This window comes from Impatiens glandulifera, chromosome 1, assembly GCF_907164915.1.
Source record: "Impatiens glandulifera chromosome 1, dImpGla2.1, whole genome shotgun sequence".
NCBI classification, from domain to species: domain Eukaryota; kingdom Viridiplantae; phylum Streptophyta; class Magnoliopsida; order Ericales; family Balsaminaceae; genus Impatiens; species Impatiens glandulifera.
Genome location: NC_061862.1, coordinates 36,561,021 through 36,633,109, shown reverse-complemented (window position 1 = coordinate 36,633,109; position 72,089 = coordinate 36,561,021). Strand labels below are relative to the sequence as shown.

The 72,089-nt window shown below is 33.5% G+C and overlaps 5 protein-coding genes across 6 annotated transcripts; 3 read left to right on the top strand and 2 right to left on the bottom strand.

Annotated features, from left to right (window-relative positions):
• The first annotated feature begins 2,889 nt into the window (after positions 1-2,889).
• Positions 2,890-3,402, top strand: LOC124924679. Its single transcript, XM_047464681.1, has one exon. The coding sequence runs from the start codon at positions 2,890-2,892 to the stop codon at positions 3,400-3,402; it is 513 nt and encodes a 170-aa protein (XP_047320637.1).
• A 37,114-nt stretch (positions 3,403-40,516) lies between these two features.
• On the top strand, positions 40,517-41,849 carry LOC124921243 (uncharacterized protein At4g28440-like). Its single transcript, XM_047461869.1, has 3 exons — positions 40,517-40,638; positions 41,131-41,354; positions 41,522-41,849. The coding sequence occupies exons 2-3, from the start codon at positions 41,138-41,140 to the stop codon at positions 41,707-41,709; spliced, it is 405 nt and encodes a 134-aa protein (XP_047317825.1). The 5' UTR covers positions 40,517-40,638; positions 41,131-41,137; the 3' UTR covers positions 41,710-41,849.
• Positions 41,850-44,448: 2,599 nt separating this feature from the next.
• LOC124922066 lies at positions 44,449-46,543 on the top strand. Its single transcript, XM_047462793.1, has 3 exons — positions 44,449-45,351; positions 45,425-45,645; positions 45,732-46,543. Exons 1-3 carry the CDS (start codon positions 44,611-44,613, stop codon positions 46,405-46,407), a joined length of 1,638 nt encoding a protein of 545 aa, XP_047318749.1. The 5' UTR covers positions 44,449-44,610; the 3' UTR covers positions 46,408-46,543.
• On the bottom strand, positions 46,513-50,266 carry LOC124922067 (benzaldehyde dehydrogenase, mitochondrial). The gene is made up of 11 exons (XM_047462794.1): positions 50,120-50,266; positions 49,684-49,818; positions 49,433-49,575; positions 49,172-49,325; positions 48,836-49,065; positions 47,856-47,945; positions 47,567-47,740; positions 47,340-47,477; positions 47,118-47,255; positions 46,978-47,039; positions 46,513-46,897 (listed from the first exon to the last, which is right to left on the bottom strand). The coding sequence occupies exons 1-11, from the start codon at positions 50,184-50,186 to the stop codon at positions 46,624-46,626; spliced, it is 1,605 nt and encodes a 534-aa protein (XP_047318750.1). The 5' UTR covers positions 50,187-50,266; the 3' UTR covers positions 46,513-46,623.
• A 3,496-nt stretch (positions 50,267-53,762) lies between these two features.
• Positions 53,763-69,007, bottom strand: LOC124922064 (U4/U6 small nuclear ribonucleoprotein Prp31 homolog). 2 transcript variants are annotated; one of them, XM_047462790.1, is made up of 9 exons: positions 57,735-57,880; positions 57,272-57,334; positions 56,703-56,768; positions 56,153-56,290; positions 54,807-55,699; positions 54,664-54,734; positions 54,318-54,420; positions 54,159-54,234; positions 53,763-54,045 (listed from the first exon to the last, which is right to left on the bottom strand). In XM_047462790.1, the coding sequence occupies exons 2-9, from the start codon at positions 57,272-57,274 to the stop codon at positions 53,932-53,934; spliced, it is 1,464 nt and encodes a 487-aa protein (XP_047318746.1). In that variant the 5' UTR covers positions 57,275-57,334; positions 57,735-57,880; the 3' UTR covers positions 53,763-53,931. The 2 variants fall into 2 exon arrangements, with proteins under 2 accessions (XP_047318746.1, XP_047318747.1); XM_047462791.1 differs by lacking the exons at positions 56,703-56,768; positions 57,272-57,334; positions 57,735-57,880 and adding an exon at positions 68,918-69,007.
• Between the last annotated feature and the right edge of the window lie 3,082 nt (positions 69,008-72,089).

Sequence of the window (72,089 nt, the reverse complement as noted above, 5' to 3'; positions counted from 1 at the left end):
AATTTTGGTGATTTATGAATCAATTATTTTACCGTTTAAAACAGAGTTCTATAATAGGAGGAACAACGTGGCTAATCTTTGAGACTTACCAATTATTTTTACGAACGATAGAAAAGAAAAAGAAGTTACATTCCCGTCTGAAAAAAATTGTATTATTAAAGTTGTTATATGTTTCACAAAGGAGGTGGAATTCACAACTTAGTTGTTTGTGCATTATACTGTTAACTAGTATCTCGAGTCTTTTATGAAATATGATTGTGATTCATTAGGTAATTCTCAAATCCTTAGATAGTTGTTGGAAAGTTTGGATTGAGGCAACTAATATGAGAGAGTTAAATATCTGGGTTATCATACATCTTGATTATTTTCTGTTAAAATATGTGGATAAAGAGAAATTACCGAACTTTTAATGATTGAAGTCGTTGATGAGTAACATTCATAATGCTATAATTACGACGTTTTTAAAGTTTCCTTCCGAAAAGTCGATGATTATTCTTATTGAGGACTTATTATCATGATAATTTGTTGGCTAATGTGTTGTATTCTTTTTCTTCTTATTTTCATGTTTTGAGATATTTTTTATTTCTATTTTATTTTTTAATATCATGATTTGTTTTTATGGTTAAACGAATTGTGTATCATTTTTAATATACACTAGAAAGTTGTTAAAAAAATATTTGATCCCTATTTTAAATAAAAACTTGAACCTCAATTTTCATTAAATATTTAAACATTAAGTTGTATTTGAAAATAATATTTGTTTATAATGATTTAATTCTTAAGGTTCATTATACAAAATGTTATTAATTATTTGTAAATAGTAAAATTAAAATTTTAAAATTGAATCATTTATGTAAATTTGTGAATTTCAAACCACATTATCTTATGGTGGTATCTGATCTCAGTTTTCAAGATTAAGTAATAGATTAAGTGGATTTAATCTCTTTTATTATGTTAGCTTGCACAATTATATATTTTGTTGCTTTTTTTACTTAATTTTTTATCTTATTTATTATGTTAGTTTGCACGTACACCTATATATATAATATATTATAATTTTTTGGTAGCTTTTATTACTTCTTTTTTTTATCTTATATGGTTTTCAGGGTAATTAGATACAATTTTATTTTATTTTATTTCCTTGTTCTTGGTTAGCGTTTGTTTATTTCTTATGTCTTTTTTAGTGAAAGTAGGTTATATGTTTTGTTTTATTTTATTTTGAGATAGTCGGTTGTTGAGGATTTAAGTTTTCTAATTGACAGTGATGTATGCCTTTTGTTTTCAATTAATGTATGTATATGAAAAATTGGATGTAAAAAAATGAGTTGTTTTTCAAAAAATATTATAAATAATTATAAATAATAGAGTAGTAATAATTTAATATTTCATTAAATTAATTTAATAAACAATAAATAATTTAATAATTAGTAATGTCATTTATAACACTTTCTATAAAAATTTGTTCACAACAATTTGTAAAGTGAGACAGAATTAGGCAATCACTTAGAGCCCCACATCCCCACAACTTTAATAAATTGCTAAAATATTTATTCAACTAAACTAGATTAATTTTGTTAATTTAAATACAAAACTATTATATTATTTTTTTTTTAACTGTTCATATATATTAAAAATGATAAATAATCGTTTAAACACAACAACAAAAAATGACATGAAAAAAAGTTACTCAATAGGTTATCGAACTCGTAAATTATTGAGAAGAACGATTAACTCTCTGAAGGACTCTACCTACTTTTCGAAACGAATCTCTGAAAGCGTTATAATAATAACATTGTGAATGATACGCATCAAACGACTACCGTCATTAAAAATTTAACGATTATTTTCGACCAAATAATCCATTAAAAAATAATATTAATTTTTGTGTTTATCCATATCCAATTGCCTTAATTTGTTATGTCCTTTATGGTCTTTATTTTATATTATAATTTTTTCTAATATCATGAGATTCTGTTTTCCAATATTTCATAAACTTATGTTAAAATAAATAAATAACTTAAATATAATATTCCAAATAATCAAACTATAACAAAAACAAACCCATATATTAGTATTATTATTAGTGTATATTTCGAGAATCTTACATCCACTTTATAATGTTCTTTCGGCTTATAAATTTTAAAATTAATATTAAATAAAAAATAATGTAATAACGCGACAAAGATATAAGGAATATTATTATAATAAAAAAGAGTAAAATTCATCAGTTTCACACCGTTCCTTCCTCTTACTTTCTCTCTTGTTTCATATCATAAGGTTTTCTTCTTCTCCAAACAAGGCCTAAGGAGGATAATTTGATAATTTCACATTGTCTTCTTCACCGAGTGCCAACTGCACCCCTTATTTATAACCCCGCCAAATCATAGTAGCTCACTTCACCAATATTTTCCATTCACACGCTAAACGAAACAACTGTTTATCATTCATCATACTCAATCTGAAGAACAACAACAAGAAGAAATTATAGACGATTGATTTGGTGGATCAAATCTTATGATGGAGGAATCTATAGATCCACCTCCAATCTCGATCTCCTCTTTTGATGATGATTTGTCTGAATCAGCCTCAGAAATCATCCGTTGTTTGAATCTGAAAGAGCAAATCCATGATTCTATAGCTGAAGAAGAGGCTGAGGCTGAAGAACATGATGAGGATGAAGATGAGGAAGAAGATGAGGAAGAGGACGATGAAGAAGAAGAAGAAGAAGAGGAAGAGGAGTTTTCATTTGTTCTCGGTGGATCTGATTCGACGCCGATTACAGCAGACGATGCATTCCAAAACGGTCAGATCCGGTCATTCTTTCCAGTATTCGATCAAAGCCTACTATACAATGGAGTATCCGTGCCAAACAGAGAAGATTTACCACACATGATGCCAGTAAACAAGGTGTTTATTGAAACAGAAGAATCGATCTCTCCTTCCGCCGTTTCCAACGGCAAGGAAAAAGAAGAATCATCTGGTCCGTACTGTAATTGGTCAAGAAAAGCAGTTGAAGCGACGGTTTCTCCTTCTCCAGAAACCTGTAAGAAGAGTAATTCAACTGGATTCTCAAAGCTATGGAGATTTCACGATCTGCTCAATCGAAGTAACAGTGACGGAAAAGACGCGTACGTTTATCTTAACGGATCTGCATCTCGTTCGAAGGTGATATCGTCGGAGAAGAGGCAGGTCGCCGCCGTTTCTTCTTCCGCCTCCGCCGGAGAGAAAATGAAACCGAAGACGAAGAAAGGTGTGAAAACGGCGGCGGCGAAAGCTCATGAGAAATACTTAAGAAGTAAAGATAATGATCGACGACGGACGTACTTGCCTTACCGGCCGGAGCTTATGGGATTCTTCACTAACATCCATGGCGGCATGACCAGAAACGTACACCCATTCTAGTAAGGAAGATGATGAAGAATGGTCCCATTCATTGAAGAGTCATTTCGTTGATTTTAAATATATTATTTAAAATTATAACTTTTGACCTTCTGGTTTTTTTTCTTTTAATTTTGCCCCATTTTCTTGAACAAGAAAAATATAATAGACTTGGTCATAAGGACATCTATTATTATTATTATTATTATTATTATTATTTATATATGGATTTGTCTATGAGGCTAATAATTCCTGTCCAATTATATATATAAAAAATCTGTATAGGTTTTATTTATTTATTTATTTTTGTTGAAAATATGGGTTTGTTTAATTTAATGAATAATAATAATCCCTAGTCTTTTTTGGGGGGTAAATGTTGAATACTCAACTGCTTAATTTCCATTATAGACATTATTGGTAAATATTCAATAAGACATGTCTTCCTGTAAGCACTGTTTTTTGGTTGTTTGTTATGGTAAAACTGAAACTTGTAACTGATTTTGGAAAATTGTTTCAATTTGATTTGACATTGACATTCAACAACTGTTTTTGAAAAAAAAACATGTTTTTGTCAATGGTTTATTCATTTTCTCCTTTTATTTCCAATGTTTTCCTCTTATTAAGGATAGTTGATATATATGTTTGAATTACTAAGATCTATTGTGAATATAGTAAATGGTCAAAATCTTAATTGGAGATTATGGGCTGATGATAAAGCATATCTATTTGAATCGGGATCTTGGTTTTATGCATTGGAAGAAAATGACTATAAAAGGGTTTTAATGTTTATTTGAAGTGTTATATATCGAATAATTTGAAGTAACGAAAAGGTTCTTCGATAAGGAATAATGGATAAAGGGCGAAATGGTTGTTGAAGTAAAGCAGTCAAAGGTTGGACTTGGAGTATAGGTAATCTTGAAAAATAGATTGTGCAAATGTTGTTTATTGTTGTTTGCAATTTTTTTATCTTGGAAATATTCAGAAAATATGAAATGAAATTATAAAATTTGTGTTTGAGGAAGCAACTAAATTGTTTGACAATTTTCATTGGCATCCAGTATGCTACATTTAGGTCCTTTTAGATATTGTGCAATGATTTTAATAGTTCATAATACAATTTTCTATAATAAATTGCATTATTTCACATGTATATTTAATTTTTTAATTAAAAATAAGCTGATACTTTTAAATTTTGTAAATAAAAAATAAATAAAAATAATATGATGATCTGGGACTTTGTTTGATCAAAGTTAAATATTGATAAGTATGCACTGAATATATATATATATATATACTTATCAATATTTGACTTTGTTTGATAAAGTTAAATATGGATAAGTATGCACTGAATATATATATATATATATATATAAATAAAGATTTGGGTCTACATTAATAGAAATAAAACTGTAATACATTTTTTTTTTTTTTTTTTTTGTTATGGGTAAGTTGAAAACATATCTAAAACATTTTAAATTTTATTTTTAATAATTTTAAATTTATTGACGGGTTAAATACGACCCAAATATTCATTAATTCTTAGTTGCATAGCAGGGCCGACCCTAGGGTAAGACAACCTATGTAGTTGTATAGCAGGACCGAAACCCTAGAATAAGATAACTTATGCAATTACATAGAGCCCCATTTTTTTTTCATATTTAATAGTATTATATTATTAATTTTTTTTCTTTTTTTATCTTCTTTAATATTAAATATATATTATATAATATATATAAATTTTTTTATCTCTTTTTAATCTCTTAATTTTTCGCATTATAATATATTAATAATTTACATCTCATTTTTATTATTATTAAAATATATATATATTTTTTACTATTTTAGGAGTCCTAAAATTTAAAATTTAAATTTTAAATTTGTGTTGTGTCCTAAATTTTCAGACCTTATTTATATATATATATATATATATATATATATATATATATATATATATATCCAATTAAAATAAACAATTCAAATTAAACAATATTATATATAAATAAATGGTTAACTGATAAAATTTAAATTTTGTTAGATAAAATTTAAATTTGAATTCTATTTTAAGTACTTAATAATTTCATTATATAGAGAAAAAAAAATTAATTAAATAATAATATCTAAATTTTAAAAGTATTTAATGTTGAATTAATTTGATAATATATAAATTAATATTATTAAAATTATTTCTCTTATATATTAATTATATTAATTAATAAACTTAAAATATTGAATTATATAATTTGATATATTAATATTAAATAAAAATAAATATTAATATTTTTAATTTATATATTAAATTATTAATTTATAATTACTTATAAATAAATGAGAGATATTATGTATATATTTATAATTTTTTAATATATTTTTTTAAATTTAGGCTTAAAAGTAATCTCAAAATCTTAAAAATTTGATTAGAAAGGATGCAAGAAAGAATAACATTATCAACTCATTAATTAAAAAAAAGGAAAAGGAAAAATAGATAAATGATTTTTTTTTGATTCAGCACATCATTTTTGCTAAGATTCCCTATGTTTAGGTGTTAATTTTTTTCTATTTTAAAATAAACTTAATATTTTAATTTATTACTTTTTAACATATTTTTATTCAATACGTGTTAATAAATCTTTAATTTAATATAAGCCAAATTATCAAACTAAACTTTAAAAAAAATGACACAAATAGACAATGTGGAATATCTATATACAATGTTCAAAAACACATATACATCTATTCGAAGATTTATTTACATCTTTACAATGATAAGAGATGGGTTATCAAATGGATGAGGATGAATTTTGACAAGCATAATCTTGGGAAGGTGAAGAACTGTCCCCCAATGGATAATCTAGGTCATCCAAATCTACGGTCCACAGTTAAGGCTGATGAGCTTACTTCATCAAAACCTCTCCAATCACCTAAATTTGCTAACCAAGAAAATCATCCAAATGTTCTGGTGCTGGGGACGGTGCCGGCGGGATATGTAGTGAGTTCTATATAGACCATTGTAGACATAAACATTGTTACTAAGCTTGACATGAATTCCATGGCAACTGATCCATTGAAGATTTTAAGATATCGAAAACTAGGGAAAAACATGGGAAGACGACCGAGGCAAAGGTAGAAAAATGATGAAGGAAAAATATCGGAAGAAGACGGCGCCGACAATGTAGAAAATAATTATTAGGGAAAAACACTTGTAAGGTTTCTTAGGACGTCTGTCATTTTATAGATGAATAATTAGGGCAACATACCAACTTGGGCCTCTGTCTCTATCTTTTAGGCCTTTTATATTTTTATAAATGATAATTAAGACAACGTCACTAAAAAAAAGTTTATTGGGCCTATCTTTTGAACCTCTGTGTTGGACATATTTTTTTTTATATATTAATGATAATTAGAAAAAAATAATTATTAAAATTTTTAATTAACTCTTAAAATAAAAAATTATATAATTTTATGATTTTAAAGTTAATTAAATTTTTACGAATTTTAAATTTAAGATAACAAGATTTATAATTTTAAAAATAATTACAATTTTATACTATTTTATATTAAAAAGACAAATTTATATTTAAAATTAAAAAAATTATTTTTATTTATTCAAATAAATAAATATAATAATTTTATAGTGGTATTATAAAGTTTTTATAATATTTTAAGAGTTAATTCGATATTTTAAACTTCTCTAATAAATGTTTCAAATAAATCTCATCCGAGCGGAAAAGGGCAAAATGATTTTTACTCAAAAATCTGGAAAACTTAAAATAGGAATATATCATTGTAAACCCTAAAACACGTCTTCAATATTGTCAAATCAAACCCTAAATTGAGAGAGGGAGACGAGTGAAGAATACTAACCTTCGTTGTCGGAATAGTTAGTCGTAATATTTCATGAAAGATTCACACAATTCTCTGATTGAACGGATTAGTTAATGAAGAAAATGAAGAAAGAAAGGCCGGCCAAGAAAGAAATGAAGAACAATGAAAACAAAGAAGAAATATATAGAGAGAAAGACTAATAAGAATGAGATTTTTTTTTGTTCTTTTTGTGTGGGTGTGGGTGCATGTGACAATTGTCATATTTTTTTTAATTAAAAATGTCCTATCATATTAAATTAACGGGCATAAAATCTGTTTATTAAAAAGCCCCAAATAGGCAAAATTTTGATAGTTCGAGCCTCATATGGTAAAAATGTTCAAAGTTCGAGCCCAATAGGTAATTGGGCCAAAAAAAATTAAACATGTCCTTAAAAATAATAAAAACACCCAAATGGATAATGTTGCAAACAAAGATGTCCTTAAGTCTACTGACCAGATGATTAGACCCACGTATACTAGCGCGGTCAACTAGTCAATGAGTGAATAAGAAAGTCAACACACAAAATACTCTCGGTCGATTTGGAAGTCACGACGTGGGAGCTTCTTCGGTCTCTAGGGAGGCTATCTCGGTTGGAAGGGAGGCCAAGTCTCTCGGTCAAAACGGGGTCGTGCCCTTGGTCGTTGAGGAGGCTGCCTCTATCGGAAGGGAGACATAACTCCTCATTCGAAATAGAGGCCAAACACTTGGATTCTTTGGTCGATGAGGAGGTTGTTTCAATCGTAATGAAGGCCATGCCAAGCACGAGTTGACTCAACTATAGGGGACGGGTTTCTAACGAAGTCACAATCAGGACTTCGATGATCGAACCGTGAAGAATTATATTAGAAAGTGAATATAAAATTTAGAGAATGAAAATAACCTTGAATGAAAATCTGTCTATTGAAATTGCTAGAAAATAACACGATTACAATCCTTAAATAAAGTAAACATAACTAAGACTCTTAAACTAAGAGACATGAAGAGTCTCATTTATTAGATAAGATCAAGAGTCTTGGACAATCCAAGAATCTCTTTAACAACCAAAGACTCCTTAATTATTATTATTATTACTTTAATTTCTAACACTCCCCCTTAAAGTGATGTCCGATGAACTAGTCCCAACTTAGATAGTAGATCTTCGAAAGGACCTTTAGGAAGTGCTTTTGTGAAGATATCAGCAACATTGTCTTCACTCCTTACTGCAACCATCTCAATGATTCCCTCTAATACTTTTTCACGAATAAAGTGATGCTCCAACTCAATGTGTTTTGTCCTCGCATGAAACACAGGATTTGAAGTCAATTTAATAGCACTCAAATTATCTCCATGTATAGGAACTGGATGATCAAACTTGACATGAAAATCCTCACAGAGTCTACGAAGCCATATGCACTCCTGTGCTGCGTGAGTTGATGCTTTGTATTCCGCTTCTGTTGTAGACAAGGATACCGATCCTTGTTTCCTACTACTCCAAGATATGCAAGTGTTTCCACAAAGAAAAAAAAACCCAGATGTGGACCTTCGATCGTCTCGATCTCCAGCAAAGTCAACATCTGCATATCCTTGCAAGACAAATTTCGCATCTTTCTCATATAGTAGACCAATATCTAGTGAGATATTAATATACTTCAAAATTTTCTTCGCTTCTTCGAGGTGTGGTTTCCTTGGCTCCTGCATGTATCGACTCACCACTTCAACTGCATAAGCAATGTCAGGTCTTGTTATAGTCAGATAAATCAAACTTCCCACAAGAGCACGATAAGGATGAGGATCTAGTAGACATGTTCCTTCGTCTCGACTGAGTCTAGGATTTACGTTAAGAGGAATATAGCTCTTTTTTCCATTAGTCATACCGAATTTTTCTACCAACTTCTTTGCGTAGTTGATCTACGATACAAATAAACCTTTATCAAAATTTTCGATTTGTAGACCAAGGAAAGTTCCAAGTTCACCAAACTTCTTCATCTCAAAGCGAAGCGATAACTCATCTTGTAGACGAGCAACCTCATCATAGTTAATGCCCATCAAGATTATATCATCCACATAAAGAAGTACCACCACCATTTTTCCTTGACTCTTCTTTATAAATAGACTTGAGTCGGATTCTGAAGCCTTGTACCCACAAAATTGAAGATATTCTGCAATCTTTCCATACCAAGCACGCGGGGCTTGCTTTAATCCATATAGTGCCTTCTTAAGTCTACAGACCAACTGGGGACCATCAGTCTTCTCGAATCCAGGTGGTTGTTCCATATATATTGGACGATCAAGTTCTCCGTAGAGAAATACATTCTTGACATCCAATTGCCACAGCTTCCATCGAGTACTTGCTGCTAAGGCCAACACAGTGCGAATTGACGTCATTTTCGCAACTGGGCTGAATGTCTCCTTGTAATCTTCTCCATACTTCTGTGAGAATCCTCGAACGACCAATCTAGCTTTGTATCGATCTATGCTTCCATCAACCTTTCGCTTGATTCGATACATCCACTTACATGTGACTGCTTGAGTATCAGGAGGCTTCGGAACAACGTCCCATGTCTCATTCTTCTTGAATGCATGCATTTCCTCCTCCATTGCTGCCACCTATTCCTTGACATTTTTGGCTTCATTATAAGAAGTGGGTTCCTCGTCGTCTATTGCGTTTGCCAAGAAACAAGAAAAGGTTGTTACAAAATTATCATCCCTAAATCGACAGGGCCTTACAATATTCCTTTTTGGTCGAGATTCCCCATTTTGTTGTTGACTTGATTCTTCCTGATGTGGACTTCTTGGTAACCTTTCACATTTGGCTCCTTCATCGACTGAAGTATCTTGAGCTAAGTCAGGGCTCCCCTATCACTATTATTACTACAAGAGCTTCCCGTGGACGTGGGGATGGGAAGATCAGTCTGAACAGTTTCTTCAACATCCTTCATATAGTACGAAGAAATTTCGTCGAAAACAACATCTCTTGACACAGTGCATTTGTGAGTTGATGGATCAATACACCGCCACCCTTTCCTTCTTTGGTCATAGCCGACAAACACGCATTTGACTGCCTTCGCATCCAATTTGCTCCTTCTCGAGTCTGGAATATGGACATAACAAGTAGATCCAAAAACTCGATTTTTTTTATCATTTGGCTTAAAACCAAAAAGCATCTCGAATGGAGATTTGAACTCATTTGGGCTAAGAGGAACTCGATTGATGACATGAGCAGCACAACTCATGCCTTCTTCCCATAACTGCCTTAGTATATTCTTCATATGCATCCAAGACTTACAAGTCTTTGTAAGGTGTCGAATCTTCCTTTCGGCTATCCCATTCTATTGTGGGGTCTCAGGACAGGAGAGTTCTCTTTTTATGCCATTTTGCCTACAAAACAATTCAAACTCTTTTGAACAAAATTCTCCACCATTATCTGTCCGCAATATTCAAATTTTCCTTTCTTGTTCTCCTTCTACCGTCTCATTGAACTCGAGAAATTTAGAGAACACTTCAGACTTTTCTTTCACAAAGTACACCCAAGTGAACCTGGAGAAATCATCCACAAACAACAACATATATTTATTTCCCGAGTATGAGGCAGTTCGAGTTGGTCCCATCAAGTCACTATGAACTCGATCCAAAGGAACCTTCTCGATACAGAGTTGTTGAATGGAAGTCGATGAGCCTTCCCATATTGACATCCTTCACACACATTGCCCTCCTCAATTCTCAGATCTTCAAGTAGACCTTCGACAAGTTTATTTCGAGACATAACACTAAGCTTAGTCATATTGATATGCCCAAGTCTTGCATGCCATAGAAAAGAGGTGCTTTTGTCGTTCACATTTTCTATGTATGAATTTGAAGTTGAAAGGACAAAGAGATCATTTACCCGAGTTCCAGTATGAACTACATCCGCCTTGATTTCTTTCATGTTCCTTAAGAACTTCACATCATGTGGACCGAACAACACTAGATTTCCAACGTCTACAACATTTGCAACTGAGAAGAGATTCTTCTGAATTCCTGGGACGTGGTAGACATTCTTCAGAGTAATAGATTCTCCTTTATCACTTTCAATAACAACCGATCCTTCTTTATTAACTTCGTGAACCGAGTTATCTGCCGTGACAATGCCACCGCCCCATTAAGAACTCGACTCGACGAGAACACCGAATCATCTCTAGTAACATGATATCCGCACCCTGAATCAACGATCCACCTTTGATCGATCTCCTGTTTACCATTAGAAGCCTCTGTTTTCTTTTCCTTCGAAGTCGTCACATCAACATGAAAAGCATTGTCCTAGTCCTCCTCAACACGCTGGTTAGACTTTTCTTCAGAGTAATAGATTCTCCTTTGTCTCTTTCAATGACAACCGATCCTTCTTTTTTAACTTCGTGAACCGAGTTCTCTGCCGTGACAATGCCACCGCCCCCATTATGAACTCGACTCGACGAGAATACCGAATCATCTCCAGTAACATGATGTCCGCACCCTGAATCAATGATCCACCTTTGATCGATCTCCTGTTTACCATGAGAAGCCTCTGTTTTCTTTTCCTTCGAAGTCGTCACATCGACATGAAAAGCCTTGTCCTAGTCCTCCTCAACACGCTGGTTAGACTTTTCTCCGAGATTTGAACTAACAAAATTTTCATTCAAATTTACTCGACAATTTCTCTTGAAGTGTCCAGTCTTGCCGCACCTGAAACACTTAAGGGACTTCTTAGGAATATTTGAAGAATCTTGACCTGTTTCTTCCTTCTTCGACTTTCCCTTTTTCCAGCTCGATTTCTTCACGAACAACGCATTGTTCGACTCCTCCTTTATACTCGTTCCAGCCATTTGTGCGGCCAACGACTCTTGAGATGACAAGAGATTTTCAAACTCCTCGAGTGAAGGTTGTTGAGCTCAACCTTGAATCGAGGTGATGAATGGTGTATATTTGGGTCGAAGTCCTCGAACAATATGCCTCTTTGTTCGAGCCTCTGAGATTTTCTCATCTGGGTTCAATAAAGAAATTTCTGAGCAAATATTCTTTACCTTAAGAAAGAACTCCGAGACAGATCCGATTTGCTTTGCGGCTGCCAACTCGTTTTCAAGCAACTAGAGACGAGCCTCGTTCTTCTTATTGAAAAGACGATCAAGCGTTTCCCAGATCTCACGAGCAGATCCACAACCGATGATGTGCTCAAACAGATTGTGGGAGATTGACCTCTTCAACATAAATTCTACCTTCGCGTTGACTCTCTTCCGCTTCTTCGATGTTTCCGCATTTTCAGCAACATCCTCAAGAGCTACATCATCATCGTCTACGACGATGTCCCACAAATATTCCCCAACCAGGTACGATTCCATACAAGTTTTCCATATCCGGTAGTTTGACTGATTTAACAACTCCAAACTGAGTCCAGCTACACGACCACCACTTTCCATATCGAATAACAACAATATCTTCTTCAACAATATTACCAAAGCTCTGATACCATGTAACGAAGTCACAATCAGGACTTCGATGATCGAACCGTGAAAAATTATATTAGAAAGTGAATATAAAATTTAGAGAATGAAAATAACCTTGAATGAAAATATGTCTATTGAAATTGCTAGAAAATAACACGATTACAATCCTTAAATAAAGTAAACATAACTAAGACTCTTAAACTAAGAGACATGAAGAGTCTCATTTATTAGATAAGATCAAGAGTCTTGGACAATCCAAGAAGCTCTTTAACAACCAAAGACTCCTTAATTATTATTATTATTACTTTAATTTCTAACAGGTTTTGGCCAAGCTTAGTGTCGTCTTCAACTTCAAGTCATTTGATTGGTTTTCTTCTCCAATCCTCCAACATTGGATCCTAATAGCTAGAAAGCTTCTCATTGACATGTTGATCATTCTTGCATTTACCAGAAGTCGTCGTTCATCACGTAAGAGGGTCGTCGGAGACTCTTAGGAAAACCAAATCTTTCGTCAGAAAATCAGGCAACGTCAATTTCGAGTCAATTTTGATTTGTGAGCTTGCATAAAACTTTATTGTACATGTAAGAACTAATGTATGTCAATCATACGCAGCCTAACCTAATTTTAAAGTAAATAAAAAACTAAAAATCAAAATTTAAAATAAATATGAGAATTTGAGCAAACCTTAACCAAATTGAGTAAACTTCTAAGCAATTCATTATATCAATTAAATCAAGATAGGTTTAAACTCTTATAGTGTAATTGTACAACCTAAATAATTAGGTATAGGTCATTACAGACTTCATATATATATATATATATATTGAGGTTTTGTTTATGTTTATGATTCGTCACCTAATTTAACTTCCTAAGAAATTAGAAAAAAAATAGTTTAAGATTTTTAGTCTTTTACATTTTTAACTTTTTATCCTTTTGACATTTTAGATTTTTTTTTTGTTTCTAGAGATTCTTCTTTGATTCGGTGTTTAGTTACGTACAGGAAAGGACATCGACGTTGTGACTTGTACGCCCGTCTGAAATGACGGTCTCAATTCCGAAGTTGCTAGTTTTAGACATGATCACTCTTTACGCCACCTAATTTAACTTCCTAAGAATTTAGAAAAAAAAATAGTTTAAGATTTTTAGCCTTTTACATTTTTAACTTTTTATCCTTTTGACATTTTAGATTTTTTGTGTTTCCTGAGATTCTTCTTTGATTCGGTGTTTAGTTACGTACAGGAAAGGACATCGACGTTGTGACTTGTACGCCCGTCTGAAATGACGGTCTCAATTCCGAAATTGCTAGTTTTAGACATGATCACTCTTTACACCACTTTATTTGGAAAAAAAAAAACATTTATCAAGTATGCTTTAAAATAAAATTAACTCATAGTATAACTCAAAGGGCCGTAAATCATTATTCTAAAGTTCATAGTACATGACCAAAAAATAAACTAAAAAATCGTTTAGGAGCATACTTGTTAATGAAATGATTAAAAAGGACCAAAAACATGATTGAAGATTCCGCTAATATGGGGTAATTCAAGTTATTCCGTCTCTCAATGAGAAGTCTAAAAGTGCTCTTTTGGTCGCCTCACTTGAGAATTTTTTTACTAAATTAAAAAGAGGGGCAAGAAGTTACAAATATATCTTTTATGTTCTCTTTTCCAAAGAAATTTTTGGGACCCTTTGATGGGTAGAAATACTTATATATATAGTTGAATGTGAGGTTCAAAATTCTTTAGATTTTCAATTAGAGTCCAAATGCATAAACTTTATATTTCCAATTTGGGACAAAATACATAAACTTTTAGATTTTCAATGTGGTACAAAGAAAACAAGCTCCTTATTCATTATTTTTTTACTTCTTTCCTTCACTTTTGATTCTTTAGTAATTCCTAAAACAACGTCATTTTATGTCATTTGTATCGTTTATGCCATTCGTGTTGGTCGTGTTGCTCTGTTGACTTTTGATGCCATTGGTCGTGTAAAAAAAATTATTCAAACCTAGCCGATTGTAATCATTTATTTTGGTCAATTTGATTTTATTTAAATCACCTCTTGATTTTAATTATTTCGAAAATTGGTCAATACAACTCGTGCAATTAGCTCGTTTATAAATTTTCAAAAAATACATTTTTTAAATAGTCTCTGGATTTTTTTAAAGTGATAAATTTGGAGGGTATAAAAATGAGTGTCTACACTAACGAATAGTGAATATAGAAAAAAATTTGTAATATGTCTTCAATCGACTAGTCTGTAATAACATCTTCTTAGTCTATAATATTGTTGTCTAGAAATGAAAGAAAGCAATTACGTTATATAGAAAGAAATTCGTAATATGTCTTCAATCGACTAGTCTGTAGCAACATCTTCTTAGTCTATAATATTGTTGTCTAGAAATGAAGGAGAGCAATTGCGTTATCATTTGAGAATGAAGTTGGCAAACTATTCTCAAGACGGAGGTGAGCGTTTTGCTCACAATAAAACTTAGAAAAAAAACAGACAAGTCACATATAAAAAAAAATTGTACATATTTTAAATACAAATTAATGGTTTTATATAGTTTTAAATGTTTAAATAATAAGTTCAAACAAAAACAAATGTAAAATGAACAATTTTGAACAAAAATATGTATGAGGAGATATTTTAAAGGAATGCAATAGGTTGTTCTATTCATTCTAAAATGTAAACTATATACAAGATGATATCATTGAGATCCACTAATCTAGAGAGACAAATGAGTCGCCATGTATAGCTCCTGGGGATCATGCATGAAGAGACAAATCTGTTAAACCGCATACGTGATATCAGGACGAGAAAACGTTAAATATTACAGAGCACCAGCCAGATTGCGTTACAAAGAAGAACCTCACAAATGAGAAAAGACTAAAGCCCCAAGATTCGGTGTGTTATTGTTAGATAAATTCATACCGGTTCAAATAAACCTAACTTAAACAAACTTCCTATGCAGGAACAAGGAACCGGACCGGATGAACAGAAGAGAACCAACTGAAGAAACCGAACCGGTCAAGTTACCATACCGATCAAGAGTATTCGGAGCATAACCAAACAAGGAAGGATCGGCCAAAGCTCAAAAACCGGAATCTTCATACAACCGATCAATCCATAAGGCAATCATAACCGGAAGAAGTCCGGTTACTTCACTATCAAAAGACATTCGGCCAAGTCAAGTGGCCAACCTAGGCCAAGTCAAGTGGCCGACCTGTACAAGAAGACACTTTGGGTATCTGTTGAGAATGATACCAAAGGAACAGACTGAATACTTCCATATCCATGCAAGTCTGAGGAAAGACTGTAGGCTGCAGAAAACAGTACTACCGGATCTTTCTACTTCGGGATAAGCCAGAAAGGAAATCTTCAAAGTACAGACAACTGTCCAAGCAGACATTGCCTACATTGAGTAAAAGACAAACCCAGCAGGTTTGCTTTACAGACCGGCAGGTCTGAAACAGGATACCAGGTCTGAGATTGACCGTCAGGTCTGAGGAGACGACCGGCAGGTCTGAGACACTGAATCACTGCACCTCTGATCAGCCAATCAGATTCAAGGCAGTGAAATATGACCGTTGGCATATTTCACCTATAAAAGGAGGCAGTTGCAGAAGAGTAAATGCGGGATATTGAGCAGTTACTAAGAGTTACCAAGTGGGAAAAACATCGAGATAACAAAAGCTAAGTGCATTTACTACAAGTGATAACAGTGTGGTATTCTAAGAAAGCCTAAGTGCTAAATTCTAAGTGTGTGTGCTACAATCTCAGTGAGAATTGTAAGAGTGTTATCGAGCAGGAAATAAGTCTCGATCGAATTGTATTTGTATTCCTTAGTGAATATCCTTCTCGCGGTTTCGAGAGGAAGGGGTGACGTAGGAGCTTTATCTCCGAACATCCATAAAATCTGTTGTGTCATTTACTTTCTGTTGGCTTCACTACATAACCGACTAACCTAACCATACCGCTCCAAACCAACTTCATACTGATCACACCGAATATCCAGATAACCGAAACCGACCCACCATTCTTCAAATCTCCATCATCCGAAACCGACTCCGCCTATCATACACGTGTATCGCTTCAACTTGAAAGCAAACCTCTTCCGCGCTTGAACTTAGTTCAAGGGTTTGTGACAGGTTGTGAAGTATTGAAACCCCGGTGTTAATCTCTAACCGGATTAACCACCACCCTACGAGTGAGAACCGATAACCGGTCCAACCCCCGGTCCACCAGCGGCGACCTAGATCCTAACAATTGGTATCAGAGCAGTTAGTTTCAATACTCAAGCAAACATGTATCAGGATAGGCCTCCAATGCTAGAAGGTGATGATTTTGCCAACTGGAAGGCACGCATGCACCTACATCTAGTCACCTTGGATGATGAAATGGAATCCGTTCTAACCGAAGGACCGATATTCATTGATAAAGATAGAAAAGAATGGACGGCTGAAGACAGGAGAAGGAACAATCTGGACAACCATGCAAGAAACCGGATCTCCAACAGCGTAGACAGAAACACATATTGCAAGATCAGAGATTGCAAAACCGCGAAGGAGACTTGGAACACGGTCATCCAGATCTTTGAGGGAAATGAAAGAACAAAGGAGAACAAAATAATGGTGGCCACACAGAGGTTTGAAAGCATCAAAATGAAACCAGGGGAAACTATGAAAGAATACAGTGACCGGTTCACTGGTGTATTAGATGAGTTAGCAAATCTGGGCAAGAAGTACGACAACAAAGAGGTCATTATGAAGGTCTTGAGATCTCTTCCGAGTGCTTGGGACATAAAGACGATGGTCATGAGAGAATCAAAGAGCCTACGTAAGATGAAACTATACGATGTATTCGAAGATCTTAAGGCATATGAGTTCGAGATGAATTCCAGAACTGAAGAGGAAGTCTCGGCCTCAACGTCAACCAGAGCACTGATCACATCTACGGAACCGGCTGCACCTGTTCCTGCCCCTATATCTACACCTGCACCTGCACCGATCAGAACCGCCGAACAGTTTACTGAGGACGCCATGGCAATGCTTGCACAGAAGTTTGGGAGGTTCATGAAAAGGAGCCAACCGACAAACAACTACTATGGTGACAAATCCAATGTAAGATGCTATAACTGTAACTGTATGGGACACTTTAAGTGGGAATGCAGGAAACCAAGGAGAGATACACAGAAACCAGACTACCAAAATAACCGGAACAACTATCAACAAATCGGTGAAGGAAGTGAAGTACCGAAAGCACTTATAGCCGATGATGGAGGAAGCCTATGGGCTCACAGTGACAGTGACGATGACCTCACATGTCTCATGGCAAATGAGGAACAGGTATTTGACTCTCCCTGTGAAGAATTTACTAAAGATGAGTTATAAAATGCATTGAATGACATGGTAGAAGAATATAAGAACCTATTGACCATGTTACCTAAGCACCTCAACATCAAAACCGATCCCATAGTACCTATCCCAGTAGAACCAGAGGTACCCATCATAACCGAACCGGAGGTCATACAATCTGATGATACCCACACCCTAGAAACCGAGTTAGATCCCAAAAACAAACAACCTAGTGAACCGACTAGAGACCTAACTGAGGAAGAGAATGCCAGATTTCAGTATACGATGGCCGCCTATAGGAGATCTAGCGATATAGTAAAGAACCTGAATAAAGAATACAGGCATCCACGTTGTAAGAATGGCCTAGGATACACAGAGAACAGATCTAAAAACCGAAAATCCATATGGAAAGCAAAGCTTACAAAAGGAAACCTTCCCTTTATAAAATTCCTTAAGAGCACCTGTACAGCTGAAGAAGAGGAGACCGCATATTATAGGGAAGAAAAGACAAAGTATGACTATGTTGGCCCAACCGATTCATGGCTTGACCTTGAGAAAAGGAAAGCAGAAATCCTCAAATATAAGAAAGACTTCCCTGAACCACGTAGATCAAACTATAGATCATCAAACCAAAGACCATCATCATTTAGGTCATCTGTAGGGAAACCGAAATACACCAGACCAAGTGTGAGGAGAACAGTTGAAACTTTAGCAAAGAAGACCGTTCGATTTATCAAGGTTTGGGTACCTAAGGGACTAATCGCATGTGGACCCAAGTAAATTTGGGTACCAAATAGTTGTAAATATGTACATTTTGCAGGATCCAAAGAAACGGCTAGGAAACTCCGAATGGTTCTTGGACAGCGGTTGCTCCAGACACATGACCGGAAATAGCAATCTGATAATCGACATCAGATCAGTAACCGGTGCTCCAATTACCTTCGGTGACAACTCTAAAGGTAAAACCGTGGGCAAGGGTAAGATTGTCCATGGTAACCTAACTATTGATAATGTACTTCTAGTTGAAAACCTACGTTTTAATCTACTTAGCATTAGTCAGATGTGTGATGCTGGATACACAGTAGAATTCCTTAAACACGCATGCTTAGTTAAGAACTCTCAAGGGATAGTACTACTAACCGGAAATAGGATAGGTAACATCTACAAGGTAGACTGGAAAACTAGAGTAGAACACCCTATATGCATGATAGCTAAGACTGATCAAACCTGGCTATGGCACAAAAGACTAAACCATCTAAACATGAAAACCTTAAACTACATTCGTGGTAAGAAACTAGTTGAAGGCATCCCGGATATAGTATTTAACCAGGATAAGGTTTGTTCAGCATGCCAAATGGGTAAACAAACTAGGTCATCGTTTAAAAGCAAAGGAAATCTCCAATCCAGCCGATGTCTAGATCTTCTTCACATGGATTTATTTGGACCAATTCAGGTCATAAGCCTAGGAGGTATGCTTTACACCATGGTAGTTATTGATGATTACTCTAGATATACATGGGTAATATTCTTACCATCTAAACGTGAAACGGTATCAAACCTAATCAACCTCCTTAAGCGTTTGCAAAATGAAAAATCAACTCGTATTAATTGCATTCGAAGCGATAGAGGTACCGAATTTACTAATAGCACATTAACTGCATATCTTGATGAATCCGGCATTAGACACGAGTTGTCTAGTGCCAGGACTCCTCAACAAAACGGCCTGGCCGAGAGAAGAAACCGGACTCTCAAGGAAGCCGCACGGTCCATGATAGCCGACTCCGGCATTGCTCAGAAATATTGGGCTGAAGCTATCAACACTGCATGCCATACACAAAACCGGTCCTTGATTAACAGATTTCACAACAAAACACCATATGAGGTTTATTTTAACAGAGTTCCTAAACTTAAATACCTCAGGATTTTCGGTTGTAAATGTTATATTCATAATAATGGTAAAACTCAACTCACTGCTTTTGATGCAAAGACCGATACCGGCATTATGCTAGGATACTCGTCAGTAAGTAAAGCATATAGAGTATACAACAATAGAACTACAACCATGGAGGAAACAATTCACGTTGTTTTCGATGAATCGGTTGAAAGCAACACTGCTTCATGCTTTGATCTACATAAAAGACTGGAAAATAACGATATTCATTCTAATAGAGAAGATGAGACCCCGGTCTTCAGGGGATTTGTCCATGACCTAATGGGTAATATTGATACCCAGCCGGATCAAGCTGTTCCACAACAGGAAGCTGACACTTCGGTCCAAGCCGAGGAAGCCGGTCGGTCTGACAATCTCGGTCAGCCTACCGACATGTCTAGCCTTGATCAAATAAACGGTAACTTGGTAGACACCCCTGAGCTGAATCTCAGAAGAAACAGTAAACATCCTCCTGAGCAAATTATAGGTGACCCTTCAAAACCTGTTCGAACTAGGAGTCAACTTCTGGAAGGATATTTTAACTCTGCTTTTATATCCCAGATTGAACCGAAAAGAATAGATGAAGCATTGTCAGATCCGGATTGGATCTTGGGAATGTAAGAAGAGCTAAACCAGTTCGAGAGTAGTAAAGTCTGGTACTTAGTTCCCAGACCGAAAGATAAATCGGTCATAGGAACAAGATGGGTATTCAGAAACAAACTCAATGAGGACGGTTTGGTCACGAGGAACAAAGCCAGATTAGTGGCTCATGGCTACAAACAGGAAGAAGGCATTGATTTTGAAGAGTCATTTGCTCCTGTAGCCAGGATTGAAGCCATTAGGATTTTTCTTGCCTTTGCTGCTTTCAAAAATTTCAAAGTTTTTCAAATGGATGTTAAAAGTGCATTTCTGAACGGTGATATACGTGAGGAGGTGTATGTTGAACAACCACCTGGTTTTAAGAACGCTGCATTTCCAAACCATGTATACCGGCTGAACAAAGCTTTATACGGTCTAAAGCAAGCACCAAGAGCCTGGTATGATACACTAACCGCATTCCTAGTAGAGCATGATTTCACCATCGGTTCAGTGGATAAGACCTTGTTCAAATTTGAAAAGAAGGAACATATCCTACTTGTTCAAATCTATGTAGATGATATTATTTTTGGTTCCACTGACCCCAAGCTTTGTGACAAATTCTCAAAAATGATGACTGACAAATTTGAAATGAGTATGATGGGAGAATTAAGTTTCTTCCTAGGTCTTCAGGTTAAGCAACTCAAGGAAGGAACATTCATCAGTCAACCTAAATATACCAAGGAGCTTCTGAAGAAATTCGGTATGGACACCTGCTCCTCGGCGGCCACTCCAATGAGTTCATCCATTAAATTGGACAGAGATGATGAAGGGCAATCAGTAGATCAGATTGCATACCGGGGCATGATCGGTTCCCTGCTGTACCTGACAGCAAGTAGACCGGACATCCTGTTTGCAGTTGGTGTGTGTGGGAGATTCCAAGCAAATCCAAAGCAATCCCATTACACAGCAGCAAAGAGGATACTGAAGTATCTAAAGGGCACACCTGATGTCGGTCTGTGGTACCCAAAGGACTCATCATTCAATCTAACGAGCTACTCAGACGCAGACTATGCAGGCTGCAAGATTGACAGAAAGAGCACCAGCGGAACATGTCAGTTCCTTGGTGATCGACTGGTATCATGGCATAGCAAGAAACAGACATCGGTGGCTACATCAACCGCAGAGGCTGAATACTTGGCGGCCGGAAGCTGCTGCTCTCAACTCCTCTGGATCCAACAGCAACTGAAGGACTTCGGTATCATTGCCGAAGAGTCCCCAATCTTCTGTGACAACACAAGTGCCATTGCGATTACATACAACCCGGTTCTCCATTCCAGAACCAAGCACATCGACATAAGGCATCATTTCATTCGAGAACATGTCACGCTAAAGCATATCCGGCTGGAATACGTACCAACCGACCAACAAGTAGCCGATATCTTCACAAAGCCTCTACAGGAAGCTAAGTTCTCTCAATTTAGACTTACTCTCGGTTTAACCGACATCAGTCAGATCCTTCCTAAGGATACTTAAAAGGAAAACCGACTTCGACAGATAAAACAGGTAGTTCTTCTTAAGCTGCTGATCTTTGAATTCTCAAGATGCCTATGGAAGAACCGCCCAGCTCATCAGACAGAGTAAACCGACCGGCTACTTGGTGGAAACACCAACTAACCGCATCGGGATGAACAACTGATGACTGACCGGTTCGGAAGCAGGTCATCCCAGATTATTTGAATTTCACAGATGTGGAACAACTACCAATGTTTATAGATATCTGTTCTAAAATGTTGCCTTTTGAAAGAAAACTGGTCGCGCCTAAAAAGACGTGAAGATCTTTTGATATCTTTCATGGTTCAGGCCTATGACCGACACCTAGACTGCAAACATACCCATTTTGGTGAAAAACATTTTATCCTGCAGTTAATACATGTCACTCCATTTAATGCCTGGACAATAGGTTAGCCCTAAACTAGTATTTAAGAGAGGGAAACGCTCACCACAAAACTCACAAGTCACAAGAATATCCTCTCACTAAGGCAAACTAACCATGTCTCAATTCCCAAACATCCTCCAAGTAGATTTTGAATCCTGTACCGGTACCGAACACTATGAAGTGTATCGGATGATTAAGAAGTTAGAAGACACGGGTCTCCAGTATTTTCTGGATGATAAGCAAATCATCTACCCTGCATCCGTCATGGAATTCTACTACAATGCCAGGGTATTCCGGGGCACACCCCATTTTGAGACCCACATCCAATCCAAGGTTGGGGGTGTAATTTTCGATTTCACCGAGCAGGACTTTGCTCGGTGTTTCAGTCTGCCCAAGCAAGGGATCACAGATCTCAATCCTCCTGCAGACATTAAGGCTGAGGTATCCCTAGCCTTTGCCCGGTCGGATGAACCTGTCAATGATCATGGCTCTAAATCTCTCTTGAGGGCTGAGTACCAGCTCCTCAATGATGTGTTAGGAAGGGGCATCTTCGGAAGAGATGTCACCAATACCTATTGCGTGGCAAGTTTCAATATGATGGCCGCCATCATTACTGGCACACCGGTAAACTGGTCCCGGGTGCTGTTCGACACCTTAGTTTGGATGATTAACGTTCAGTCAGTCGGTCTCATTCCCCAAATGAGCACCCTTCTGGTGGAACTCGGCGTTCCAACTTGTCCTGGCGAAGGCCTGAACCAGGCTCAGGTGCTAACTAGGGAAATGACCGACTCTTTCTACAGTCGGTTTGAAAGAGAATGGAGGAGGAGGAACTTCAACCCCCCTCGCTAAGTCACTTCGTCTGGCATCCGGTCGTTTTGCTGCATGTACCGGATGCATCATTAACCATATCGGCCTCATCCATGTCCACTTCGGTTTTATTTGTGCTTTTCTTAACTTCATCATTTATGTATGTCATTTTCGGTATTGTCTCTACCGTTTTCGGTCTCCATCTAATCTATATCATTATGTGTTAAATGCATTTAATGAGATAATCCCATTTAATGAGATAACTCCCAACCACCCGCATATTTAATTCCCAACTAATCTGGTCACTTTCCAACTAACATTTACCTCGAGATTTGCAAACCGCCACTTCCCAATGCACTTTGAAAAGGAAAAGATTCTCTTCTTTAATAAAACAAAACTGACCATCAATGCACAGATTTTCCCTCCAAAACCGATTCTATATAAGGAGCCATCCTCCTTTCATTTTCTCACATCCACAATCACTAGTATTTCTCTTGAATCTCTCTCTCTCTACATCATAATCATGCCAAGCCGAACTTTGGGAAATTTTCTAAGTGTTGACTTCGGCTCATGCTTGGCCGAATGGGACTATGACCACCCAAAGAAACACATGTTTGAAAGTCTCATTGTTACCGGTCTTCAAGCCTTCCTTGACGAATCCGGTCCCATACTGACTGAGGATGTCAAGGAATTTTTCAGAAATGCCGTCAACTGGGGAGATCGCATTGTAACCACTGTAAGGAATCATACCTTCCGGCTTGATGAAGCCGAATTTGCCACCCTCTTCAGTTTGCCCAAAGAAGGGTTCTCTGATTTTCCGGCCATGGAGGGAACTGATGAATACTACTATGGGTTCCGCTGCCTTGGAACCTTCGATACGGTGGAAACCCATGGGTTAAAAACCCGCCTCGGTCGTAGTACTCAGTTACTTCTTGAGATTGTCACTCGGTCCATTCTGTGCCAATCTGTAAATCAGCGGTATTCAAAGAATACCTATAATATGATGACCCACATCTACAACCACACGCCCATCAATTGGGCAGCGGTCCTCTTTCAAATCCTGAGGAAAATGGTGCGGACCAAGAAGGGACTCGGCTTTGCACCCCACATCAGCAGGTTGATTCTCAAGCACCGGCCAGATTTTGGACCGGGTACACCGGCATCCCCCTCAAATATTCTCGATAGAGATGCCGTGGTGGAAAAGTATTCCAAAATGGTGCTTACTGCTTAAACATCTTTATTTAAATGTCTTTCTTTCGTCCTATCGGTTTCCATTCTAATAAAATATCGTTTCAGTTTTGATCGCTTCTCTTTACTCTATGTATCTATCTAACATAACCGGCTTGATATCGTTCGTATCCGGTTTCATAAAATCTGCTTAAAACTGATAAACACCGATCAATCAAAATATCTGAAACACTATTAGAAACCAATCTACCATTCGGTCTCAAAGAAAAGGTTGCGTCACCGATGACATAGACAAACTCTTGGAGGGAAATCTCCCGCCCAAAGATGCCGCCCACCGTTTCGTACGTAACCGCCCATAGTTTGGCGTCCTTTCGTTTTGGAGGGAAATCTCCCGCCCATTCATGATGGGACGGTTTGGCTTCCAAACCGTGCCTATAAAAGGGGAGCCTTCGTCACATTTGTCATTTTCACACAAATTCACTTTCTCTCTCTAAGCTACTAAATCCTTCGAAGCCGATTTCTCTCATTCTCAAAATATTCAAACATGGGCCGTGATGCGGTATTGTTCAAACTATACTCTCAAGTGGACTTTGAAGAGATTCGGCAAAATGGAACAACCGGGGCAAAAGACGTAATTGACCGACTGATTAAAACCGGTCTGGGATATTTTCTGGAGGGACCTCACGTAATTTACAAGAACGCGGTCGAAGAATTCTTCAAAACCGCAACCATCTCCTACGATAGGATTCTCGCAACGGTTTGTGGTTCCCAAGTTGAGATCACCGAAGCCGTGGTGGCCGAGAGTCTGCATCTCCCAACTACCGGCATGGACGCAACAGCGGAGATGGACGATGATATCTTTAAGATGGCTTGCCGCCGTTTATCAGCAACCAACGAGCCGGTCACCACATCCGGAAAGAAACAGATGTTGAAACCGGAGCTTATCCCGGCATGTGACGTCTTTGCCAGGGCGATACTGGCAAGAGGAGGAAATTTCAGCAATCTGACCAGAGACAAGATCAAAATGATTTTTCGTCTGATGGAAGGAACAGAGGTGAACTGGGCAAGATCGGTCTTCAGCAATCTCATGGACATGGTAAAACCAGACTCAGACAGATCGTGGGGGTACGCCGTACAACTCGGCAAGATCTTCTTACACTTGAACATCAACGTCGGTCCCGGTGTTGGGATAATAAAACGTAGCATCATCCGATCAAGGCATTTTCTTCCAAGAAAGCAGTCGGCCTCCAGTTCCACAGGTGGCCGAAAGAAGAAAGCCGCAAAGAAAAATACCCCGGCAAAAGCAAGCACCGGAGGAAAGAGAAAAGAAAAGGTAATTTTCGAAGATCCGCCTCAACAAACAGAGGATGAGGAGTGGGACGATGAGGAAGCCGACACAGAGGGAACCGAAAATAGAACGGACCATGACGATGATCTTTCGGTTCGAAGTCCGAACGATGCCGAACATAGCATCAATCCTGAGACCACCGAGGGTGAGGACGGGGTTGACACAGGTGCCAATGATGAAGGCCTCAGCAGGGAAGAAGCCGATGAGGCCGAGGCCGAAAGATTAGCACAGAATATTTTTTCCGGCATCAACAAGCGGGACGAGGACGTCATAGGTTTATATCTGGAGTGGCATGAATACCGGTTTGATACAAAGTATAAAGACATCCTATCAGACCTCTCGCAAGAAAATTGCATCGCCAGATTGGAGGAAGTCGAGAAGATGATCTTAAGCCTCACAAAATCCAATACCATTCATGAGGTACAATGCCGAACTTGCCTACTGATACCGAGAAGTCATCTTCGACAGATAAGAAGGCGTATCAGAAAGATTAAGGAAGAATATGCCGAAGGGGGATCGGTGTCTACAGTAGCACCGCGAGTATTGGAAAAGCTTGAAAAGGGCAAACTAGAAATTCGGCAGGAAATAGAGCGGCTGGAAGCCATATGCAATCAGAAGCAAGTACCGGTATATACCGCTCCAGTCATCGAAGAATTTCCAATTGACTGGACAACAACTTCAAGAGAGGACACTGAGACACCGAGGGACATTGAGACACCTCTGCCAGAAAATGATGAGGTACCGACTTCGAAGTCTGTTGAGGTCCAAACTTTAGAGGATGTTGAGACACCGATGCAGGAAAATGCTGAGATACCGACTTCAAAGACTGTTGAGGTACAAAGTTTAGAAAATGTCGAGATACCGATCTCGGAAGTTGCGGCATTGAACTTGGAGGATGCGGTTACATTGGAACCTCCTAATGAGAATGCTGCACTGATGGACTCCGGTGAGAGAGCCGATCCTGATACCACCGAACAGTCAATCCCCTCTCCACCACCGGAAGCCACCGTTTCAGTTCCTCCTAAGGAATGGATTGAAGACCGGCTCCAAGAGTTTGAAGCATCCGTTTCGGGACGGATTGGTGAGCAACTTAAGAAATTCGAAGTATCCACATCGGGGCAGATTGAAGACCGGCTTCAGAAATTTGAGGCATCAACATCAGAGCAGATTGATGACCGCATACTTGACCACAACGTTTCTAAGCTTCAACCGCTCAAGGATAGATGCGAGAACATATTCGATACGGCTATGCAGTTCGCCGATGTGACAAAACAGGTTGTGGATCAACATCAAGCACGCCTAGCGGAACTCAGCACCGGACTGTGGGAAGAAGCCGGTGAGCGAGCAAACTGTGCTCAGCATATTGTAGCTCTGGAGGGCTTCACTTCGGACTTAAAGAAGGACTTCGAAAGGGTCGACCAGACAATTGACCGAGTCTCGGTGCTGGAAAATTCAAATAAGACTCTCGTGTCCGAGGTAAAGGCACTTACAGAACAGATAGCCGAAATCCTGAAAGCTAAGGAAGTCGCGGATGCCGCGGCTATAGAGGCCGATGCTCTGGTTGCTAAGAGAGTCCAGGAAAGGCTGGACGCCGAAGTTAGCAGAGACAAAGAGGCGCCGCGAGCGACTCAGCTGACCGAAGAAGAAGTAGAGGCCGAAAGAATAAGAAGGGCCGAGCTTTTATATCCAGGATATGCTGAGCAAATGGCAAGACAAGCTGCGGATGATGCCGCGCGGCTGGAGAGACAAAAACGTGGGCTGGAAGAGTTCTCCGAAGCAAACAAGAAGAAAAAGAAAGTGGCCGCCTCCGCTTCAGCACCGGCCGCCTCTGCCTCAGAACCGAAGAAGAGAAAGAAGCCGGCTCCTAAGAAAGTTCGGATTGTGGAGATGCTCAATACAATTTCTGACCCGGTCGAGACGGGTACTTCGCAGCAGGACGACCAAGTCGAGGATGAATTCGAAGAACAGCTGCGGTCCCGATCTAAACGACCACGACACTCCACGCAACAGCAACCGCCACCGCAACCGAAGAGAAAGAAGAGTGCCTATGAATTCACGGACTCGGAATAGGGACTATCTTTCCTTTTACTTGTCTTAGTATTTATGCTCTGTCTGTCGGTTTTATATAAATATATATAACAGTTATTTTTGAATATCGGCCTTATTTTGCGTTTCTACTTGGTTTTGATAATTTTAAATAAAATAATCATAAAGGGAGAAATTGTTAGATAAATGATAGAGATTCTTCCAAAATCCTTCAAAAACTCCTCCCTCAAAATCTTTCGAAAAATTCTCTAAGTCTTTTTCAAAAACTGGCCAAACAAAACAACCGGCCTACGGTTGCAAACTTACATAATTTTGATAATTTTAAATAAAATAATCAAAAAGGGAGAAATTGTTAGATAAATTCATACCGGTTCAAATAAACCTAACTTAAACAAACTTCCTATGCAGGAACAAGGAACCGGACCGGATGAACAGAAGAGAACCAACTGAAGAAACCGAACCGGTCAAGTTACCATACCGATCAAGAGTATTCGGAGCATAACCAAACAAGGAAGGATCGGCCAAAGCTCAAAAACCGGAATCTTCATACAACCGATCAATCCATAAGGCAATCATAACCGGAAGAAGTCCGGTTACTGCACTATCAAAAGACATTCGGCCAAGTCAAGTGGCCAACCTAGGCCAAGTCAAGTGGCCGACCTGTACAAGAAGACACTTTGGGTATCTGTTGAGAATGATACCAAAGGAACAGACTGAATACTTCCATATCCATGCAAGTCTGAGGAAAGACTGTAGGCTGCAGAAAACAGTACTACCGGATCTTTCTACTTCGGGATAAGCCAGAAAGGAAATCTTCAAAGTACAGACAACTGTCCAAGCAGACAGTGCCTACATTGAGTAAAAGACAAACCCAACAGGTTTGCTTTACAGACCGGCAGGTCTGAAACAGGATACCAGGTCTGAGATTGACCGTCAGGTCTGAGGAGACGACCGGCAGGTCTGAGACACTGAATCACTGCACCTCTGATCAGCCAATCAGATTCAAGGCAGTGAAATATGACCGTTGGCATATTTCACCTATAAAAGGAGGCAGTTGCAGAAGAGTAAATGCGGGATATTGAGCAGTTACTAAGAGTTACCAAGTGGGAAAAACATCGAGATAACAAAAGCTAAGTGCATTTACTACAAGTGATAACAGTGTGGTATTCTAAGAAAGCCTAAGTGCTAAATTCTAAGTGTGTGTGCTACAATCTCAGTGAGAATTGTAAGAGTGTTATCGAGCAGGAAATAAGTCTCGATCGAATTGTATTTGTATTCCTTAGTGAATATCCTTCTCGCGGTTTCGAGAGGAAGGGGTGACGTAGGAGCTTTATCTCCGAACATCCATAAAATCTGTTGTGTCATTTACTTTCTGTTGGCTTCACTACATAACCGACTAACCTAACCATACCGCTCCAAACCAACTTCATACTGATCACACCGAATATCCAGATAACCGAAACCGACCCACCATTCTTCAAATCTCCATCATCCGAAACCGACTCCGCCTATCATACACGTGTATCGCTTCAACTTGAAAGCAAACCTCTTCCGCGCTTGAACTTAGTTCAAGGGTTTGTGACAGGTTGTGAAGTATTGAAACCCCGGTGTTAATCTCTAACCGGATTAACCACCACCCTACGAGTGAGAACCGCTAACCGGTCCAACCCCCGGTCCACCAGCGACGACCTAGATCCTAACAGTTATCACCTAGCGTAATCAACTACTTATAAAATGACATACCCACACGGTTTACAATCTCAGATATATACTTTCGTTGAGAGAGAAACATACCATTTGCATGAGGCCTTATCGAAATGCCCAAAACATAATGCAAAGGACCCAAATCTTTCATTGTAAATTATGTACTCAAGCTGGAGATGAAGAATCGGCTAAGAGAGTTAGAGGACGTCGTCAATATTATATCATCAACATACAATAACAAGTATGCCATGTTCTCACCCTAGCGAAACACAAACAATGAGTGATCTAAAACAGTCTGGGAAAAACCAAGTGTAGACACAAAATCCATAAAGCGTTTGTTCTAAACTAGAGGAGCCTACTTCAAACCATACAATGATTTCTTCAAATGATAGACATGATAAGGAAATGAAGAATCTCTGAACCCGAGGGGATGATGCATATAGATAACATCATCAAGAGTGTCATGGAGAAAAGCATTATTTACATCAAGTTAGTGAATTGACCATTTCTTCAATAGGGCAAGACTGAGGACCAAACGAATAGTGGTCGATTTGACAACATGACTATAAGTCTCCCCACAATCAACGCCAACTTGTTGAGTTTTTTCATCACCTACAAGACGGGCTTTATGCATCTCATTTATGAGTAAAAACCCATAAATAAGGAATAATATTACATCATTTAGACGAGGAACCAACTCCCACGTCTCATTAGCAATTAAAGCATTAAACTCTTCTTGCACGGCTAACTTTCAATTCGGATCCTATAGGGAAGCTACAGGGTTACAAGGTAAATGAGATTTAGACTCAGCAGAAAAAATGTTAAAAATACATTTGAGCCGAAATAACCCCCGTTGAATTCGAGTGACCGGTTGAAGAGAAGGGGAGGATGAACGGGAGGGGGAGGATGAACGGGAGGGGGAGGAGGAGATGAATGTGTAGACAGATGATGAATCACATATGGTGATGGAGGATCATTGAGAAAATCATATGAGAGTGGAGGGGATTAAATTTTAACAAAAGAAAAATGAGACTCGTCAAAGATGATGTGACGACAAATAATGATTTTATCATTTGTAATGTCAAAACACTTATAGCCTCGGTGATTCGGTGAGTGGATATAAAGACACACGGGGTAGAACGTGGAAGAAGTTAATGAATCGTCGTGGATAGAAATAGAGGTTAACACCAACAACGAAACACGCGTAAATGGTCATACATTGGATCTTTGCAGTACAAACATTATAACAGAGTAATGTATGTCATGTGTTTACGTAGAAGAATATTTAGGAGGTATATGACCATTTGGAGAGCATGATGCCAAAATGAGGTGGATATCTTGACATGAGTGAGTAATGTACGAATCATATTATTGATAGTACAAAATTGTCTCTCGACCTTGCCAAACGGAGACGAAGTGTGACGACATGAGAAGCAAAAGGTCATCACATGCGTGGACGCAAATTCCCTAAATGAATGATTATCGGATTCCCTCTCATTATTACATTAAAATATTTTATATCCCTCTCAAATTGGGTTTTGACGAAGGTAAGAAACTGAAATAAAGCACTAAACACTTGGGATTTATAAGATAAAGGGAAAGTCCACAAAAAGACGAAAAGTCATCAAGAAACAAAACATAATATGAGACATTCATACATCACTATGAGTAATGTCAAATGGTAATAAAGAAATCGAAGTAGAAGCCTTAAACGGCAAACTCACATTTTTTCAAATGAACGTGAAGGATAAATATGAGAAAATGTTGTTTATTACAGTAAATTAATTTATTTAATCTAAGATATTCAAAACTATAGTTTCTAGGATGACCCAAGAAACTATACCACAAGGATAGCGACAAATCAGCAAAAACGGAAAACGACACCTGACTCCCAGTTGTGACCGGATATAGATCCCCCCGACTGTCACATCTCATTAGACGTATCCCCGTCTAAAAATCCTTAACAAAAAAACCCAAAAGGATCAAACTCAATAGATACATAATTATCTGTAGGGAATTTACAAGCATAAACTAGATTTTTAACAAGAGCATGAGCATGGAGAACATTATTCAAGGTAAGTTTAGGATTCGAAAAATAAATAGTGGTATGCTTAATACTCAAAATCGGAATCGTATTACCATTACCTACAAGAATATCATGTTTAATACTTGAATTGAAATAAGGCGAGAAAGTACCTTGTTGAGATGTCATGTGGGACGTCGCACCCGTGTCCATGTACCATGTCGGATCAGGAGATGTAATACCAAGGGTATACATAGTCGCTTCAATGTCCGTTAAAGTCGGTGGAGACTAAGCCATGTATGTTTGTGGACGTGGGCCTAGGTGACCCAACTGTTGTTGTGGCGTCGACGGACAAGAGCTAGAAGGAGGTCTCTTCCATTGAGATGTTGAATACGGGCATGGAGGAGAGCCAATGGCCACTACCAAGAAAATCATGGTGGGCCTAAATGACCAGGCCATTGTTGCGGCCAAGGAGAAGGAGGCTGACTTTGAACTTGGTACTAGGGCTGCAAATGAGCCGAGTCGAGCTCAAATTTGCTTGAGCTCGAACTCGACTCGATTTAGTATTTATTAGCTAGAATCGAACTCAAGCTCGAATTCAAGTTTATAAATTTGAGCTCGAGCTTGACTCGACTATTTACCTATAAGTTCGGCTCGACTCGAAAAGCTCGAACTCAAGCTCGAATTCAAGATCGAGTTCGAGCTTAAACTCAAGCTCGAACTCGAATTCAAGCTCGAACTCAAACTAAAATTTATTTTCAAAAATGAAATATCAAACTTTCATACATATTCAACATTTGAAACATAATATTTAAAATTGAAAATATGAAAAAATTATAACTATTTAAAATTCCAAAATCATGATAATCCAAAAAGCATTCAACCACAATTACTAGTCAAAATTCTAAAATTAAAGTACAATGCTATATAAATTGTTTGAACATTCAATATATTAATATTTTTTAAGTCACGTTTTTCAAGCATAGCACAAGTACACCTACCTGCATTTAAGCTTAATAATAATTAATATAAAAAATACATGTTAAAACAAATAACTAAAATTTAACTTACTTTAAGGTTTAAGGGTAGATATGGATAAAAACAAATTCAACATATTTTTTTATTAAATATTATTATATATAATTAAATTATTTGGGTACAAATATAACAAGAATTTATTGGTTTATTTATAGAAAGAATCTATTAATTTATTTATATATTACAATATATTATTAATATTGTAAACTCATTTTTTCTCTCAACATATTATATATAATATATACTACGCATAATAGTGTTTTTCTATATAGATCTATGATCAATATATATTAAAAGTATTTTTCTATATAGATCTATGAACACTATTAATATATATAATAGTGTTTTTCCATTTAGATCTATGAACAATTAATATATATAATAGTGTTTTTCCATATATATTTATGAACGATCTATATAAGCACAAATTTCTCATAATACAAAAAAAATCAAAGTTATTTAAAAGTATGAGCAATATTTATAGTAGAAATAGTGTAGATGAGAGATAACATAAAAAAATGTATTAACCTATTATGAATGAGTGAAAGTAATGATGAAGACGAAAGAAGAAGAAATAGTGAAGAAAGAAGAAGAAGAAGAAATGGTGAAGATAGAGGAAGAACAAGAAGAAAGAAGAAATGGTAAAGATGAGGAAGAAGAAGAAGAAAGAAGAAATGGTGAAGATGAGGAAGAACAAGAAGAAATGGTGAAGACGGAAGAAAAAGAGATGAAGAGTCACTTATGATTGATACATTAGAAATTAGGATTTTGTTTTATGACAATATAATAGAATAATGTGGATTATGGGCCTTTTATATGGGCTGTGAAAATAGAGAGAAAAGAAAAAAAATTGTTTTAAATTTTAAGTTTTTTTATATTGAATAAATATATTATAAATTATCAGGCTCGAAAAAGCTCGACAAGCCGTCGAGCAAGCATTATATGAACTCGAGTTCGGCTCGAATATTAAACGAGATGGCTCGAACTCGATCAAAGTCAAGCTCAAGCCGAACTTTGATCGAGCGGCTCGCGAGCAGCTCACGAGCGGCTTGACTCATTTGCAGCCCTACGTGGTACTAGGACTGCCCCGATCGATCCCCATTACGAGATCCCTTCTTCTTTGACTTTTACCAAGATTCCCATGATGACCTACGATGTGACCCATTCGTTCTAGAAGCGTCAGAGACAAGAGTTACACCTGACGTCGTTGCCAAGCCAAATTCCTCTAAATTCAACATGGATCACGCTTGGTAAAACTGAGGCAAAGGATCACTCTACCGGAGTAACATCGTCACCTAGTTGTATGCCTCCGCCAAGCCCGCGACCAACTACAATACGAGGCGGTCATTCGAGACCAGGCTACCGACGCCCTACAACTAATCAACTAAGACTTTGAGACGTTAACAATAAGCCGAGACCCCGGAAAAATACGCCATGATGGTGGTAGAAAAATCTTCCTCAAGGGAAACCGCACGAGAATGACAGTTATCTTGAAAACTCCCACGTAGTAGTGTCTAGGCTTTCTCGACTATGGAGTCCGATTCTAAGATCTTGTGAAGGAGATCTTGTGAGATTGTGGCATAGATCCACTAAAGGATAGTGACATCAATGGTTAGTCACATATCTTTCTCTTTATCCGTCAATGGCGGTAATAGAACAGGGACCGACGGGATGATATGATGAAGAACCCGATGAGAACAAGCATGGATTTTGAACAAGTACGTCCATGTCGTGTATTGAACGTTTTCTAACTCAAGAACTATATAAACGTGATTCTTGATGTTGGAAACGATAAGGGTCAGGTGAAATCCTTGTTTGTCACTCGTTATCCGAAAAAAGTGATTAAAGAGAAGATGAATAGAAAATGAATTGTTAAGATACGACGTAAAATAGTGATTAAAGAGAAGATAGTAGAACATGGACCGTTAGGCTAAAGCGCGGTGGAAGAGAGAAAAGAGAAAAACCATATGATCTAATTCCATAAAAGAATACAATCCGTTATTTTATTCATTCCTAAATGTAACTATATACAATATTATAACATTAAGATTCAGATCTCCAATATATTAATTAGGTGAACCATATATGTATAAACATTCTATTTTAAACTCAATTATATGTACAAGAACATTATAATTTTTTATTTTTTAAATTTAAATAAAGACTTTTACACCCTTTAATTATTTAAACAAATTTGTATTACAAAAATTATTTATTCAATATTAAAAAATTTAATTGATACCTAATTGAATATTAAAACTAAAAATTATATATATTTGAATTATATATATATATATATATTTAAAATTTTACTCAATAAATTAAGATAAAAAAATTATATATATATTTGAAATTAAAAAAATTACATAAATGATCAATATTTTGTAAAATTTTATAATTTCACATATATTAATATAATATTTTTTTTACTAATTATTAAATTTTATAAATTAAAATGTATATTTTAAAATTATATAAATTATGTGTATATAATAACTACATGTATAATTTTAAATTATTTATATTACTGAAAAAAGTGAATAATAAAAAGTTATTAAAAAGTTAACTAATCAAATAAATTTAAAGGGAATATATTTTTTTTACTTTTTTTAAATTGTGATAAACTATATTTTTAATAAAGAGAATAAATTATTAATAATTTATTAAAATATGAGAAAAATACACATAAATACTATGTAGTTTTATCAATTTCATGTTTAAGGATTATGGAATAAAATTTCAAATTAAAATACTGTGGTAGAGTGTTTTGAGATAATTAATAATTTCAATTTCGCATGGTCTATGAGATAACATGACACTTCTTCGAGAAATTTATATATAATTCACCATTTTAATATATATATATATATATAATTTAAATATAATATTTAAAGTATATATATTTATGTTATTTTAACTCTCTATTTGTCTATAATACTTTTAATAAAATTTTATTAATATTTATAAATAGTTTTATTGTTGATCAATTTATATAATTACGTATAATTTAATTATATATAATATTATATATATATTATTTTATAAATAATTTTTTTTAAATATTAAATTATTATTTTCTAATATATATTCAACTAAATTTATATATAATTTATTTATTTTTAATACATACATATATAATATCATGATTTATATGTTTTAATATATGATATTTAATGATCTACTTGAAATTATTGTTTGTTCCAAAATATTGAACAACACAGTGTTTTAATTTAAAATTATATACCACAACCCCTAAAACGTGAGATTGGTGTGTACTTTTCCTTTAAAGTATTTTATAATATTAAATAAAATAATATTTAAATTTTGAATTAATATAAATTTGGATAATTTATAAATATATAATTAAACAATTTTAATAAAAATATAAATTATGTTTATATTAAAATAAAAATATATTATATACTAATTTTAATAAAAGTAAATAGATGAGAGAATATAGAATATAGAATGGAGAATAATAGAAATAAGATAAATTAATATATTGAATAATTATAATTATGTGAATGATTTATTAAATTATTTTTAATAGTGTATATGTCTAATTATGTTTTTTTTTGTTAATAAAAAGAAATAGACGAGAGATGAGAGAATAGAGGAAATAAGATAAATTAGTATATTGAATAATTATAATTATGTGAATGATTTATTAAATTATTTTTAATAGTGTATATGTTTAATTATGTTTTTTTTTATAAACTAGATAACTATATAAATTCATTAATATAATAAAAATATAAGTTGTACGTGTAATAACTATTTTGTGGGATAAAATTTGATGAGCCTATAACTATGCCTCAACCTGTGCCATAGTTTAAAGAAACGTTCTATTCTAAATACTGCGCCACAGTTTAAAAATTCCACTTTAGTCTCTTAAAATAAAAATAAAACAAGTTTTATTCTAAATACTTCATTTATAGTTATGGCCATTAAGAAATGATTTAGGAATTAAACACATGGTTGGATTGAAATTATTTAAATAAGCTATAGACTGTTTAAAAAATAATAATTTACTGTGATTTTTAAAAGTTATAATTTTTTTATAATTTTTTTTTTAAAATTAAGTATTAATATATAATGATAAAATAAAAAATAATAATTAAAAAAATAAAAAATAATAATTAAAAAAATAAAATATTTTAATTAATAAAGTCAATAATATGATAGTGTTTGATTTGTTTGTATTATTTAAATAATTGAAAAATGAACAATATCTAAGTATAAACAATTCAAATTTTAAAAACTATTTTTTTATAGGTTAAAAAAGTAAAAAAAAAAATCAATATTTGACTCTGTTAAAAAAAACATTAATATGCTTTCAATTGTCAAAGACATACTGCTCCCCTAATCTAGTTTATCTCTTCCTCTCAAGAAATTGAAGATCTTCCGATCCTGGTCTTTTTGAGTTTTGGTTTCAATAGTCTTGTTTCAAACAAGACTTTGAAGGATATAACTTAAACAAGACTCAAACCACCATTGATATTAAGTCTAGATGCGTTAGAAAGCTAATTTAGTTAGCTATAACTTTTGTCTTTCTCACGAAGTCCAAAACAGATCGCAGGTTCATGCAATTCCCTATGGAACGTCGGTGGCCCTGAATTGGACAGTCCAGCTTGTGGGCGGCCTAACTTGGGCTACAAGTTGAACCATGAGTTCTATTTGGTGTCAATAAAAATCTAACTCAAAGACCTTTTCGATGGTAGCTCATTTGCTCCAAATGATTGAGTAGATCAAAAGATATGAGTTTAGAAGTTGCACTTAGCTTCAATTCTCTATAGGAACGAAGCTAGGGCACCTGCATCGACTTGTTTGGACGTGTAGACCACCTTAACCGTCGAATGGGGCCCGAGACTGACTCCATTCGGATGGGCTATTTCTTAACTTTCCAACCATAAGTAGAAAGTCTAATTTTTTAGGCCCTATGGCTCAAGTTATGGAAATATAACCAAAAGTGTGTATGAATTGACCCAATTTCGGTCACTTTGTCTTGCATCGACGGTTCCTCACGATCAAGAGCTTTCATACAAGATTGAGATGAAAAAACTTTATAAAAGACTCTTCAAAATTTTCCAAATAATTTAAGATCATTCAAATCCAACAAGTGTATAGGTCAAAATTAAAATTTTGAAGTTGAAGGTGAATGATGTTCTTCCTTAGTCGTTTATGCCCAAAGTAAATAAAATATATTTATAGGAATTTTCAAATGAAGTGTCTGATGACATCACGATAGTCTTGGTACGGTTGAGTAGTGTTGACTTGTGTTGACCGAGTCTTGAACGGTCTAATTTGACTCAGTTTTCTTTTTTTTCCTTTTTGAAAGCATTATGTTTATGAAAAATGGAACTCGGTCACAAAAACAAACATTAAAATAGTTTCTTTATACATTTTTTAAATAACAATATTATACTCAAAATTCATGATTTTTCGAATCATTTGATCTGAAGGTATCGATTCATCCGAATTTTTAATATTTTGACAAATCAACGTTTGGACCAAGTTCAATATGGCAAATTGGGCTGGTTTTTAAATGATGCTTTTATTTATGGTCTCTCTGTCCAGCAATCAAATATGATGATCATACTAGACCAAACATATCTATTTTAATTTTAAGGGTACAAAAATGAGGCGAATAGTGAAATATAACAAAATCTGCAATATGTCTTGAATCGACTAGTCATCAACAACCTCGTCTTAGTTTGTATTATTGTTGTCTAGAAATGAAACAGAGCAACTACGTTGTCATTTGAGAATAAAACTAATAAATTAATCTCAAGACAAAAATGAGAGCTTTGTCCGCAATAAGATTTAGAAAAAAATGGATATACCACATATTGAAGAAATTTGTGTATATTTCAACACAAATTAATTGTGCTACAAATTATAAATAATTTTAGATATGTAGAGAATAAATTTAAACAAAAATAAATGTACAAGAAATAATTTCAAAAATTAAAAGTATGTAGAAGTAGGGTGAACATTACCCGACTTAATCTAAAATCTGATTCGAATCCGAAATAATAATTCAAATTAGTTATTTCTTATTGGATTGAGTTCAGATTTGGACTGAATTCAGATTTGATTAAATATGGATTGATGTAATTAGGATTATCAAAATATCTAAATAAAATATATTTTTCTTAATTTTTTTTATTTCACCATAATATATTATTAATTTTTAATTTTTTTTTATAACGGTTTAGGCAATTAATTTTTAGCTATAGTAATCAATTTTATATATTTATATATATTTATATATTTTAATTATTGTATAGATAAAATATTATAATATATTATTAAAAAAATTAATTATAATATTTTATTTGAGTGATTTAAAAAATATAAAAAAAAAATAAAATTTATTAAACAGTTATATAGAAAAATACTAATTCAGATTCAAACCGTATTAATCAATATTACAGATTTGATTACACATTATATTATTATAATTTAAATTTAATATGAATCAAATAAATATATTTAAATTCAAACCATATTAATATATAAAAATACTAATTCAAATTCAAACCGTATTAATTAATATTATAGATTTGATTACACATTATATTATTATAATTTAAATTTAATATGAATCAAATAAATATATTTAATGTGAATTAAATAAAACAAATTGAATTTATCAGTTTGTTAACCCCTTTATATTATATTATTTAAATTTAAATAAATTTTTATTTCAAATATTATTTTACTCAATATTATAAAATAATTTAATTATACACCTTATTTGAATCTAATTAAAAACTAAAAAATTATAAATATTTGAAATTATATATATATATATATATATATATATATATATATATATATATATATATTTAAAATTTGACTCAAGAAACTAGATAGATAAGGTTATATATATTTGAAATTAAAATTACATATATATGATAAATATATTTTTAAATTATATAATATTACATATTTTAATATAATAATTTTCATTTAGGAAACGAGTAGAGTGGTTTGGACCGTTTGGTGACATTCAAAGATGAATAACTTTCTATTTTTATTTTTTATTTTTATGTTATATTTTATTGTTGAAGTTACACAATTTTTTTTTTAATATAAATAGACATTTTTTAAAATATTTAATAATTTTTATTAGTTGTTAAATTTTATAAATTACAATGTATATTTTAAAATTATATACTATTAATAATTGCATTATAATTTTAAATTATTTATATACTGAAAAAGTGAATAATAAAATATTAATCAATAAAAAAGTATTAAAAAGTTAACAAATAAAATAAATTTAAATATAATAATTAATGTATCAATTCTTTTACTTTTATTTGAATTGTGATAAGTTATAATTTTTAATAAAAAAATTAAGTTGTTAATAATTTAATAAAATATTTTATAATATTAAATAAAATAATATTGAAAATTAAAATTAAAATAAATATTAATAATTTGTTAATATATAATTAAAAAATTTTAATAAAAAAATTATATTAAAATAATATATATATATATATTATAAACTAATTTAAATAAAAAATAAAATAGAGGAGAGATTAGATAAAAAGAGAGAATAGATGAAATGAGAAAAAAAATAATATATTGAATAATTTTAATTATGATAATAGTTTATTAAACTAATTTTTAATAATATATGTTGTATAAATGAAATAATTATATAAATTTATAAATTAAATTTATTTTAATAAAAATATATTAAGTTTTACGTGTAATAGTAATTTTGTGGTTTTCGATGAAATCGAGGTAAGATGAAATAATGTTTGATTTATTTGTATTATTTTTCAATTTAAAATTTAAAAATTATTTTCTTATAGGGTTAAAAAAGTAATATAAAAAAATTAATATTTGACTTTGTTAAAAAAAAAATACATAAATCCTGCTTCTGTTGTCAAAGACATACTTCTCTCCTATAATCCAGTCTGTCTTTCCTCTCAAGAAATCAACGCAGATCTTCAGATCCCTGTCTTCATCATCGTCACCTTAACCAAGTATCTTCCCTCCCTTCTCTTATACGCTTTGTTTAATCTATTTTGCTAGCTGAATTTTGGATTACCATGCGATTCGATTTCCGCTAAATCGATCGCGTTTTTCCTGCATTTGAATCTAAGATTTGATTGATGAAAAACTAGGTCTAGTGGTTGATTCAACTACCCTTTTCTAGTTTTATCTAATCTCACACATGATATGAATGTTGCATGTGCTAGTAGTATATACTAGCTTGTCTATTTTGTGTTTTCTTGGGTGAAATCGTTGTTCAGATGCGTAGATAGAATCTGTTTATCTTTCTAGTTTATGGAATTGTGGTTGATTAGATAGAGAAGAGAGATTGATCTCGTTTTAGTGAAATCTGATGATGTTTGGAGGAAAAAAGAAATGATCCCAACAACGTTTGAATCTATGGAGTTTGATTTATACTTATTAAAAGGAATGCAGTGATGTTGCTGAAACTGTAATGTTTTGATATTTGGTTTCATTTTTAGATCGAAGATGGTTGAGCTAAAGCAGAAACAGGCAGAGTTTGTCAAAGTTGAGGAGCTTCTTCCCCAAGCTGAAGGGTTTAGCATCATAGTTAAGGTTGTTAGCTCCAAGGTTGTAGTAACAAAGGGCCGTGGTGATGGAAACTTTGGTCGCCAGTCGCGTATGGCTGAATGCTTAGTCGGGGATGAGACAGGAGTCATCATCTTCACTGCCAGGAATGACCAAGGTAAGTAGAGACCGAGTTCAATCTTTTGATTTATAATTACCTGAAAATGTATTCATTCATACATGTCAAACTGTTTGGCTGTTAGAGTCTTGAACTAAGAATATGATGATTAAAGTGGGGACATGACTGTTGAATGTGTTTGGTTTTGTTTTGTTTTGTTATTTCAGTGGACTTGATGAAAGAGGGTGCAACAGTGATCCTGAGGAATGCGAAGGTTGACATTTTCAAGGCGTCGATGAGGCTGGCAGTTGACAGGTCTGGGCGTGTTGAAGTGGCTGATTCTGCTGATTTCACTGTGAAGGAAGATAGCAACTTGTCACTCATCGAGTTTGAACGTGTGGATGTTGTGGTTTAATAGTATAAACAAACAAGACTGCACTAGTGACTGCAACTTTTCTTTTTTTGGTTGAGTTCATTTAGAAACATTGCATCTCCTGCTCAAATAATATATTTTCGCCATTTAGGCTTGGACTTATATTGATTATCTTGTTGTTGAATTGGAAGTCTTTATCCTTTTTTACTGCTTAGAAATGAGAGGAAAAGATTATAATTGAAGATTAGTACGTATGAACAGTGAGAGTAAAGAAGAGTTTATGGTTTTAGGGAACAACAAAGTTACAGGATTTGATGTTACTCAAGTAAGAAGTAAGGGACTTCTTTACCAAGTTTCACTTTTCCTTTTTATTGAAGTTTTTAACTCCTTAATTCACTCACTTTTCATTATTTTTATTATTATTTAGTTTACTTGAATTTGGTTTAAGATTTGAAAATTGTGTAAATGAAAATATGTTATTTAGAAAAGAGGAACTCATAGTTTTTGTGAAATCTTTCAATTTATACTATGTTTTCCCATAGATTTGGTGTTGTTTACATTCTTATCATTTATGTCTGAGTTTTACTCAGAATGTTGCTACCATATTAATGTTAGTCTAATGAAGTTTGAAGCATACTATATTATTAGATATCCAAGATTTTGTTACTTATGACAAAAGACAATTTATCTTAGATTGCACAATTGCATGCTTTGAAATTTATCATATCATATATGGAATTTTCCTACATGAGAGATATTGTGGTAGCACATATAATGCACTTGTCACAAAAGATTAATAAATCAATGCAGGGAGGGGTGGGCATCAGCAAACTTGTGACTTCAATAAAACCTTGAGGGTCGGCCCAAGCATTACATTTGCATAGCTCCCACTTTGACACCTCTAAAATAATAAATATGATTTTGATAATGTTTGAACGATTTAGTAACTATACTAATACAAATAATAATTAACCAACTAATCTAGATTAATTTTATATTAATTTATTATACATCTCTATATTATTTTTACAAGTATTAAAAGAAATAAAAGTTGCATTGGCCCATAAATATCCAACTTTCGAACCGACCTTAATCTAGATTGTGAGAAAAAAAATATATTTGGGCTAGATTGATTAAATGTAAGTATGATCATATTAATCTAGTTGGTCACCAAGAAAACTTATAATTCCATGGGATGCAACATTTGGGGTGACATTTATGTCATGTGGAAGGTTTATTGTGAACATTCAATTTTTATTGTGGGTGATGAACATTTGATTAGTTTCTAGAACGAAATTTGGCATGGTGTTAAATGTTTGACGAATATTTTTCCCGAGCTTGCTTCTATATCAATTTGTTGAGGTGCATCAGTAAAAGATATGTTTGACATTTGGTTTAGTTGTTTTGCTAACTGTATCAAATACAGAAGATGATTGAACAAAGATGAAAGCATGCTCAATGCTAGACTATTGTTCATGATAAAAAAAATAATGGGTTAAACCCGTATTCTCATGATTCTATGCAGTGACGTGATATATAACTTCAATGTGAGAGATTGTTACACTCTGTGCAATAAAGTGAGCCTGATTTATCTTTGTTCGAAAAATTTGTGGGGAAAATTTGTGGGAGTCTAAAAAATATCTACCAAAATCTTATTTTTTGGTTAATGTGTCATTCACGGCGAAATTTGCTTTGATAATAGATGTATGCGAAATGAACTTATTATTGTGAGTAATTGTTGTATATGTTACAAGGACGTTGAGACAAATTCTCATTTGTTCTGCTTTTACATTGTCATGTTGTGGTAAGTATTTGAAATCTTTTATGGAGTTTGACTAGAATTCAATAAGTTATGTAAGAGACCGTCAATGACTATTGGGAGGCATTATTATTGTGAGTAGTTGTTGTATATGTTACAAGGATATGGAGACAAATTTTTTCATTTATTCTGCTTTTACATTATCATATTGTGTTAAGTATTTGAATTTTTTTTTGAAATTTGACTAGAATTCAAGTTATGTATGAGACCGTCAATGACTATTGGGAGGCATAGATTGAGACGACTAAAAGAGTGAACGAACATTGAACAACTAAAATATGTCTTTATAATTTTCTAATAGACTGTCTAGTTGAAAAAGAAATTGAAGAATATTAAACAACTAAAATAGGTCATGACAATGTAGGATATTATATCCGAAAACTTATTGATTGGAAAGGAGACCTTATTAGTCTTTTTAGGATCTACAAGCCAATTATTATTTTATTTATTATTCTTTTTAATGTTTTTTTTTCCTTATATTTAAATGATTTTTATTTTATTATTTTAATCATTTAAAAAAAACATATATTAACAATTTAATCTTTCATATAAAAAAAATGTGATATTGTAAATTAACTTTGACATAGTAAAGTGAATCGCAGTTTGTTTATTGTTTTAACTATTATGATTGTATGAATCTTGAAGTATTTGAGTACGGTTGACCGTGAGTCCTGATCTTGAAAATCACAATAAATCTTTTAAGAATATATTTTGTATTAAATGTTTCAAAATAACTTAATTATATATATATATAATTAAACTTATTCAGGAGCTTACTTGAAGGGGTAGAAAAAATAGTTTGTAAGGTAAGCAAAATTTAAATTGTCTTTTTTTTATATCCAAAATAAACTTCAATAGAAAAAATATAATAATTTACATTATAAGGAAAATAAATATAATCTACCAACCCTTTCCTTATTCTGGGTTCAAATTTTTAATTGACAAGAAATATGACCGTTGAAGTAACGTTCGAAACTTAAGTACACAACTTTTAAAATTCTCTCTCTCCCTTAATGACCGTTGCGAATCCAGTTCTTAGCATTAGTTGCAAGCTTTGATTCTTTATCCTCAATTCTCAAACAAATTGCTCCGATCATATTATCTTCTCTAGTAATTTTGCTTCGATGGCGACATTAACAGCTGGTGTGATAATGAAACTCCTTAACGGGTTGAATTCCGGCTTAAAACCGACGAGCGAACACCGGAGCTCGCTTTTACAGGTGACGGATATCGTACCGGCCGATCTTGACGAAAAGAATCTTTGGCCAAAACATGGGTTTTACGTCAAGGTATCGGATTCATCCCATTCGATCTATGTCAGTCTTCCGTTTGAACAAGATGACCTAGTTCTTAGCAATAAGATTCAACTGGGTCAGTTCATTTACGTTGATCAACTAGATCCAGGTTCACCTGTTCCAGTTGTGAAAGGCGCAAAACCAATTCCGGGAAGACACCCTTTTATAGGGACGCCTGAACCATTAATGGGTTTGAGAGAAAAAGGTGAAACGAAGATTATGAGTCATTTAAAGAAACCATCTGGTTCGAAAAGAAGTTCATGGGAACATTCTTGTTCAATTTCGTCTCCATTGGTGATGAAACCAGTTCCTCTTGATTTTGATCAGTGTACACCGGTGAAGAAGAGTATATTTCCGATGTCTCCATTGTTGAGAGGACGCAAAGAAGGAAGCTTGACTGCATCTAGATCGTCTGTAGGCGGTGGGATTTTGTCGAAAATTGTGGAAAGTCCTGGTTTGGTTAGAAAAAGCTGCATCACGCCGTCTATATTGAAATTTCCAAGAAGCAAGAGCGTTAACGAACGCGAATCGAGAATACCCAGAAACACATTCAACCCAACAACAACAACAGTAAGTTCATCCATTCTTCTTCTTTCTTGAAAAGTTCATCTTGATTCTATTATTAATTTTGAATATTAAACAGGAAAAGAAAGTCTCTAGCCCTTCTCCAATGAAATCAAGATCGGTAGTTGAACCATTGTCTCCATCAATTCCTCAAGATATCAGTAGCTGTAACATGAATTTACCTGGAAAACTGAGTATTCTCGGGAAGGAAGCTGTGCAGCAAAGAGAAACAGCTCAAAGAGCTGCACTTCAAGCCCTAAGAGACGCCTCCGCCACTGACAATTTAGTTCGATCGCTAAAGTATGAAAATTTTCTTTAAAACCAAACACTTTTCTCGATTATTTTAAGGAAAACCATTGACCCACATTCTGAATTGAAAATATCAGGTTGTTTTCCAATTTAAGCAAATCGGCTAAAGTGGAATCACCGGCGGCATGTTTCGATAAGTTTCTGGAATTCCATGGTCAAATTATGCAGGCAGTTAATGAGATGGTATCCATCCAAGCAGCAACTATGGTTCAAAATCATCCAGAAGAAGAAGAAGAAGAAGGAGAGACGACTAATAATATCCTATCCAAAAGAAGAAACCCATTATACAAATCAACAGCCGAAAAGACTAATAATGATCAGAGGTTTTCGTCTGTTCTTGGGAAACATCTGAGATCACCGAGTTTTAATAGCAGCCAAAGAAAAGGTTCAAGCTTGTTTGGGAAACTGTCTGAGAACGATGAGAATAAGAAACCGGTTTTGTGTAATAGTAGTGAACCTCTGAGTAATACGATCAAATTGGGGAAACAAATAGAGATGGAGGCTGGGAATTGGTTTATGGAGTTTATTGAGAAAGCTTTGGAGAATGGTTTGAAGAAGAAGAAGAATAATAAGAAGAAATCAGAGGAGGAAGAAGATGATGATGAAGGGAGGAAAATTCCTCAAGCTGTATTGTTGAAGGTGATTAATTGGGTTGAAGTTGAGCATTGTGATCCGACTAAACGGACTGTTCATCCAAAAGCAGCTCAAATTGCAAGAAAGCTAAGGATCAAGATGAAGAATCCTTCTTCATAAACATAAAATCATTGTTTAAGTTCATGAATGATCTTCTGAAACCATATTATTATATCATTCTTTTTCATGTTATTGAACAATCTTTTCGAAAAAAACATAAAGAGATCAAATGAAAATGTTGGCCAAGTTTATTTAATTTATTGTCAATCAATCAATCATCCATCATACATATATAAAGAAAGTATCATCGTCATCATCGTAAACATTCATCATTACTTAGAGCCATGCTGGATTATCCAAAGCGGTAACAACAGCCTTGACTTGCAAGTAGTTCTTAAGACTGTATTCTCCCTTCTCCCTGCCAATTCCACTCATCTTGTACCCGCCAAAAGGAATTGCTGCATCAAACGTATCGAAACAATTTATCCAAACTGTTCCAACTCTTAACGCTCGCATTAACCTGTTTGCATTGTCGAGGTTCTGAGTAAACACTCCTGCTGCCAATCCATACTGAGAATTGTTTGCCCTTTTTATCACTTCATCCGTACTCCTAACCAATCCAACGATAATATCATATAAAAAAACCCACCAAAAACACAAGAATATTGAATTACTGTCAAAACTACTCACTTATATTTCAAGATAGACTGCACTGGACCAAAGATCTCGTCTTGTGCAATCAACATGTCATCCTGTCATTAGGGTAAGATGGTTAAAATGCAAATATTAAAAAGTTACCAATTCTTTTTATACCCATTCAATATTTTTACCTTGACATCAGAGAAAACGGTTGGCTGAATATAGAACCCTTTGCTACCAAGTCTGTCACCTCCAGCTTGAAGGGTAGCTCCACTCTCCACTCCAGAGTTTATGTATTTGAGAATTTTTTTGAACTGATCTGAATCGATCTGATGCATCCAATCATTTGTAATGATCAAATGAAATTTTCAAAAAAAAAATACCAAAAGGGACTAGCTAGTACGATTTATTACCTGAGGACCTTGTTCAATTCCAGATTTGAAAGGATCTCCCACTGCACGTTTGAGAGCACGTGCCTTGGCCTTCTCAACAAACTCATCGTACACACGCTCATGAACAAAGGTTCGAGATCCTGCACAACAACATTGTCCCTACAAACAAACAGCAGGCAACTTATAATAATAAGTTTTACTTTCACATTTTATAAAGTAAGACTTTTGTTAGGAGTTTATGAAATTACCTGATTAAAAAACAGAGCAAAGTGAGCCAATTCAACAGCTTTATCCACGTCAGCATCCTCACATACGATGAATGGTGATTTTCCTCCTAGCTCTAAGGTCACATCCTTAAGATTGCTTCTAGCTGACAGTTCAAGAATAACTTTACCAGTTGCTGTTGAACCAGTGAATGCAATCTGTGAAAGGTAGAAAAAACTTTGATTCAGAATTTTCAAATCACTCTATTCATCTACTTTCTCCTCAGTTGTTCAAGTAAATTTTTATTGACCTTTTTCAGAAAAATAAAAATACCTTGTCCACATCCATGTGACTAGCAAGAGCTGCACCAGCTGTGGGACCAAATCCAGAAACCACATTTAGAACCCCTGGAGGAAGGCCAGCCTGCAAGGCATGCATGATATCATGAGAAAAGAACTATAAAGGCAATTTGTTAGGCATTATTTGACTAAAAGAAGAAGCAAGGAAAAGTGAAAAGCCATATTTTATTTTTATTTTTGAAGGACGTTTGCACAACTCCGCAGTCATAACCCCGCTTTAACTTAAGAGAATTTTAGTATAAATCAAAACTAAGATTTTTGGCTCTTAGTTAAGACTCTTGACATTTAAACTACCTTAGGGTTAAAGATGTCATCCTAAAGTCCTATTAAAGATGTCACACTATCTCAATTTACATTCATATAAAATGAGACAAGAGAATACTAATTATAATTTATTGTACCATTGTATTGTACTATTTTAATTTATAATTTATTAATATAATTTAAAATATAGTTCATTAATTTATTAGATTTAGCATACCCTTTTCTAAATAAGATATCTTTTAATTTATCTATATAGATTTTACTACATTTAAAATACATATTTGTATACATGAAATGCTAGAATTTCATTATAATTGTACATTGTTAATTTTTTAGAGTAATAGTATTAAGAATAAATCTTTCTGTAGTATATGGTAAATTAAAAATTAAAATAGTGATACTTAAATACATTTGGGATCCCCTGTTACCAAAGGGCCCATGTGGGATCCCCAACTGTACTAAATATGCATTTTGAAACAGTAGTACAATATTGTTTGAACATTTTAGGAAAATAATATTTTAGCTAGGTCAAATTACAAAAGATATTAAAGTCAAATTTATGATGTACTCAGATGATAATTCAAGGGTTGAATGACTAGTCCTTCAATAAAAGGTAATTTATAAAGTGACTAGTTCTTCAATAAAAAGCTTATAGAATTTACAAAGTGAAACAAGTTTTTGGTTAATTACCTCAAGGAATAACTTTGAAACATATAGAGCAGATAATGGTGTCTGCTCTGCTGTCTTCATGACAATGGAGTTACCACATGCCAATGCCGGTCCAACTTTCCAAGCGAACATGACTAAGGGGAAGTTCCACGGGATAATTTGGCCTGCAACACCAATTGGTTCGTGAAGGGTTTGCACGTGATATGGTCCATCGGCAGGGACAGTGAGGCCATGGATTTTATCTGCCCAACCTGCAAATTTCGTGGATATAAATTTTAAGACAGATAAATCTAATGTTGTGGGAATAATAAGAGTGCTGATTAACTGACTGAAATGCTGCTTTCTCAATCAACCTACCAGCATAATATCGGAAGAGCCTTACAAACATGGGCACTTCAATTTGGGCACACTGTTCAAATGGCTTTCCACTATCCCAAGTCTCAAGAGCTGCAATTTCATCGTTGTGTTTCTCTACCAAATCAGCACACCTCAATAAAATGCGTTGTCTTTCCTGAACAAGCAACAAAAAAGGGTTAATCAAATGTAGTTGTTGTCACTATTTTACAATCAGAAGTAACTGTTAATGATAAGAAGCAACAAGTTGAGATTCGTAATTACATATGCAGTCATTTTAGGCCATGGTCCTTCATCAAAAGCCTTGCGAGCAGCAATTACTGCTCTGTTGATGTCTTCTGCATCACCTTCAGAAACATGAGCAATTGTCTCCCCTGTTCTAGGGTCAAGAGTTGGAAAAGTTTTCCCTGTAATAACAAGGTTAGACTGAATCAAAAACTGACATATGAAACTATTCCAACAACGAGCTAACATTCCCTTTTTTTGAAATCTACATCTAAATCTTGATATCTCACCAGATGCTGCATCTACAAACTTCCCATCAATAAGAAGTTGATTATATTCCACATTAACAGAAGGTTTAATCGGCTCCTCAACAGAAGCAGCTGTGCCATATCTTAGGATCCCTCTTCTCAATGAAGAGTTAGTTCCTGAACAAAATGACCATATATTAGGATTCAAATTTGTCCGGCCATAGAGTTGATCAATAATGAATCATATACTAAGTAAATCATCAATAAAACCAGACAGATGATAAAGTTCTACACTTGTATATTTTCTCCTCAATCTATTAAGAAATTTTAGCTAGAACCCTTCAACACAAAATGCAGATCAACAGTATGCAGTACATAAAGAAATGAAAATGATCTTCTTCCTGTTCGGATTAAATCTTTAGAGAAATTAACAATCAACAAATCGAAATGAAGAATAGAGGCAAAATACAGTGTATACCTCTAGAAAGCAGAGCAAATGAAGAAGAAGAAGAGCGAGAGAGAAACGAAGAGATCCGAGCCGCCATAGCTGAAAATTAGCAAACTTTTTCTCTACAAAAGATTATCCGCATTATGATCATATACAGTCATATATATATATATATATATATATAACCTATATTACTTTAATTATTTTCTCATCTTATTCAGATTGATAATTACAAAGTTAAATAAAGTGATAAGTATTTTTAAATATATAAATAATTGAATTAATTTTATGTTAATGATATAATAATGAATTTCAATATATTGACCGAATAAATAAATAAAAAATAATTGAATGAAAAGTGGGAAAAGGAGAACACATGGCATGGGTTATCGGCTGCCCACCCACTCTTCTTGTTTTATTTGGAAAAAATCTTATCCATTTTGTAAACACGTAATGAACATGAGTATGAAAAATAAACACATTTTTATTTTTTCAATTATATCATTTTAATATTAATTTAAATTAAATAATATTCTAAAATATATTTTAATATATATATATATATATATTAATAAATTTAATAACATTTTTTATTTCAATTTATTCTTATGTTGTTTGGTTAGTAAAAGTTTATTTTACTATTTATATAAATTATTTTTAATTACTATTTTAATATTTATCGTTTAGATAGTTTATATTAAAATTAATAAAAATAATAATATTTACTTATCATATAAATATATTTTTTAAATAATTATATTACTATGATTACAATTATTTATATTACTTATATACAATTTTTTATAATTTAACCTATATAATTATATAAATAAAACTTATTTATATATTAATTAAAATTAATTTATTATTATAAATATTTGTGTATTAAAACAATATGTATTGTTTGTATACTAAAGAAGCCAAAAGGTCACAATTATGGTTCTATCGAGATGACACCATTAGTGTCACACTAGTTCCACTTAATTCAAAAAAAAATATTAATTATTTGAATAAAATAAAATAATAATTTTATAAAATTATATTTTAAATTAGAAGGTATAATTATAAATTAATTTTAGAAATAAATTATATAGTTATAAATTGTATTAATTAATAATGATATTACTAATTTATACAATTAATTATAAATATCAGTTATTAATAATGAAATCCAATTTTATTTTATAAATTAATTTATATATGACTATTATTTTTTAATTAACATTATTAATTTTTAAAAATAATTATTATATTTAATTATATATAAAATTATCACGTTTAAATTTTTTATACTTAAAATAATATAATTTTTGTTTACAGAAATAAAAAATATATATATATATATATAAATTAAAAAATCAAATAAAAATAAAAAATGGTTCATATTTATTATTCTTATTTAAAATTAAAAAAATTAAACACAATTAAATATAAATAAATATTTAGTTATAGTTCTTTATTATTATTATATTATAAAATATAATAAAAAAATTAAAATTTTAATAATTTTATAAAAGTAAAGAATAAAAAAATATTAATAAAAACTTATATATTTGTATAACCAATAAGGTATATTATTTATACCTAAATAATATGGATACCATCTAATTTAATGAATATATAACATTATTTTATCCAGGTAACCATATTATCTTATCTAATTAATTAATGTTATGAAATCTGAAAATAGTCAAAATACATATCTTGTCCATAATTGAGTTCACGTGGTAAATGAAAGAATCACATAAGAAAAACAAATAAATATATAAATAAGTAAATAAACTAATTGATTACAAAAGCACAATTAGAGTCTCTTATATATAAATTAAATATTATGATGTGTTCGAATCAGAACCACTAATTTGTTTCCATACTATTATTCTTGTAATCAATGTTAGTTAGAAGAATCACAAAGGACAATTATTAGTATTATTTTATCCTTCAAAAGTAATATATTAAGAATCATGGAATGCACCATCTTTATAATCATGTTATTATTCAAAACAGTATGAACTGTCCTAATCAAATTTGTACATACAAAATTTCATTGGTTGGATATAATAAAAATTGATCTAGAATAAAATATAGGGTCTATATAATAAAATTTAATTACACTAAAAAAATTATGAATTAATATTATGATATACTAACAAAAATATATTTGTTAAATAGTTTATACAATTGAAATGTTTCACTTTTTAGTTATTGTTTATTTATTTAGAAGAAATTTTATTTTAACTAATTTTTATTTATTGAATTTATTTTTATGTCTATATTTAATAAAAATGTGTTTGAAATTATTTTTAGTAAGTTTTTATTTTTATTTTGTTTGATTATTTATTTTAAAATTAGTTTATAAATATATTAAAGGTATACGATAATATATTCAAACCAATTATAAAACTGATCAAATACATGATATATTTCATCCGTGGGATATGGTTATATTAGAATTTTAATAGAATATAAATGAACTGAATTTAAATTTACCTAAAAAAATCGACACAACCCGATCTTTCACGCTTAAAAGACAATAGACCTCCCAACCTCATTTTTGTACATTTTTCACAATTATGTATTGTCCCCATTGGCCTTAGGCATCATCGTGAATCCGGAGAAATTCATTCACTTAAATTTCATGATAAAATAAATAAAAAAGAAGCCAAAAGTCAATGGAAACAAAGACACATTGTCAAAGTTGGATGACAATCTAGTGCAAATTAATGTAAGATAAGATGTCTCCAAATTGAACACGCCTATGAAATGAAAATGAACTTCATATTTGACAAATACATCATTTATTTTTATAATGAAACAAAACAAAAATTTATATACTCTTTAAAAAATAATCACAAGAATATTTTAATAGAAAAAAATATTGTTTAATTGACTATTTGATTTATTTAATAACTTATAATAAGCGTTGATTTTAAAGACAGAAGAAAAAAAAAACATCTCTAGAGGTTAACAAGTGTAATAAGTAACAAAATAAAAAGATACGTGTCAACAAATTTAATACATGCATCAACAGCAAGAAATTAAATACATGCATTAATACAACTGAACGAGTACAAAGAAAGGGTGGCAGTCAACATCTCAAGCTTGTTAACTTTTGGCATTACATATGTCATAGCAAAAACTAAAAAAAAATAAAGTCAAAATATATGATATAAGAAAAATAAAATTGTAAGCATCATTTAATTTTCTTTCACACATTTAATAAGAGTTCAACCACATCATCTAAAAAATAATAACAAAGAGTTCAATTGCATTTATTTAAAAAATAATAATAAAGAGTTCAATTGCATTTTATTGTGAATAATTTTTTTTTTCTAATTAGTCATGTGTCCAAATATAAATAAATAAAATTAGAATAAAAGTTCACAAATAAATAATAAAAAATATATTATTTTCAAATATCTAAATTTTAAACACAAAACACTAATAAAAACAATTAAATATATTGTCACCAATATATTTATCTATTACTCATATTTTATAAAACTTTTAAATTCATTTATTTATAATAATATAAATTTTCAATATATTATCATATATATTATATAAAAAAAACATTTTATATCTTTATCATAACTTTTTTTTTTTTTTTTATAGAATATGATATAAACGATACCACACGAAAATTCTCAACATAGGCAGGGTAAAAAAATTCCCAAAACATCCATGGTTCCATTTAAGGAAAATATAATAAGCATGAGAAAGCCTGTAATGAAAAGAAGGAACAAAGATTACACAAGAGAGTTTGAGTCTATGAATTTATCATATCCATCCATAAACTCTGTAGATTGGTGTTAAGCTTAGAAAGGAAAAGAAAAGAAAGATTAGGCCCTCTTTATCTTTGAAAATGTTCCCGTCTCTGAAAAGTAAGTACTCTGAGTACCACTGCCAAGCTGACTTGCTGCAAAGGCTGCTTGTGGATTCGATAGTTCAATCCCCTGTCGAGTATCATCGTCAAATTATCAAAACTCAAAACCGAATAATAATTATACATTCAAGAACTCAATCCAAACAGACAGAAACCAACACAACAAAGCTGCTTAAATTCTACCTGAACAGGGGTAAAAGCCAAACTTGAAGTCAATCCTGAAGTAGCACCGCTGCTTCCATAGTTCTTTTCCTTGAACCTGAAACCAACCCATAGTATATTATTACCTTACTGCAATTCAGAGCTCAGCAGCAGCATAAACAGAAAGAACCAACTAATTACCTCTTAGCAACTTTTACAGCAAGTTTGCTTGGACCCGCAGATATTCTCAATTTGCCACTTCCAGCCTGCCCCAGCATTCCATATCCTTCTCCTAGCCCATCTCCTATTTTCGTCAAATCAAATTGTTCATATATTATATCATCATCCACTTGCCCAGATCAAAAACCATTTATTTAATGAACAACATCTTTCAATCATCTCTAACTTTGCTGCTCTGAAGGTGACAAATCTAATTAGTACAAAAGAAAAAACACTTTTTTGTTTCTAGTTTGAATCCATATGAGAAACCCCCCAATAAATAAATAAATAAAATGTTCCCATATGGGCATAATATTCAGCAACATACCTAATGAGCTCTCTTCAGGGATACCAAACTGCATCCTGTTGGCCAGCTTCCTCATATCCGTCACAGCATACCTAAAACAAAACAGAAAGGTTAAAACCGCATCACAAGGATCTTATAAAATTAACCAGCAAACGATGCACTACCTTTCCTTCATTTTCCTCAGCCTACGACCACCTCTCTTCTTCTTCGGCTCAGAATCAGGAACCGGAAGAGGCTTGGGTTGCTTAGCAGGTGGTGGTTCTTGCCACTTCTCAATCTTCTTAAGAATATCATCACGGAATAACCTTCCAGTCTTCCCAGTAGGATCTCCTCTCGTAGAATCCACTCGCGCAGCAAGTGTCGATTTCGCAGCCAGTAATCTACAGGCACGCATTCTTAGCGACGGGGGAGTGCCCTGAAAGATTTCCGTTTGCTCAATATAGCCCACACGAAAGTGAGATGTCGCAGTTGAAAAACCAGCCAAATTCTTTCTCTTTGCACCAAGAAGTTGAACATTGCAAGCAGGCATCTTAGCCAATGCGGTTAAACCACCAGCAGTACCCATTAGCTTGGCTGCCACAGCACTACCAACGATTGCAGATAGATTCGGTGCAATGTATCCCATTCTGCTCTCCACAAAATCAAGGACGTTTTTTTTTGCCGAATCAAGGGCGAGAGCTCTATCACATGCCTCAATTGTCTTTTGAAGGACTTCCTCTGGAAGAGGTTTGCCACTAGTAGTTGAAGCAGTTACAGAGACAACCATAATAATAGCTGAAGGTAGAAGGCCTTCTAGATCCACAAGAGTCAAGTCGATTTCGTTTGCTATCTTTTTAACCACACGAGCGTAATCGATTGGATGATGAACAAGTGACTCCAGCTCGGGAAATTTCAGTCTGTACTTGTCTCTGATAAAGTTGTGGATGATGACAATTTCATTCTCGATGTCAACTGATAATGTATTGCACTCGACTATCAACTGATATTCGGGATCATCTTCCAGCACTATACCCTGATTTGACATATCTGTACCAATTTCAAGGGCATTCTCAACTTTCTGCAATGAAGACCAGACAGTTTACGCATAAAGGTGTATTACAGCTCTAAAGCAAAAGAACATTCAAATTGTATACTGCAGAAACACCAGCATATAGGAATCAACAATTTTTGCATGCTTGGTGTATTGAAACAAATAAAATCCATGTGTTCTAAATAAAATCCACGTGTCCTAAATTTTTTCTTAGTAGGTGGTGGTTCCTAAATTAGAACTAGAACTTCTAATGAAGTTGTCTTTTGACTTCAAATTAACTTAATTCAAAGAAGCACTTAATCATTTCAAACAATGTCTAGATTATTTATCTTAATAAAATCTAAAATAATAATGTCAGGGATGTAGTAATAAGAATCAATCAACTAACTGACTATAGAATTTTTTGATTTTTTGAAAGGAAACTGCCTAAAGAATTTCAACTAAAATATAGCGTTTTACATGGATGGAACGTTGACAAACCTTCATTATGTCAATATAGCGTTGTGAATTCTGCAGTTTAGAAACACTATCAAGATCGTCATAGTTGAGAGTTTCTATATCTGCAAGTTCCCCATCAATATCTTCTTCCATGTTATCAGCATCGACATCTTCTTCCTCCTGGAGCATAAACAAATATGATGTAATTAATGTAAACTATTAGCACATAAAATAAAGAATAACAGAGTGAATACCCAATAAAATCACTAAGCCTATGTTCGGTTACAATTTGGAATTAGAATTGGAAATGAAATTAGAGATCCATTTCCAAATGCATTGTGTGTTTGATCATTGATGTCTTAATTAAAGAATTAGAATTGGTATAATTATACTTCCAATGGAATTGAAATACATATAGATTTTTTAGTTTCAATTTTACCCTTCTCCAAGCATAAGAATTGTATTGTAATTCAGTTTCTAATTCTTGTAGATTTGGAATTAAAATTAAAATCCCTAACATAGCCCAAGGTCATGGGTACCTATGAAAAAGAAAAACTGAGAAATTAAACAACCATAGACAATGTATACTTACAATAGTATCCAATTCATTATCTGATAATTCATCTAGGTCAACCAGGAAGGAATCAGCAAGAGTTGCCTGAAATGATAGCAATAGATATGATATAATGAAATCAATGAAATTGACGACACATCATTGGTGAAATATGGTCCAACAAAATGATGGGATGTTCAACAGACTGGAGAAAAGTTACAACAATGAACAGGTGAAAAATAATACCATATGATGTTCAACATCATACCTTTTAACAAATTCAACAAAAGTTCCAAATTCCAGTCGTACTTATGTCTAAGAGAGTTTTGGTAATTTCAGCTCATCCACAACAACCCATATGATGTAAAAGGTACAAAAGGATAAATTAGAACCGCCACAAAATTAAAATGTGGTAAGGCAAGTAGAGAGCAACTGTAACAATTTATGTTTGTTCACTTCTGCTTACCCAAACTTATTTGATAGTATGCATAGTTCATATAATAAGTTCTATAGGTGTATTATGGTTGAACAAATCAGTGAAGAGTTGGCAATGAATCAGTATCAACAACTTACTATGAAACATGAAAGATAGTTGCCAGAGAACTCACCATTACTTTTAGCTTCCACAAATCCTTTGAGTTGTAATCAGCTAGAAGACTACAAATTTATTCCTGAAGCAGATTAGACAACCCAATTAGAGTAGGGAAATTGCAAACTAGAGAATTCTTCACCCTATCAATACACTCAATCACTAATTGTTAAATATGTATCAAAGCCACAAATATGAGAGAGAGGCCTCCACCATACCACAAATGATGAACAGATGTGGAAATGGAAAACACACAAACTGTCTGTTTAGGTTTCGTATGTTTGTATTATGCGAACAAATAGTCTGTTTGATAAAGTTTTTGAAATAGCAGGAAGATTTGAAAATCTGAGGAAAGCTTCCAATTTATTGAGTTTAAAGCTTTCACACGAGCAAATATAACCCGTCAGACATACACACAAACCAACAACCTATTTGAGGCCCTCAAACATAAAAGTAGAACAGCTTATTGAGAAGAAACAAACCTGAAACTACTAGGTCGTCGTTCATATGTCAGTGGAGATGGGATGCCGGCTGGAAGCTACTAGTCGTGTCGTCGTCCTCGTCTAGATGGCTTCGGGGCCTTAGAGCTTCGTTCAAGAAATAGTTAGGGATTCTGACCTCTCCGCCCCTAAAATTTGATATATTAGGTTATATTTAATTATACCATTAAATTACCAGCTTATATAACAAATAATATATTTAAATTATTAATTTCTATATAATTAATTATTAATATTTACACAAATTAAAATAAATGCTAGCAATAAAAATATATATTATAATCTTTCTCTATATAATTGTAATGTACAAAATCTAAAAAATAAAGTGCATAGATTGAGTTAGGTGCAGATTCAAATTTTGTAAACCAAAAATAAAAAAATAAAATAATTATATATTTTATAAAAATATATTAAATATATATATAAAAAATATTACTATAATAAATTGTAAACAAAAGAATATATCGAAGATTTAAAAATGTAAGAAAACTTCCAATTTATTGAGTTTAGACATTTCAAACGAACAAATATAAATCGTCAGACATACACAAACCAACAACTTACTTAAAAAACTGAAACCACTAGGTCGTTCATACGTCAGTGGATATGCAACGCCGGCTGGAAGCTACTAGTCATGTCGTGGTCGTCTAGATGGCTTGGGGCCTTAGAGCTTGTTCAAGAGATAGTTGAGATTCTGACCTCTACGCCCCTAAAATTTGATATATTAAGCATTCAATTATCAGCTTATATAACAAATAATATATTTAAATTATTAATATTTACACAAATTAAAATAAATGCCAGCAATAAAAATATATATTATAATCCTTCTCTATATAGTTGTAATGTAAAAAATCTAAAATATTAGGTGAGTTAGTTCAGATTCAAATTTTGTGATCCAAAAAATAAAAATAAAAAAAATAATTATATATTTTATAAAAAATATATTAAATATATATATCATAAATATTAATATAATAAGTGATAAACAAAAGAATCTATCGAAAATTTGAAAATCAAAATCTGAGAAAAACTTTCAATTTATTGAGTTTAGACCTTTCACACAAAGTAAATATAAACAGTCAGACACACAAACTAACCACCTATTTTGAGACCCTCAAACATAAAAGTAGATAAGCTTATTGAGAACAAACAAATCTGAAACTACTATGCCGTCGCTCATACATCAAGTGGAGATGGGATGAGGCTGAAAGCTACTAGTTGTGTCATCGTCTAGATGGCTTCAGGGCCTTAGAGCTTCGTTCAAGATATAGTTGGGGATTCTGACCTCTCCATCCCTAAAATTTGATATATTATGTTATATTTAATTATATCATTAAATTATCAGCTTATATAACAAATAATATATTTAAATTATTAATTCATATATAAATAATTATTAATATTTACACAAATTAAAATAAATGCTAACAATAAAAATATATATTATAATCCTTCTATATATAGTTGTAATGTAAAAAATCTGAAAAATTAAGTACATAGGTTGAGTTAGGTGCATATTCAAATTTTGTCACCCAAAAAATAAAAAAATAAAAAAATTATATATTTTTTAAAGAATATATTAAATATATATATCAAAAATATTAATAATAATAAGTTATAAACAAAAGAATATACCATAGTAATTTATCAATTAATTAATATTATTCGATTCAACAAAAATGAGAATATAAAATATAAACAATATAATTAAGACAGTATAAAAATGTTACCATCTAAATAGATATAGATAAAAAATAGCATAATATTAAAGATAAAAAAATACTATAAAAAAATAATAAAACACTTACAAATGGTATAGTTTGAAATTTTTTAATATATTATTATATTAAATATAATAAGGAGATTATGAAGTAATATTCAAAATGATAGAAACGACTAGAGTGAATTTAAAATTGTGGATTGAGATTAGTTTTGATGTTTTTTAGAATCGTCATTTAATTTATTTCTCGAGAAATTAGGGGAAAGGAAAATAATTTACTTTTTAAAGTGGGTACGGTAACACTAAAATTGACATTGAAATTGGAAGTCCAATTCTAATTCTTATGTTTCCTTTAATATTAATTTAAAGTAAAATTTCAATGAAATTTAATTTAGTGTAATTTTATATTTCTTAATTTCACTCATATTTATAGGATTAGAATTGTAATTCTAAATTTTATTTATTTTTATATTTTTTCAAACAAAATAACTTATTATTTTATCATTTAAACATTTCTCTCGAATCTCAAATGAGACGAAAAATCAAAATGGTAGAAACGACTATAGTATATTTAAAATTGTCGATTTAGATTAGTTTTAATTTTTTTAAAGTCGTCACATAATTTATTTTTCAAGAAATTAGGAAAGGAAAATAATTTGCGTATTGAAACACATTTTAAGGTGTTTATGGTAACTTTAAAATTTACATTGGAATTGGAATTGAAATTTGAATTGGAATTGAAATTGGAGTCTCTATTTAATTCTTATATTTGGTAAACTCATTAATATTAAAAATTAGAATTTAAAATAAAATTTTAATGAAATTCAATCGATCGAGTGTAATTTTATATTTTTTAGTTTCACTCCTACTAAATTAGAATTTTAATTTTAAATTTTATTTTATTTATATGTTTTCTAATCAAAATAACTTATTATTTTATTATTTAAAATAAAATTAAAGAATTCTCTTAAAGAATTCTCTTACTGTACTTTCATCATCAACATTTGGAGAAACCTGGACCAAACGAACATCAAAGACAGGTCTATTACAAACAGGTCTATTACAAGGATCAATGGCCAACTGAAGAAATCTTTTATGCCTGAGAACATCTTCTGCCCTCTCAACATTCACGTCAAGTGCATAACGAGCTAGAAGGAGATTGAAATGTAAGGGTGTGTTTGATAACCTTGGAATTGGAATTGGAATTGGAATTGGAATTGGAATTGGAATTGGAGGGTCCAATTCCAATTTTTATGTTTGTTAGACACTTTAATATTAAGAATTGGAATTGGAATTAGAATTCCAATGGAATTCAATATAGTGTAATTTGATAGTTCTCAATTCCTATCTTTTTAGGTCGGAATTGTAATTCCAAATTAACACGTTTTTCATGTTTTTGAAATGTTTAACACGTTTTTCACACATTAAACACGTTTTACACGTTTTTTACACGTTTAACATATTTTCATATTTTGGCACGTTTAACACGTTTTTGGCACGTTTAACACGTTTTTGATACATTTAACACGTTTTTCACGTCCTTGACACGTCTAACACGTTTTGACACATTTAACATGATTTTCACGTTTTTAACACGTTTAATACGTTTTTGGCACGTTTAACACGATTTTGTCACGTTTAACACGTTTTTGACACGTTTAACACGTTTTGACACATTTAACACATTTTTCACGTCCTTGACATGTTTAACACGTTTTTGACACATTTAACACGTTTTTCACGTCTTTGACACGTTTAACACGTTTTGACACATTTAACATGATTTTCACGTTTTTAACACATGTTTAACACGTTTTTTATATTTTGGCACATTTTGCACGTTTTGGCACGTTTAACAAGTTCTTCACATATTTAACACGTTTAACACATTTTCACGTTTTTGACACATTTAACACGTTTTTTTTACGTTTTTGACTTGTTTAACGTGTTTTCATGTTTTTGACACATTTAACACGTTTTTGACCCGTTTACCACATTTTTGACACGTTTTACACGTTTGGCACGTTTAACAAGTTTTTCACATATTTAACACGTTTTTGACACGTTTAACACGTCTTCACGTTTTTGACACATTTAACACATTTTTTTACGTTTTTGACACGTTTACCACATTTTTGACACGTTAAACACGTTTTGGCACGTTTAACAAATTTTTCACATATTTAACACGTTTTTGACACGTTTAACATGTTTTCACGTTTTTGACACATTTAACACATTTTTTTACGTTTTTGACATGTTTAACATGTTTTCACGTTTTTAACACATTTAACACTTTTTTTTATGTTTTTGACACGTTTACCACATTTTTGACACGTTTAATAAGTTTGTCATGTTTTGGCATGTTTAACAAGTTTTTCACATGTTTGGAACGTTTAACACGTTTATGACACGTTTTTGACACGTTTTCATGTTTTTAACACGTTTAAAACGTTTTTAACACGTTTAACACGTTGTTGACACGTTTCACATGGTTTTTACGTTTTTGACACGTTTGACACATTTTTAACACATTTAACAAGTTTAACACGTTTTAACAAGTTTAACACGTTTTTCACATTTTGGCACGTTTAACAAGTTTTTCACTTATTTGACACATTTTGCACATTTTTGATACGTTAAACACGTTTTTACGTTTTTGATAGGTTTAACATGTTTTAAACCTATCAAAACGTGTGAAAAACATGTTAAACATATTAAAAATGTCAAAAACATGTTAAGTGTGCCAAAAATGTGAAAAACGTGTGAAAAAACGTGAAAACGTGAAAAACGTATTAAAACGTGTAAAAAACGTGTTAAAACGTGTGAAAAACGTGTTAAAACGTGTAAAAAACACGAAAGATGTGTGAACAACATGAAAAACTTGTTAAAACGTGTGAAAAACGTGTTAAAACGTGTAAAAAACGTGAAAACATTTGAAAACGTGAAAAACGTGTTAAAACGTGTGAAAAACGTGAAAACGTGAAAAACGTGTTAAAACGTGTGAAAAACATGAAAACGTGAAAAACGTGTGAAAACATGTGAAAAACGTGAAAAATGTGTGAAAAACGTGTTAAAATGTGTGAAAAACGTGAAGACGTGTTAAAACGTGTAAAAAACATGAAACGTGTAAAAAATGTATTAAAACGTGTGAAAACATGTGAAAACGTGAAAAACGTGTTAAAACGTGTGAAAAACGTGAAAACGTGAAAAACATGTGAAAACGTGTGAAAAACGTGAAAAATGTGTGAAAAACGTGTTAAAATGTGTGAAAAACGTGAAGACGTGTAAAAAACGTGAAAACGTGTAAAAAACGTATTAAAACGTGAAAAACGTGTTAAAACGTGTGAAAAACGTGAAAATGTGAAAACGTGTGAAAAACGTGAAAAACATGTGAAAACGTTTGAAAAACGTGAAAAACATGTGAAAACGTTTGAAAAACGTGAAAAATGTGTTAAAACGTGTGAAAAACGTGTGAAAATGTGACAAACGTGTGACAAACGTGAAAAACGTGTGAAAATGTGAAAAAATGTCAAAAACGTATTAAACGTGCCAAAACGTGAAAACATATTTTAAAAGTTAACATTTTGAACCGATATTTTATTTTACAAACATTGGAATTAGAATTGAATTACAATTCTATCATTTTCTCAAACATAGGAATTGGAATTGAATTACAATTCTATCATTTTTCCAAACATAGGAATTGAATTGTAATTCAATGCCAATTCTCATGGAATTGGAATTAGAATTCCAATGCCAATGCCAATTCCAATTCCAATTCCCCCTCATCAAACACACCCTAAGTGATTTTACAGCAACATGTGATATCTAGCTTCTCTAAGTCCTTGCATTTCTTCACGAGAGAGGAGAGGCCTTCGTCAGTAACACCCGAGCATTTGCTTAAGCTTATTTCTCTTATAGAAGTACAACAACTTTCTATTGTATCAAGTCCTTAGCACCAATCCAGCTTGATTGATTTTAATGCTGAAAGCTTTTGCAAAGAATTGGTAAGTGCAAGAGACAGGAGAGCCTGATGCTAAGATAAGTTGCTCAATATATCCTGTTCCGTTTGTTGGAGATGACAACCCGACATGGCTGATGTACGAGCTCGTTGTCGTCATCTCGTAGTATTCTAAACTCCAAGTAATTTTGTACGAGCTCGTTGTCGTCGTTGCAACACTTCCACTTCTTTTCCTCTTCGAACACGGCATCTCTACTCACATAGATTTTCCCGCAAACTGGATCAAGAAACTTGTGCGTCTTTCTTCCGTCCTCGACACCAAGGTACACAATGACTTGACTTCGATCATCAAGTTTCTTGAGATATGGTCCCGCTGTCTTACATGTTCGGTACACCCAAATACTCTCAAGTGCTCTAGATGAGGTCGTTACCGGTCCATGTCTGGTAAGGAGTGCAAGTTCCTAGCACCTTTGTCGGAAAGCGGTTCAAGAGATAAAATGCATGTCGTACTGCCTCTCCATAGAGGTTTGTCGCTACCTGCATGCTCTTAAGTAAGCTCCTCGCAACACCCATCACAGTACGATTTCTTCTCTCCACCATGCCATTTTGTTGTGGAGTGTATGGTGTCGTGAAGTGACGTTCGACTCCTTTCTCTTTGCAGAACTCTACAAATTTCTGTGATGTGAACTCTCCACCTCGATCAGTACGCAAAGTTTTTAGTTTGTGCTCGGACTTGTTCTCAACGAGCCTCTTGAACTTCTTGAATGCTTCAAAAGTTTCTCATTTTTCTGTAAGCATGTACATCCACATCCAACGACTATAATCATCAACAAGTAGAAGAAAATACTTGTTACCGACGAGTGATGGAGGGTTATCGGACCACACAGATCTGCGTGCACAAGTTGTAGGGGATGCTCGACACGAAAGTTTGTTTGGGAAGGAAATGGTAGCCTTGTTTGCTTTGCAATCATGCAACTCTTACACACTTGGTCGGGGTGTGTGATCTTGGGCAGCCCTATCGCCATCTCTTTCTCCCCCATCATCTTGAGTGCATAAAAGTTTACGTGCTCAAGTTTTGCGTTTCATAACTAAGATGAATCTGCTAGCGATGTTAATAGAGAAACGGGTTGCCTCGTCTCGAGAAAAATCTTGTATAACCGATTTTTCAATTTCTCCACCTTCATCAATCGAACATTTTTAGGAGCGAGCTGGCTAAGATGACCGTGTTGCCTTTTTCTGTCATCTGACCGAGACTTATAATATTACTTTTCAATTTTGGAATGTAATATACCTCAGTCATTATACGTTGATCTCCGTTCTTGTATTCAAACAAGATGGATCCTCGACCTTTGATCTCGACGAGTGAGCTGTCTCCGAACTTCACATTTCAGGTGATTTTCTCGTCGAGCTCATTGAAATTCTCTTGATGACCCGTCATATGATTGTACTCATCGCCACTTGAGAGGAGGTTCTCCATGACTTTCTCTTCATTGAGCACCACCACATCTGGTTCCTCTTTAGACAATTCTTGCTCGAGCTCTTCGAGGTTTGTCTACTCATCTTCGGGAAAAGTGTTCATCATTTCCTTGGAAAACATTAATGATGGCTCATCGTTATGGGAGATAGTGAGGTTTACTTCATCGTTGGGCCTTTTGTTAGGGCACTCAGGCGCGTAGTGCCCGCACTTTTGACAAGCGTAACACTTCATTGTGCTCTTTTCTTTGCGGGTCTTGATTTCTTCTCGTCAAGATGATTTTTCTCCACGACCACCACCTCGCCCTTTTCCACAACCTCGATTATCTCCACCGTTGCCGCTACGACTCGATGATCTAGAAGAAAAATCGTCTTCTCCATTTTTCTTCATTCGTGACATCCATTCATCATGTGTGAGAAATATGTGCTCCTCCTCTTGGTCTCCGTAGCCGTGAAATATCTCATCGTGGACTTTGAGACGACCGACGATCTTCTCGATGGTCATATTCTTGAGGTCACCAAATTGCTCGATCGTTGTAACGATTTGCATTTTGTTTCTGGTAAGGCTCTAAAAACTTCTTGACGACAAAGATCTCCTCCACCTTCTCTCCCAACGAGTGGATACTAGTCACGATGGATGTCAATTTCATGGCGAAATCATCCACTGATTCCCCATTCTTCATGCGAATTGCCTTGAATTGTGTCTTCAAGGTTTGCACTTTTTCCTCCTTGACTCTCTCCACTCCAACATGCAATGTCTTTAGCGTCTCCCATGCTAGCTTGGCGGAATCCTTCTCAACCACCATGAGAATGACGTACTCAAGGAGTGCTTGATAGATGGAGGCGAAAGTCATTCTATCCATCCGTTCGTCGACATCATCGAGCATCACAGCTTCTTACACTCCTTGTGCTTGTAAGTTTACCCGCATCTTCAACGCCCACACATAGTAGTTACTCTTTGTGAGTAACGGATAAGAGAGCGTCACATTCCCTTCTCTTCCAATCTTCATTGTCGTCGCATCTCTAGTTGATATTGTCGATGACATGGTCTTCAACCTAGCTCTAATACTAAATGTTAGATTTGACTATTAGATCTTCTAAGAACATCTATGAAGATATGAACCTCTGGAAAATAAATATTTACTAAGAGGAAAAAGTCTTGAGAATCTTAAGTATCTTTACAAACAACCTTTATAAAAGGAGTAATTAGCCTAGAAACCCTAAATTACCTATACATACAGCCCCAAGCCCATTAATAATTAAATAAGCCATAATTGTATAAAAGACAATAAAGGCCTACACCTTTCAATTTTCTAACAATCAATTCTTAAACTCATAGTAGAATCTCCAAATTCTTCGCCTCAACGATTCTTTCAGATTCGTCGTATTCGATAGATGAAACTCGACTAAATTCGGGCATTTCGTCACTAAAATAGTCAGACCAGCCTGAGTAAAAAACTTCGATCTCGAGAGATTGATCTTCCTAAGCATTTCACTAGAAATGCTAGAAATAACGTAGAGTGAATCGTTTGTAATTCGAGGACATAGAGAGAGCTTTTACATATGGATAGCGAGTTAGGATCTTATTGAGGTGTTCAGAGTGATGTGGTTTGAGGGATCTACGATGATGAGATTCGATAGCGTATAATGATTTACAAGACTATAGAGAATGATTTCATGTCTAATGAACTATTATCATTTAGGAAATCGAGGATTTGGAAGATGATTTCTTCAGAGAGAATATCGAAATGACTGCTATCTACAGACACATTCATTGCTGATTTATACTTCTTCATTGCGTGATCAAATGAAAGAGAAAGAATGATCTAGAGAATTTGCAAGTAAGATTTGGATTCAGATGGAGGAGAGAGAGATTTTATATTGGTTTGTATCAGAATAATAACAATGGAGTCTCCGTCTACGTCTCCTTTTCCAATTGGATGATGATCATGAACCTAATGCCATAAATTCCACTTCATCCCAAAACTCTGCCATGACTTCTTCTCTCTTTCTTCTTCTTACACCATTGTTGGGTATTTATTGGCCAATATTGTAGCCCAATAACTAGTAATCCACTTCATGGACTGCCCCAATAAGAAAAAGGATATTACTCTCTTTGTGAGAGGGGTTAGGTGACGCTTCTAGTTGTGTTGGATGCTAGCGAAAGGGTTGCCTCCTTAGTGTGAGGTTGTGGTGCTTCGGAATCGATAAACAATAGTGATTGAACTAAATTACAATCACATTTACACCCAACAGTGGTATCAGAGATAGATGTTAGGGTTTGTAATTGGAATTTGAGATTGGGTTGAAGGACATGAGTTGTCTTCACCAATAAATTCTTAAAAAATGGTACTACTCTCTTTGTGAGAGGGGTTAGGTGAAGCTTCTGATTGTGTTGGATGCTAGCGAAGGGTTGCCTCCTTGGTGTGAGGTTCTGGTGTTTCGAAATCGATAAACAAGAGTGATTGAACCAAATTCTAATCACATTCACACCCAGTAGTGATATCAAAGCTAGGGGTTAGGGTTTGTAATTGAAGTTTGAGATTGGGTTGAAGAATATGAGTTGTCTTCACCAATAAATCTTTGATCGATTGTTTCATTCTTCGCTTCAAGATCAAACCAGAAACCAAGGACAGGACAGGGCAAGGAACTGGTTTCAAATCTCATTTAAGAGAGAGAGTATACCATTCAAGCATGCTGTGAGGGAAACCGATGGCCAATTGCTTTTTGAGGAGAGAGAGCGAATGAGAAGGCTTAGATTAGTCATCCGCCATTGTTGTCTTCTACTTTTAGCTAGTGAGAGAGATTTATCTAGAGCTTTCTTAGTTGTCTTTTGTGTTCGGCTAAATACTAAATAGGAGGAAGAAGAAAGGCGCCATATCTGTCACTATCTTGTTCAACCGTTGTCGGTGTTGCGTTTGTCGTGACCGCAAAGAATCGAAGTCACCGTCGTGCCACTGCTGAGAAGATAAAGCAGTCCCGCCGCTCGCATTTGTCACTAGAGAAGGATCTGCTACCGCCGCGTCGTTGGAGAAGAAGAAGAGGAGCTACCGCTAATCTGTTTGTTGTAGCCCCGATCCAACACCGTCGCCGAATTTCGCCAAAATCCCCGAGCGGGGTGGGTAAGTCTAAACTTTATTTGAGTTTCGTGAGGTATCATTGCTTGAAACCTCTTTCACTTGTAATTTTTTCCATATTGATTGTTGATTGTTTTTAATTTGTTTGACAGCATGTCTGGTGTTAATCAATATGGTATGGTTCCGTTTGACGGAAAAATGATTTCAGCATTTGGAAACAAAAAATAAAATATGTTTTGATTCAGAAAAATGTTTTAAAACTGTTAGTCAGGTTTATACTACTACTGATACCATTGAGAAAAAGAGTGAAATGAATGAAAATGCATGTGCCTCTATACTTGAACTTATCTAATTCTGTGATGAGAAAAATTAGTAATTTGGAGTGTGCAAAAACTTTGTGGGATAAATTGTCTGAACTTTATACTAAAACTTTTTTGCCTAATAAAATGTTCTTACTTGAAAAGTTTTTCAAATTTAGATTGGATATGTCCAAGGACATTGAAGATAATTTGGATGTTTTCACTAAACTTATTTCTGATACTAAGTTGTGTGGTATTAAGAACATTGATGAGTATCCCCCCTTGTCTTGTTAAATGTTATTCTTGATTCTTTTAATGATGTGAAGTCTTCCACTAAGTATGGTAAAGACAGTGTCACTCTTGATATTGTTGCCAACAGTCTTAAAGGTAAATAGTTAGATTTGAGACACTCTATGAGGGGTAAACAATCTGGTGAGGAAGTCATGCATGTGAGGGGTAGACCTTAAGGTAGGTCGAGTGCCCAAAAGAATGTCAGTAATGAGAATTCTAGTAAGAAAATTTATCATACTATTAATGGTATATCAAAGTCTAGGTCTAGTGCTTGAAAGTGTTATAATTGTTATGAGTCTGGTAATTTTATCAAACAACCATAGACAATGTATACTTACAATAGTATCCAATTCATTATCTGATAATTCATCTAGGTCAGCCAAGAAGGAATCATCAAGAGTTGCCTGAAATGATAGCAATAGATATGATATAATGAAATCAATGAAATTAACGACACATCATTGATAAAATATGGTCCAACAAAATGATGAGATGTTCAAAAGACTGGAGAAAAGTTACGAAACACCGGACTATGAACAGGTGAAAAATAATACCATACGATGTTCAACATCATGCCTTTTAACAAATTCAACAAAAGTTCCAAATTCCAGTCGTACTTATGCCTAAGAGAGTATTGGTAATTTCAGAGGTTTGTGGCATCAAAACAACGAGTTACAAGAGCAGCTCATCCACAATAATCCATATGAAGTAAAAGGTACAAAGGGATAAATTAGAACCGCCACAAGAATTAAAATGTGGTTAGGCAAGTAGAGAGCAACTGTAACAATTTATGTTTGTTCACTTCTGCTTACCCAAACTTATTTGATAGTATGCATAGTTCATATAATAAGATCTACAGATGTATTATGGTTAAATAAATCAGTGAAAAGTTAGCAATGAATCAGTATCAACAACATAGTATGAAACATGAACAACATAGTATGAAACATGAAAGATAGTTGCCAGAGAACTCACCGTTACTTTTAGCTTCTACAAATCCTTTGAGTTGTTATCAGCTAGAAGACTCCAAATTTATTCCTAAAGTGGATTAGAGTTAGACAACTCAATTAGAGTAGGGAAATTGCAAACTAGAGAATTTTTCACCCTATCAATACACTCAATCACTAATTGTTCTTCCTATAACCTAAAACTGGTATCAAAGCCACAAATATGAGAGATCGGCCTCCATCATACCACAAATGATGAACATGTGTGGAAATGGAAAACACACAAATATGTCTGTTTAGGTTTGTATGTTTGTATTATGCGATCAAATAGTCTGTTTGATAAAGTTTTTGAAATAGCAGGAAGATTTGAAAATCTGAGGAAAGCTTCCAATTTATTGAGTTTAGACCTTTCACACGAGCAAATATAAGTCGTCAAACATACACACACGAACCAACAACCTATTTGAGACCCAAACATAAAAGTAGAATAGCTTATTGAGAACAAACAAACCTGAAACTACTAGGTCGTTGCTCATACGTTAGTGGAGGTGCAACATCGTGGAGATGGGATGCCGGCTGCCGCTTATCTAGTGTGGTCGTCGTCGTCTAGATGGCTTCGGGCCTTAGAGCTTCGTTCAAGAGATAGATACCCTTAAAATTTGATATATTAGGTTATATAATTGTGCCATTAAATTATCAATATTTATATATCTATTTAATTTATATATAATTATTATGAATATTTAAATAAATTAAAATAAATTCTAACAATAAAAATATATATATTATAATCATTCTTTATATATTTGTAATTCCAAATATGGATCTTTTTAAAATTTAAAAGGGGTTTTCGAACTAGGTAGTTGTGCCATCCTCGAGACTAAAATGATAGACGCGACTAAAATGCATTTAAAATTATCAATTTAAATTAACTTTGTTTTTTTAGAATCGCTACTTAATTTACTCATAGAGATGATGAAATAAAATATTTACGCATTTTAGAGATTTTGTTCTTGATTCGGTGTTTGGTTACACGTGAGAAATGTTATTACGCCATGTCTCACGTGTCCGACCATTTTAAAAATATTATTTTACAACTTAGTTATTTTATTTTATATTTAAAGTTAAATCCAAATTAAACATATGTCTAGTTTTGTATTATTATGTTCATAAAAAAATGATTTGTTTCCCTATAACACTATAACAAATCATTTTTTTCCAATGCAGCATTCAAAAGAAAAATTGATGTTTTGGCAAAGGGATAATAAACCTAAAAAAATCCAAAACACTATAACAAGGGATAAAACTAAGAACGAATCACCTACAATAAAAGCAGTTACATAAATAAGTTAAATATATACCCGAATTCATCCTTAAAACAAAGAAGTATAACTATTTCTCACTCATAAAGAGTTTAGCATCAAAATCTAACTGAAAATAACTGAGAAATCTAAAATACTATAACAAGGGGCAAATTGTTAAATTTATGATTGCATAGGTATGCCTAGAGGTGTTCATCGGTTCGGTTTTCGGGTTATTTGAGTTCATCGGTTCGGTTTATTCGAATTTTTATTTTTTTAGCCAATTCGAAAACCGAACCGAATTCAAATAAATTTTAATTAAACCGAATTCAAATTTGATATTCGGTTCGAATTTCGAATTCCAGAAATTGAACCCGGGTCTGTACCGTGGCAAAGTACTATTCTACCACTAGACCACTGGTGCTTTTGTTACCTTTTTTTATTATTAAATCTTAAGTTCAAAATATTCTAATTTGATTATTTTAAACTTTTTCTTAAGCTAAGTTTGGAAGAATAAATAATAAGAAAATAAATTCAGTTTTCGGTTTGGTTTTCGAGTTGAAACTCAAACTCAAAAACCAATTCGAAAACCGTATTTGAATTCGAATTGGTTTGATTCGAAAACCGAAAATAAAATTCGAATTCGGTTTATTCGATTTCGGTCGGATATTCGGTCAAGACCAAATATTGAACACCCCTAGGTATGTCTATGTTATTGAGTCTGTAATTTAATTATGTTTAACAACAATTTATACATTGATATTGTTATGTTTGTTGCTAAGTTATAAAGCAAAATATTATATGAATATTTAATTTATACATTATCTAAAACAATAGGGATCAATGTAATATTTTTGACATATATAAAAGGAAGGAAGCCTCTTAGGATCTGCTAGTTTTTTTGCTAATTCTAATTTCATCTGAAACCTAATTTCTCTCTAGCTTAGTCCTGATTCTTCTTCTACTAAAATATCTTCAAGATTGTACATAATATCAAAGCAAGAAAGCGATTTAACTGGAGGTGAAAAGATTTCGTATAAGGCAAACGACCCCAGAAGAAATTGAAAGAAGTCCGACAAAAACTGTAATAAATTTGCAAAAAGGTGGAGAGAAATCGACAACGACTACAAAAGAAAGAATGGTGCAAGGCGTGGATGATCCTTTGCACGTAACATATCATGATAACCCTGGTATGTTGATTGTTATAATAATTTTCTCTGGAAAAAACTATATTAGTTGGAGTAATAGTATTATGACTCGCA

Coding starts and splice junctions, on each gene's coding strand:
- LOC124922066 (XM_047462793.1), top strand. CDS start 44,611: ATGGCGACATTAACAGCTGGTGTGATAATGAAACTCCTTAACGGGTTG. Junction 45,352..45,424: donor TCAACCCAACAACAACAACA/GTAAGTTCATCC, acceptor AATATTAAACAG/GAAAAGAAAGTCTCTAGCCC. Junction 45,646..45,731: donor AATTTAGTTCGATCGCTAAA/GTATGAAAATTT, acceptor TGAAAATATCAG/GTTGTTTTCCAATTTAAGCA.
- LOC124921243 (XM_047461869.1), top strand. CDS start 41,138: ATGGTTGAGCTAAAGCAGAAACAGGCAGAGTTTGTCAAAGTTGAGGAG. Junction 41,355..41,521: donor CACTGCCAGGAATGACCAAG/GTAAGTAGAGAC, acceptor TTGTTATTTCAG/TGGACTTGATGAAAGAGGGT.
- LOC124924679 (XM_047464681.1), top strand. CDS start 2,890: ATGATGCCAGTAAACAAGGTGTTTATTGAAACAGAAGAATCGATCTCT.
- LOC124922067 (XM_047462794.1), bottom strand. CDS start 50,186: ATGGCGGCTCGGATCTCTTCGTTTCTCTCTCGCTCTTCTTCTTCTTCA. Junction 47,478..47,566: donor TTGCTCTGTTTTTTAATCAG/GTAATTTCATAA, acceptor GTTTGTTTGTAG/GGACAATGTTGTTGTGCAGG. Junction 47,256..47,339: donor GAATTGAACAAGGTCCTCAG/GTAATAAATCGT, acceptor TGGATGCATCAG/ATCGATTCAGATCAGTTCAA.
- LOC124922064 (XM_047462790.1), bottom strand. Junction 54,735..54,806: donor CTGAGGAAAATGAAGGAAAG/GTAGTGCATCGT, acceptor GTTTTGTTTTAG/GTATGCTGTGACGGATATGA. Junction 54,421..54,663: donor CCCTGAAGAGAGCTCATTAG/GTATGTTGCTGA, acceptor TGACGAAAATAG/GAGATGGGCTAGGAGAAGGA.